Source organism: Diabrotica virgifera, chromosome 3, assembly GCF_917563875.1.
Source record: "Diabrotica virgifera virgifera chromosome 3, PGI_DIABVI_V3a".
Classification (NCBI taxonomy): Eukaryota; Metazoa; Arthropoda; class Insecta; order Coleoptera; family Chrysomelidae; genus Diabrotica; species Diabrotica virgifera.
Genome location: NC_065445.1, coordinates 237256317 through 237328405, shown reverse-complemented (window position 1 = coordinate 237328405; position 72089 = coordinate 237256317). Strand labels below are relative to the sequence as shown.

At 32.6% G+C, this 72089-nt stretch overlaps 1 protein-coding gene across 1 annotated transcript; it reads right to left on the bottom strand.

Moving 5' to 3' along the window:
* Window positions 1-13267: 13267 nt before the first annotated feature.
* LOC126882708 (uncharacterized) lies at window positions 13268-39819 on the bottom strand. Its single transcript, XM_050647689.1, has 4 exons — window positions 39366-39819; window positions 38888-39115; window positions 37174-37434; window positions 13268-13434 (listed from the first exon to the last, which is right to left on the bottom strand). Exons 1-4 carry the CDS (start codon window positions 39655-39657, stop codon window positions 13268-13270), a joined length of 948 nt encoding a protein of 315 aa, XP_050503646.1. The 5' UTR covers window positions 39658-39819.
* Between the last annotated feature and the right edge of the window lie 32270 nt (window positions 39820-72089).

Genomic DNA, 72089 nt, shown 5'->3' with positions numbered 1-72089 from the left:
TTATTCGAGACATTTTTTCTTGTTATGGACAGATGCCGCTATAATCTGAAAAAATGATTGTTGGAAATAAAAAATTAAATTAAAAATGGACAAGTCCCCACTAAAATGGAAAACGTTACTTAACTTTTTTGATTTTAGGACCTACTCTTCACAGCCCAATAAGTCTCCAAAGCGCTCGAGTGACTGCACATTTAGCATACTTTGCTCACCTACAGGATTTTTCATTAAATTTTTGTGATTGATAGTATACAGCCAGCTACGGGAAAAATTCAATTAGTCCAGAAAGCCACTGCGCATCCGCTAGGAAAAATATTCTTTTTTGCACAATTTTACTCAAAAAGGACCCCTTTTAACAAATTTGCATGTTGCCAGGACCAAAAGTGGGTCAAAAATCTTTTAACGTTTTTTTTGTTTTTTTCCTAAAATTATTTTTTTTTGCATGAAACAAAGTTTTTTTAGGGTTTTTGGATCAATCCAAACAGAAAAGGTCTTTAGTGACATTTCTCTAAAGTTGATAGTTTTTGACATATAAACGATTAAAAATTGAAAAATTGCAAAATTGGGCATTTTTAACCCTCAAAAACTATATGAAAAACTAAATATTTGAAGTGGTCAAGGCAGGCAGATATTCTTTAAACATCGATTGATGAAATTCCGAAGAGTTTTTTGCAATACAATATTCAAAACTCCTTTATTTTTTAATTGCTAATCAAGCGTGCGCGACACTATATTCCACCGACAGTATGGTGCAAATGAAAGGAATAAATTCGTTATTTCGCAAACCAGCGACTATAAGGAAAAATCCCAAAACAGGTCGATTTTTATTTTTAAGTTATGATATTGTAGGATGTATGGTATACTAGTGACGTCATCCATCTGGGCGTGATGACGTAATCGATGATTTGTTTAAATGAGAATAGGGGTCGTGTGCTACCTCATTTGAAAGGTTCTTCAATTCTTTATTCAGTAGTATAAACATTTATATAATTATTTTTACAGGGTGTCCTTCTACTTCTTTTTTTGTCAAATAATTTAATTTAATAAAAAATTTTTGGACACTTTGTAAAGATAATTGTGTAAATGTTTACATTAATGAATAGAAAATTGAAGAACCTTTCAAATGAGCTGCCACACGACCCCTATTCTCGTTTAAAAAATCATCGATTACGTCATCACGCTCAGACGGATGACGTCACTAGTATACCATATACACCACAATATCATAACTTAAAAATAAAAATCGACCTGTTTCGGGTTTTTTCCTTAAAGTCGCCGGTTTACGAAATAACGAGTTTATTCCTTTCATTTGCACCATACGACCATACTGTATACACATGCAACGGTGGAAAATAGTGTCGCGCAAGCGTGAATAGAAATTAAAAAACAAAGGAGTTTTGAATAATGTATTGCAAAAAACTCTTCGGAATTTCATCAATCGATGTTTAAAGAATATCTACTTACCTTGGCAATATTCAAATTTTAAGTTTTTCACATAGTTTTTGAAGGTTAAAAATGGCAGATTTCGCAATTTTTAAATTTTTAATCGCTTATATGTCAAAAACTATCAACTTTAAAGAAAAGTCACTAAAGACCTTTTCAGTTTAGAATGATCCAAGAAACCTAAGCTTTGTTCCATGAAAAAAAAATAATTTTAGGAAAAAAACGTTTAAAAAATTTTTGACCAACTTTTGGTCCTGGCAACATGCAAATTTGTTAAAAGGGGTCCTTTTTGAGTAAGATTGTGCAAAAAATCCGAATCGGAATATTTTTCCTAGCGGATGCGCAGTGGCTTTCTGGACTATATCTTTTCCTTGTGGATATTGATAATTTAATTCTTAGACTTTCATTTGGTATGGGTAGAATTACCGTGTTTTCTGACTAATGTTATTGAAGAAAAGATCTCTGGAATAAACAAATAGAATAACATTCAAACTAATTGTTGGATCGATATGAAATTTTAAGAGTTAAGAAACACAATATCCAACATTTAGGGAAATAACAAATATCTAGATTAATTTTTACAATTGTCATGAACAATTACCGATTGAACTTAATTTTGCAGTCTTCGAGACAACAAATTGATTATACATTTTCTTGCAATATCCGTTTTAAACCTTTTTTACATTTAAATGATAGTTTTGGGATTTTTAACTCAAATATCTTTTAATGGTAGGCAAAAAATCGAAAAAACTGCATTTTTTACACTAAATTGTTATTACTTAAAAAATACGACGAAGTCTCTCAAGAAAACATACAGGGTTCCTTTATATAGGCTTAAATAATTAAAAAAAACTCAGCTACATGGATTTGTTGCAGGGCCGAGAAAAATCCCATTTTTCTGAGCTAATTAAGCTCTTTGTCCAACTTTATTTTCTGTTTTCATTTCTTTAATTTTTTTACATTAAATTTAATGCAAGGATAGAAAAGATATTATAAATAATTTCAGCTGTTGTTTATTTGGGTTTATATGACTGTGGACACTAAATCCATTCGCCAAATTTCAGCTGTTGTATGTATTGTTATATTTTCTATTTGATATGAAAATTAAATTTTGATAATTATAAAAAGGATTCAATTTAATATAAAATATTTTCAATTTTCTCAACCACGGGCATATAAATGTAGAACAACCTGTATACAACAAATTGTTATATTTAATTTTAAGAAGTGATTAAACGAAACTCGGGAAAATGCGCTTAGAATAAACAAAGTGAATGGCGCGTACCATTATCGTTGTTCGCGGAAGGTTCGATCATTAGCCTATGCTAAATAAGACTCATTTGGAATCGATAATAGGTCATTATCGTTGTTCGCGGAAGGTTCGATCATTAGCCGATGCTAAATAAGACTTAGTGGAAATAGAGAATAGGTCATTAAATTTTGTAAATAGTAGAAAGTAATTTTAGAATGGGAATTAACTATTTCTTTTTTGAAAACCATTAAGCATATTTAGAAAGATTAAAAATTGGTTTTGAGGAATACTGCGAATGAGAGTTGGTGGTGGAAAGTTGATTTGTGAATCTGGAAGGGATATTTAGAAAGTAGGGGAATGAATGAAAAATAGAGATCAGAATGTTTTGAGCTGTCGAGAAGTGAAGTCGAGTAGTAGACGGTAGTGTACGGAGAGTGTGAAAGCCGGTGTAGTTCCGTGAGTGTGGAGTATCTATCGTGGAACGAGAGGTAGGCCAGGTTGAGAGTAAAAGAACCTCCTTGAGCCAAGAGTGTCCCGGTAGCTGATTGCAGTTTCGAAAAAGGTAGAACACAGCATCACGACAGAAGCAGGAACGACAGCTATACGAGCTAATCTTCAAAGGAGAACATTACTGAAAGCCAGGACGAGGTTTTGATCGCAGCCAAGGATAGCAGGAAACGGGTCTTGTGTGAAGACATTCTCAGTTCACCAGAAAAAGGTCAGTCTCATTTGTTTGGACATGAATGTATGGGTTTTTCGTATTAAATACCACATTATAAATTGAAGAACATAATCAATAATATCAGAAAAGCTTCATCAAACTTAAATAGAATTGTTGCTAATAAATCCTAATAGTTAAATGTTAATAAAAACTTTCAATTGGAAACCAAAAGGAAATAAGATTCCCATTTGTAAATGTTATGTTTAAGAATAATAAGATCTAGCACATATTAAGCAGTGATTGCCATTTAAATAAAATAAACAATATTTTAATTATAATTGTAACCCATATGTGTGTATTATTTTACTCTTTTCTTTCCTATCCCGATTAGGAACCATTGAGAAATACTGAGAAGCCACGTAAGTAAGTAATTAATTTTATAAAAAGCCCTGAGATTGAAAACATATTGATATGTGATCTGGTAAATTAATTAGATTATTATTAATGCATTGATTAAATTAAATGACATATAAGAATATTATCTCATATCAATAATCAAGATCACATCAGTATATTTATTGTAAAGTACACAATTTAGGATAAGAATTTCATCTAAATTTATCCAAATCTACAAAATCACAAATTATTAATTCATCCCTTAAAATATTTAGAAATTCCCTAGGCGTATCTTTTTGAAGACTTCGCTTAAAATTATTATACACCCCAAACGTATTAAGCTCACCTGCCCGACTTCAATAAAAAATCAGTTATTGGAATTCGTTTTGTAAATGTTTCTGCCTTATATAACGCTGACGTGTAGCAAAAACAGACCACGGTTTGACACTTAAAATCAAAAATATATAAGAAAACTTTTTCTTTATCAAGGAATACAATTGTGTTATCAAACCTTAACTTGATAATTTCATTAATTTTATCTGATTTGCAAGTATCGATCTGTTATATCACTTTATAATTTTGAGACACTAAAATATTTTCTAAACCAGATAGAAGATTGGAGTATTCTATGGAAAATCGCAAAAAAAACCCAAAAATTCACAGACAGTCATATTCCAAAAAATATTCGGAAGTCCGAACGCTAATTAAGGATGTACAACACAGATAGAATAATACAAGCAAGCAAAATATTTAAGAGTGCTAATGGACAAAAGAATGACATATACCTCATAATATACCAACAGCGCTATCACTATCGTTTATTCGTATGAGCTATGCACTAGATGTAAACTAAACAACCCCTGTTAAGCTGCCCCCCCAACTTGCAAAAATAAAAAAACAAATAGCGCTGATTTATGAGCTATTTATGAGCTTTCATATTCCGCAAATTAAAAATTTTGAGCTTGTTACACTGAGCAGGAATTTAATATATTAGTGGGGGACTAGGTAACGAGATTTGAGTTTTTTTTATTAGCAAAGATTTTACTTGTCTTTTAATTTCTGTTTGAATCAAAATATCCAAGATAGAAACGTTTAAGCCTTAATTTTACTGAGAGAACAATGTAACTGGAGCCCTTTAACATATTATCCTAAAAAATAAAGTATTTGAAAGATTAAATGTAATACAGTTTTATAGCTCTTGAAATTACCTTTCAAATAGTTGGATCTGCCTGATATCATAAAAATTAACAGAGTTATTAAAAAAAAACAATATCATTTTTTTGGAAAATTTTTTGGAGTATAAATTTTGATCATATTGGGTTTGATCTAGCAAACAGTCAAACTAGTCAGAAACCGTCAGCAAACAGTTGGTCAGTGAGAGAACATAATACAGTCACCAGTGCTATCCCCTCTACTCGCGCTGGTCCAGTATTCGCTGATGGTTTCAAACCGTTTGAAACTGATGCTAGAACAAACCTATTATTAACTTCTTCTGGAGCTCATTTGATAGGTATTTCTAAGTACTTTGGCAAGTATTTAGTAAGTGTTATAAAGTGCATCCCTTTCCCGTTATTTAAAATTGTATCCTTAGATACAATACTGGCAGGAAAAAATATACATTCAATTACCTATAATTTACTTTAAATTAACAATAAATGGTTTTTCAAGTAAGGAATTTATTATATTTTTTATTAGCTTCAATTTTAGTGATGACAATTTTTTTGTAAAAACTTACAGTTTTAGGGTTATTTATGAAAAATTGCATTAGAACATACTTTTTTTTTTCACAAAAATTAAAAGAATTGATCTTTAATAACTCAAACAGTATTGATTTATTTCACGTTACATAACAAATTTTGCTTAGAATTTGTCCCTCTATCGATTTGTGGGGTTATTTTTAATACAGCAATTTTCACCCTGAGAAGGGGTGATATCTACCCCAGGCTAAAACCGCAAGTTGGTACCATGTTACTTTTGTTTCTTGAGATATCCTCTATCCACTCACCCATTTTTGTCAAACTGAATGGAGGTTCACCGAAATCGAAGATCAGAGTTGATTTTTACCATCAGTGACTGCACTATAGAAAGAAAATTGTAATTCAATAATTGAAATGCGTGTATTTTGCGACTCATAAATTATTAAACGATGTAGTCGCCAAATAATTAATCTAATTCATTTTAAGTGAAATTATTTCTTAATCCGGGAAAAAAGGGTGGTTTTCTTGCGGAGGGGTTGTAGCTCAATAATCGAAATGCGCGTGATTTAAGAGTTTATTCTTAGAATATATAAGCTATACAAATTATATCCGTGATACGATATATTTTAATTTTTTTTAGCACGTTTCTCTTAAGTTAAATCAATTAAAGGTTTGTTTGGGGGTGAAGGGGATGAGCTCAAAAATCGAAACTATATCATTTCAACAGCTCATAAATAGCTCGTAATTCTGCCGCTGAAATCGTTTCAATATCCCTACTTTTAAGTAGTGGGAATGGGCTGACTCCCCCCCCCCCCACTAAAATATTAAATTCCTGCTCAGTGTAACGAGCTCAAAGTTTTTAATTTGCGGAATATGAAAGCTGATAAACAGCTCATAACGCAGGGCTATTTGTTTTTTAATTTTTGCAACTGGGGGGGGGGGGCAGCTCAACACGGGTATGTAAACATTAGCTGACAGCGATGTCGTCATCAACATAATAGAGTTGAATATTTCATGTAGGTTTTGAATATTTTTGGATAACAGTCACTTGTATAAAATCCACAAGGAAAGAAAAGTTTTCCTGTAGTTGGCTGTATACCATCAATCACAAAAATTGGAATAAATCCTTTGTAAAAGGTATAAAATTTATTAAAATCCCTAAAGGGCTACATCAGAACAAAACGTTTTCGATTTTATTACAAAATCATCATCAGTGTAAGACAGTCTGGATGCTAGCTGAGCCACCAAAGAAATATAGGGGTAATAACCCTTCAAATATAAAATGTATGCTTTACAGATGCATATTTACTTAAAATGCCTTGTGATGGGCAAAAGGCAACAGGAATAATGCCCTAAGGTAAGGTATTTAAATTCCCAACATGTGGGATGCAAAAAATTCAGTTTACATTTCGATGACTTTATGGCAACTGGTTGTTGTTGGCAGTTGCCATAAAGTCATCGAAATGTAAACTCAATTTTTTGCATCCCACATGTTGGGAATTTAAATACCTTACCTTAGGGCATGATTCCTGTTGCCTTTTGCCCATCACAAGGCATTTTAAGTAAATATGCATCTGTAAAGCATACATTTTATATTTGAAGGGTTATTACCCCTATATTTCTTTGGTGGCTCAGCTAGCATCCAGACTGTCTTACACTGATGATGATTTTGTAATAAAATTGAAAACGTTTTGTTCTGATGTAGCCCTTTATGGATTTTAATAAATTTTATACCTTTTACAAAGGATTTATTCCAATTTTAGTTACTTGTATAATTGCGTAAATTATTTATTAATTTAATTAATAGGATAATTTTTTCACTATCTGTCTATTCAGTGATTACAATAATTTATATACTGTACAATAAATACTAATAATCGAGAAAAGAGAAAAAAATACCAGGTTTTTTGTAAAAGGTATATTTTAAAATACCCTAAATAAGGGTCACAATAATACAAAACGTGTTCGGATTAATAAATTCATCATCAGTGTTTTTAAAGCCAAAAATTGCATGCCTGAAAAGAGAAAAAGTGATAAAATTATTTTAATAATATACGTTACTATGGAACGAGTGGATACATAAAATCGTTGTTTACATGCACTGCATGTCTTATTAAAATTTATTATAAGAGGACTCCATTAAGAAGCACGCTAAGATCTTTTAATGGAAGAAACAGTAAGTTGAGCCTGAAAACAAAGTTAAGAATGGGAAACAGTATCATCGTACTAGTCATAACATATGAATCATTAGTTTGGGACCAACAGGGCCCCCGCTACCATATGTGCAAAGTGTGCAATACACACGGGCGCCATCCTTTAGGGGCGCCAAAACCCGGGGTCAAAAATTTAAAGAAACAAAAAAACCAAAATTAATTTTAAAATAAAAGTTGAGACGTTAAATAGGATTCAGTTTAAACACACACGAAGTTTTATTAGTATATTCAGGTAGTCAGGCATTTTAGTTTATTTTGTTATGCTTTTATTCTGTTTGTTTCATTTTGATATTTTAGCCTACTAATAATAGTCTATTTACTCACGGTTTTGTTGTAAATTTTAAAGAACCGCTTATATTGAAATAAAAATTTTCATACACCTGGGGGTATTCTCGGGGGTGAGAAAACATTCGTTCAAAATAAGTCCGGAATTGGATAAACTGACTAATTCTAAGCAACTTTTGTTGTATAGAGATTTTCACTAAGTCAATTCTTTTTGAGTTATTTGCGAGTGAGTATGTTCATTTTTCAACAAAAAAAAAACGTTTTTAGACGGTTTTTCGCAATTAAAAACTAATTATTTTATCGAAAAAATACTCTTAGCAAAAATATAGCTTACAAGAAAGTGAAAAAAATAATTTATATAATAATATCAAGTCTGCAAAACCCAGTAGAAAGCAGAGTTGTAGCTAATGAAAAGTAGGTTCTTATTCGTCAAATTCCAAATCGAGTATTCAACGTGAAATAACCAAAAAATTAAGCACTTTTCGGGGAAAACTCATTACAACTTCTTTAAAATGTATAAGAAAAGCTTTATTTATATGATCTGTAAGTTTCATCGGTTTAAAGTGCTCATTTTTAAAAAAATTTGGTTTTAAAATAATTTTTTTTTAATCTTAAAAAAATTTATTTTTCCAAATAACTTTAAAATTAATAAGTGATACCAAAAATCTTACGCAGTAAAAAATGTAGATTTTGCTTTTCTGAATATTCTGGATGTTTTCTTTTCCTGTAAGACAAAAATTGGAAGATATGGCTGTTTAAATTTTGCATACACTCATGATTAGTGACTCGTTCAGCCCTTTCGCCCTTTTAACTACAGCCTTTTCAAAAATAAGCACTTTGAACCGATGAAACTTCAGATCATATAAACAATACATAAGTAAAGTAACTTGTGGTGAAGCGGTAACGATTAATTTCATTTGGGATGCTAATTAGGGGGTGGTTTACTTGATTTTTTTACCAAAAAAAGGGACCAACATTATTTTTAACTTACTTACTTTTGATGTTAAAAAATGTAGGTTCTTTTAAACACTTTAAAAAAATTGTAATGAGTTTTCCCTGATAAGTGCTTGATTTTTTGGTTATTTTACGTTGAAATATTTGTAATTTGACGAATAAGAACCTCCTTTTCATCAGCTACAACTCTGCTTCTACTGGGTCTGCAGACCTTATACATAGGTACTTACACCATTTTTTTTTTCACTTTTTTATAAGCTATATTTTTTTATAAATTACTTTTTGAGTTATTTGCGAAAATCCCTCTAACTTGTTTTTTTTTTGTTGCAAAATGAACATAAATTTACTCGAAAACTATCGAAAAGTATTGACAGAGAAAAATCTTTATAGAAGAAAAGTTATTTAAAATTAGTTATTTTATCCAATTCCGGACTTTTTTAAACGTATGTTTTTTCACCCCCGAGAAGGAGTGAAACTCACATTCTAAAGTTCAGTTTTCTGGTTTATTTCAAGCACCTACCCACCTTCAAAAAATAAATAAAGAACATGATCCAAAATGCCTTAAGGGGCGCCAAAATCCTTTTTTCAACACAGGCGCCTGTACCTCTTACGGGGGCCCTGGGGACCAAACCTAAATAACCAATGGGAAGAAGCTATAAGTAGCATATAACTACATTATAAGGGAGGCTGAGGACATTCCTACATACTTACATCCGAAAGATTCCTATATACCGGGTGGTGAATTGGAAAACGGGCCATAGGAAACTCAATGTAAAATTCTAAACTGTTGAATTCCTGCTTCCCTAATTATTTTACATCAAAAGTCATAAGAAACTATTTGTAGAGAATTAAAATCTGTATTGAAAACAACTGTTAATTTTGTTCTACAAACAATAATTATGTAAAATTTTGTAAAAATATAATACAATTTTCAGAGTAATACGCCAAAGTGAGACAACACACAGTGCAATAATGTGTATAAGGTTGCATTTGGTGACAACGAAGTTATTATATTAACAATTTGAACTGTCAGTTTTTTTATTTATTTCATCATTTATTGTTTAAAACGCAATAAAGTTGATAAGATACCCTCAGTTAATGAGAAAGTATTAATAATAAAGATATTTTCTTTAGTCAATAGTGTGCTCACTGTCAGTTAAATAGTAACGTGCGACCTAACATGCCCACACATACCTACTGCGGTAAATACATTATATTTTTCAAAATTTTGGACTCTGTTTAAATCGTAGAACAATTGTAACTTCTGTTTTTAATACAGATTTCAATCCTCTACAAATAACTTCTCATGACTTTTGATGTAACATAATTAGGGAAGCAGGAATTCAACATTTTAGAATTTTACATTGAGTTTCCTATGGCCCGTTCTCCGATTCACCACCCTGTATATTCTTAATATACACCTGGGAATTCGTGACTCGTTTCCTAGGTTAAGCAATACTACTTCACACCATTTAATCAATTTCTTTAGAGTTTTAGGTCATCAAAAGTGGACAGCAATTTTCTCTCTCCAGCAAGTTACTCCAGATGAATCATTCCTCGATTCCTGAGCATTCAGGTAGTTTGCTTTTAGGCACGGGCTTCAGGTGGGTTGGTGAGGTAAGCAAACACTGTTTGCCAAATTGGCAGCCTATCGTTTGGTACACACAAAACCCTAGTGCGAAGAGCCAGTGAACAAGGTCAAAAGCTAACGTTGCTGCAGGTCGCAAGAAGTTGGTAATTCTAGAGGATTTAGCAAAACAAAGATAAACAAGGGAAAAAGGCGTAAATCACCACCCATTTCTTAGAACATCCAAGATTAAAAACAAGTAAAGTCCCAATATTATATCTCCGATTGGGGAGGGATCGGAGGTAGCCTGGGGAATCAGGGAGGTACCGTCTCTACAAGGCGTGATCTCGATCTCTTTCATATTCTGGCATGAGAAAACCCTACTCCCGAAATCTCATGTCTCCTGTGGTTTACTTTGTTGTGTGTGTATTCAAGTTATCTTATTATACTTATTATTCTTCTCCTTATTCTTCTTATTCTTCTTCTTATTATTCTTCTTCTTTTTCTTCTTCTTCTTCTTCTTCTTTTGGTATCGTGACCCTGGATGGATTATTGCCTGTATGACTATGTCCTTCCACTCAGACTTCTCTTGTGCCCTTCTCGTCCATTATCTTACATTCATAGTTGTCAAATCTTCTTCCAGGTCATCCAATCATCTCTTTCTGGGTCTTCTTTTTTTTCGTTTTTCTATCGGTTCTCATTGTAATATTTTCTTCTGATTTTGTAGCTGATTTTGTAGCTTCTGGTCCCTGGACATGTATCAACCATGACCTCTATGACTTTTAACAATTATTACAATATCTAGCCCTTCATTTAATTAATTAATCTCGTCGTTTTTCGTGCGATCTTTCTCTTCAACGGGCCGTTTACTTTTCACAGTATCTTTTTATCGAATGTCTTGAGTTGTGCTTGATCTTTGTATCATTACTCAGGTCTTACAGCCATTAGTTACTAAGGGTCTAATTAATATACTGTAAATAGTCATTTTGGTTATTTTGTCTAATAATTTCGATGTCATCAGTCCTTTAATATCTTAGTATACAGTATCGTTCAAATCTTTGGAATAAATTCGTTATTTCGTAAGCCAACGACTTTAAAGACAAATCCTGAAAAAGTTCGATTCCTATTATTAAATTATGATTTTTTTACATACTATTATGATACTAGCCACATCATTCATCCGGGCGTGATGATGTAATCGATGATTTTTTAAATGAGTATAGGGGTCGTGTGCCAGCTCATTTGAAAGGTCATTCAATTCTCTATTCAGTAATATAAACATTAATATATTTATTTATACAGGGTGCCCATTAATTTTTTTTAATTAAATTAATTGACTCAAAAAGAAGAATGTATATAATTTATCTAACAATAAAACACTAAAAACGTTTGTTTTCTATACTTCCACAAAATTTATTATAACTATGTGACTACAGCTATTTCGGCAGAGTGCCTTTCTCAAGTGATTTAGTTTACTAAGTGTTTGCCTTTTTAAAGTCTTTAACTGAAGAGGTTGAGGAGTGCGGAGCTGTTTGTCTGGAGCTGGTCATTCAAAATTATATCTATATTTTTTAATTTATTAATTTCCATAGATTCTAATAAAGATAGCTTAAGGCCTTTATTTTGAATGTGCAGGATTTAACTTTTTATTAAAAGAATGGTTATGATCTAGAAGGTGAAGTGCGTATATAGGAGTGTCTGTTTTTCTATTGTTGAAAGCCCTTTTGTGTTCTGCTATCCGTTTGTTAAAGATTCTGCCAGTTTGACCGCTGTAAGTTATCGAATACCTCGGTCACATCATGAGGAACAGTGAAAGATATGGACTGCTGCAACTGGTCTTACAAGGATAAGTACAGGGAAAGCGAGGACCAGGAAGGCGAAGGATTTCGTGGCTGAAAAATCTACGTACGTGGTTCAACACAACCACTAAAAATCTTTTCATAGCAGCAGTGTGCAAAGTACAGATTGCCATGATGGTCGCCAACATCCGAAACGGATAGGCACTACAAGAAGAAGAAGAAGTTTTCGGACAGTGACCAGAAGTTAGTTTGCAGACACCACTCTGTAGTTGTTTTCTCTTTCGGCTCTTATTGTTCTTTATATATTTGCTTAAGTTGTTGTTAGTTCTGAAAGCTGGTGTTATTCCTTTCTTTTTTATGTATCTGGCTATTTTTGTTGTTATCTTGCTAGTATATGTGATAGAGCAGAAGGTACTGGGTTCTTTCTGTGTTGGTGGATAGACTAATTTAAAAAGGCACACACATAGTAAACTAAATCACTTGAGAAAGGCACTCTGCCGAAACGGCTGTAGTCACATAGTTATAATAAATTTTGTGGAAGTATATGATTTATTTAATTCAAAATACGTTCTGCTGCTGTCAGAAAACATGAAAAAATATTCAAGCTGCCACCCATCTTGGCAGTTTGAACATCTAATTTAGGCGAACAGCAATGTTTATTTGTCATGTAAATATTTTTTTTTTATTTTCTGATAGCAGTAAAATGTATTTGGAACTAAATAAATTACAAACATTTTTCCTTTTGTGTTAATTAATTGAATTCAAAATAATTTTTCTTGGACATCAAAAAATCATAATTTAAAAATAAAAATCGACCTGTTTCAGGATTTTCGCTTAAAGTCGCTGTCTTACGAATTTATGAATTTATTCCAAACATTTGCACCATACTGTATAACTGTATACGATTACCACTAGAAATACCTGCATTAATTTCGCTATTTATAGCATTCTTTTGGTTGATTTTTGTGCCCAGATATGTGAGGGCATACACACGTTTGATGGTTTAGTTGTCTACTGCGGCATTATTTTCATTGTCAGATGTTCTTATGAGGGTCATGTACTTGGTTTTTGTTTCACTTATTTTAAGTCCTCTTTTTAGTGCTTCAGGATTAATTTCCTTGAACGTTTCCATTAGTAGTCGCTTGATCCTCCTGATGATAGCTACATTACCTGCATATATGCAGTATATTGTATAGATTTGGTATTTACTATAGTAGTTTTTCTGATGACAACCTTAAAAACTAGGTTGAAAAGCATGGTGGATAGTGCGTATTCCTGTCTCGAAGTGATATGTTATATTCAAAAATTGTTTATTAAACCGTTCTTAGTATGATAATATAATATTCTTGGTAACATACTATGAAATAATTTAATATACATACGACCAAAATTAAATCTTTTTTGCATGGTTTACATTTATACATAAATCCAACTATCTTTCCGTAGAAGACCCTGCTATTTATTACAATATTTACCAGGCAAATACATCAAAAGACGATCTCGCTTTACACCCCGTCAATGCACGAAAACTGCCGGCCATTTCCTTTTAATAACATTTTTAAAAAATACCCTCTACTGTAAACATAGCCACTGTTTATGACGACTGTATCAAATATCTCTCAGAGAATACTGATAAAACTTGAATATTTTCCAATCGCATAAAAGATCTGGGACCGCTACCAATAAAAAACAAAACAAATTTGATGGGAAAAACTTATTGAAATTCCGAGAAAAATACGCAAGCGAACACGAACTAAGTTTCTTTTATATTTTTCTTTTCGTCTACATGCATCGCAATGAGCTTAGGTTGTTCGGAGTGCGAAATTAAATTAAACAGCATTGAGAAAAACTACCAAAGTCCTTGTGTTATGTTTTGAATGGTGTTGTCTTTATTAAAAATTCTTTTTGTATTAAATTTTTTTGTTATTGCTGTTAGTTTTCTTAATAAAATTGATGTTATACTTCAAACTTAGCTTAAACCTCATAATAAACATAAAAGTTTATTAAAAGCGTGTCGTAACATGCTTAACCATGGTTATTAAATTAAAGAACGAGATCAACAATACATTAAAGTATATCATTAATACATAATAAAATATTAAAGTGGCTTGGTTTCCATAAACTTGCAGCTATAGAGTTGCAGCTCTTAGCTATTGCATAACATCTTGGCAACTAAATGTTAGAACAATTTAAGAAATTACCATTTTACCGTGGATTATAACGCTAGATGTCTGGAATTGTTATTTCAAGTTATTGACACAAATCATGGTCGAAACTATCCCATAATTCGCCTAATTTTTCCTTCAAGTTGGAGACGGTTCTCTAAGGATCATTACTTCTTCTCCTTCTTCTTTTTTTATATAGGCAATACTGCCTGTTTTTCTTCAACGGTGCCTTTCATTCTGTCCCTAAATTGTCATTCCGTCTTTCCCTTGGGCGTCCTATACTTCTTCTGCCTAATGGTGACTTGTCCGTGGGTATTCTTACTATCCTTGATTCAGACATCCTGCTTATGTGTTGATTCCACTTTTCTTTTCTGTTCTTTACGTAGGTATTTATATTGTCAACCCCACATATGCGTCTGATTTCCCCACTCCTTACCCTGTCCTGTAGTCCTTTTCCAGCAATCCTTCTTAAGATCTTTATTTCGTTGGTCTCCAGATGTCTTTCTGTTTTGTTTGTATCTGGTCTTGTTTCGGCCGTGTAAGTCATAACTGGTCTAATAACTGACTTATATATTCGGGCCTTTGTTTCCACTCTTAGGTGTTTCTTTTTCCAAATTGTGTGGTTTAGGCATCCGGCCGTTCTACTGGCTTTAATTATTTTGGTCTTTTACCTCTTCTTCGGTATTATTGTCGGCTGATATATTATGTAGTTCCCAGGTATTTGAAAGTCATTACTTGTTGTATAATTTTATTGTCATCATTACGATCATTACTTTTGTGGAATTTCCAAAATCCAGAATTTGTATTGCAACACCATAAATCGGATAAGAACAGGTAGTCTTATTTCCAGCAAATTTACGAATAATGACGGAAACAGACAAGGAGGGGTATTGAGCGCACTATTATTCATCCGTGTAATTGACGAAGTAATTAGAAAGTGCTGGCCAAAAACAAAAATATATGCCATAGAATACAGAAACCTAAAACAAACAAAATTGAAGCCTCTGTATTTGCAGACGAGATTGTTATTGTGACAAGGACTGAAAAATCTCTGGAAGAAAATATAAAAATCTGGGAGACAGAATTAAAAATTTACGACCTAATAATAAATATTAAAAAAACATGATGGCAATATCCAACAAAGATGTTAACGTATACCTATACTGAAATCCAACGCAACAAAATAGAACAGGTAGAGCCATTTAAATATCTTGGAATAATTTTAAATAAGAAGGGGGCACAAGAAGATGAAATTGGAAATAGAATAAAAGCAGCCAAAAGAAGATATCAATGACATGGGAAGCGAGGTCGATAGAAAAAAAACAGAAGAGGCCGACCAAGAAAAGCCTGGAATACAAGTGTGATAGAGATATAGAAGAATAGAGGAAAATCGTGGTAGGAAGCCAAAGAATTAGCAAGGACAGAAAAAAGTGGTGTAAGTTAGAACAGAGTTCAGAGAACAGAATTAAATTAAACAGAGTTGAGAAAAACTATGTCTTCTCTGAGTTTTTAACGGTGTTGTCTTTATTAAAAATTCTTTTTATATTGAATTTTTTTTTATTGCTGTTAGAGTGCAAAGTAATCGTGAAACCGTTAAACACATTTACAACTTGTACAAGAACTATTGATTTGCGAGTAATTCGCGAGTTTCACCGGCACATGTGTTTAATCAAAACGCGAGCAGTGAAAAGTAAAAGAAGACTTGGTAAGATTTTTATAAACTTGTAATATTGCTGTTTATGATAACTTCCGCTATAAATTTCCAATTGAACCAGCAACATAAACCGTAGAGTCCGCGATCTCTAAAATTATATCTATTAATAATTTCACATGTAGGTTAGGCTTTTATTGTCACCTTTTATTTTTACGTATTTCTACGACATTGTTTTTGTGTATTGTTTTACTAAGTTAGTTATTTGAATTTTTTCTATTCTATTTTTTTGTTCTTTTTATATTTATTTTATTTATTCCAAACAGATGAACGCATAAATAGTAGCAGAAAGTACCAATACGAGTATAAGAGTTACTTTTTTAAAACCATTTAATAAAAAAATATTTTTTTTTCAAACCTGTTTTCTGGCTTTTGTATTTATTTTTGTCATAAACTAATCTCTTTAAGCATAATGCGGTATAGATTATAAGAGAAAAATCCAAATATCAAATAAATAAAGATGGAAGTAATTAAAACAAAATTAAGGGATGAAGCCCGGGGGTGTGAAAATGCCTTTCCCAGCAAGCTTGAATATGGCATAATGTCTACCCTTATAAATATTATATGACAGGTTTTTTTCGCTTTTTCTAAAAATTAGTGGTTAAAAAGTTATTTAAGGCATGTGTATCTCCAAAGTAACAATAGGGTATAGGGGTTATTTTGTTAAAAACCGTCTGGATGGTTGTGTCGAAATAAACCAGATATCATTAAACCGCACACAGGTAGGTAATTTTATTTCCAAATGTATATATTATACGCACCCAAAGACTTAGACAGTGTCCCTATAACGTCATTTCTACTTAATCCCCCAGCACTCAAAGCTTTCGCTAAAATCTCTTTCAAAAATAGTCATCTAGTTTGCCTAGTTCATCCTTCAATTGGCCCACTCATTTAATTCACTTTAAGTATTTAAGAGAAGTGAAGCAATGTGTGATGCCTCTTATTGCATTTAGAGCAATTTGACGTATAAGTACATGAACTTGATGAATAACCACTAGCCAAACAGCTGAGACACGCTTTCTTTGCCTTGACCGTTTGAAAACTCTCATCTTCAGACATATTTAAGAATTCCTGACAAGTGTATATTTTATGAGATTTACCGAGGAATTTGATTACAATTGATTTCATTTAGCATAATTAGAGCCGCTTCTTTTAATTATCCCCTTTTTACTATCTGTTTCTTTCAGTCCCATGCGTGTTAACGTATTTGAGATCTATCAAATTATCTATTTTTAATATAAGACTGATGTTCACTTATTCTAACGTTTAATGGTCTTGATGTTTCACCTGAAAGAAACAGATAGTAAAAAGAGAAAAATGAAAGAAGCTGCTCTAATTATGCTAAATTAAACCAATTCTGTCGCAAATTCCTGGGTAGAATGTAGTAGGATGTAATTACCCATACTAAAGGAGGAAATTAATAAAAAAAATACAACGAGTAGTAAGTCAATAACATATCGAGGATAGTACATAATCTATATTTTAGTACTAGTTTATATATCTATGTATTATTAATATTATTTATAATTTAAAATAACATACATAGGTACAGATACGATCACTGAATAGTTTACACCTTAATTTTTATATTGTAATACTGTAAAATTGCAGTGCCGTACGGATTGGATAGATGTCAAAAAGTCAACAAGTGTCAAAAAGCCAATACTTATCAAAAATTTTGCAAGTGTTAAAAATAAAATAAAACGATATCAAACTCCTCAAAAATGTTTAGAATGCATTTGAATGATGCGCAAAAAGCAATAGCAATTGCCCATTCTTGAAGAAGGTTGGTCACTAAGGCAAGTTGCTGCAGATTTGAACATGAACCGTATATGCATATGCAATCAAACAAAGAGGCGGTTCAAGAGGGCGGAAGATCTACACAGATCAACAGGATGGGATGTTAGAACATTATTTGAGAAAATCTTCTTTTGCCACAGCTCGAAGAGACAGGGTTTCCGGGCAATATTTGCACTGCACGTAGAAGAATTCAAGCAAGTGGACTGACAAATTGTGCAGCTGCAAGGAAACCTTTTTTTACCGACGATCACAAGAGGACACGAGTTGAATTTTGTAATGAATTCATAAACCGTGAAGAGAACTTTTGTTCTAGGGTTGCACTTTCCGATGAAAAAGTATTTCAGTCATATATCAACGGCCAAGTAAGAGTTTATAGGCCGAGAAATCATAGGTATGATGAACAATATTCGCATAATTTAAGAAATAGTGGAGGATTCTCGATCAACGTATAGGGATGGATAAGTGCTGAAAGCCCGGTCGTTTGTTGTAATATAGGAGAAAAATTAACATTATTACATTACAAACATATTCTTGAGAACACAATGTTGCCATCAGAGATCCAGAGATACCCCAACAATGACTTCATCTTCGAACATGACAATTTCCCGGTGCATACGGGTAAAAATTGTTCGAGAATGGCTGAAAGAAACTTATGTTAATGTTCTTCCGTGGCTTTCCCGGAGTGCAGACTTTAACCCCGTCGAACATGTGGGGCAGAGTTAACAAAGAAACTGAATTAAAGAAACCTTGGACCACGGAATTGAATTGAAATATGGGAAGCAATTGAGCAGGCATGGGAAGAGCTAGTTGACAATAACATGAAGGGATTGGTGCTATATATGAACAAAAGACTGCAAAGTTGTATTGACAATAATGGCGCTTCCACCAAATATTAATTATTGTTTATTATTTATCATTGTTTATCATTATTTAATATAAAATAGATTAAAATACAAGCTGAAAATGCGAGCATTATCATAAAGAAAACTTTGTTCATTTACGTATTTTAATTCATAATATGGAAAATTGCTATTATGAAAAGTAGTTTAGAATTAATAATTATGTTTTAATGTGCAATTATATCATTCTAATTTAAATGTTATGAACTGTAAAGGTAGTTTACTCTTGATCGAAATTCATATTTTTTATATACCTCGTATAAAATTAATAAAATTTTATAACGATGGTTGCATCATAAATCTTAGAACATGAAGAGCTTTTTATGAAGAATAACTGTCCTTCGTCAAATTAAAAATAAAAGAGTTATAAATGAAAATGTTGTTGGTATCCATAATTTGAGAAAAATCTTCAAATATTTCTTTCCATTAGAAGGATGTAATTGCACATATCATATCAGACCATAATTTTTTATACCAAACAATATTATTTCATATACTGTCGGTTCGCTAAACTCAGACACAACTGGCTAGTGATTTTAGTCACTAATTTTGCCAATTTGGCAAAAAAAAATGATTACTAGTTAGTTAATAATTACTAAATAATTAGTAATTTTGTCAATTTTGGTAAAATTCTCAAAAAACAAAAAAATTACCTACTAAAATCACTAGCCAGTTTTGTCGAGTTTAGCGAACCGACTAATTTTAATTTCATAGCAAATGAAACAGTCCATTTATCATAAAGGGAAGGCCGCATACTCGTATAAACCTTTTTAAAGCTGTTAGTAAATTATTTCTTTTAAAATATACTCAAACTGTAATTTTGAACATCTTATTTATTTTATATAATAATTAAATTCACTATCAAATTTCATTGATGTTTTATTAATATTTAATTTAAAATTAAAGACGGTTAGAAATATCGAAATGCTGTTTTCAGATTTGGATTCAGAAGAAAAAACTACATAAGAATCCATCGATAAATCTGATCTGAGTATTGCAGGAGCGGCAACGCAATAACCTACACACTTTTGCGAATTTATTAACGAAATGTTTTCGTTGATGAAATGCATGTTTTAAAACCATGCTTCCTTATTTTCTTTATTAATACCATAATCCATTTTATTCAAAAAACTTCTTTCTATACTTTCCATTTTGTTAAATTTTGTAAAATAAGTTTATATTATTTTGACTTTTAAATTTTAATCGACCTATTCTAGGTACCCCGCTGGTAACGTCACTTTGACGTAAAAGGTGCGTTTACATGAGGTAAAAATTTAAAAAATCGGCTCCTAGATACGTAAGCCTGTAAACTATTCAATGATCGTAACTGTACATAAAGTCAGAATTTGGTGTTAGCTTTTTTAGAGTAAATTGAATATAAGATCAAATACTTGCAATGTCGGGATAGTATCATGAAGTTTTTTCCTGGGTTTTCCTCGTGATTTACTATGGAATCACTAACACGAGAATAATAATAATATCGTATGGCATTTTTGCCGGGGAGATCCTTTCGGATAGTTCCGGCGCCATTTACATCTTTAACCCTGTTTTAAGTAACTAGTGCCGATGTACACTAGCCCAGGGGGACCGACGGCTTTACGTGCTCTCCGAGGCACGGTGAGACGGCTCGTGTCATTATTGGAAATGAAAATGGTTTGTCTTTGGCAGGGCTCGAACCCACGTCTACTGGCGTATGAGGCCAGCGTTTATGCCGTTACTCCACGGCCGCTCACACTAACACGAGAATTTTGCTGTCACCAATGAATGTGCTTCTCTTTTTAAAAGCAGATCACATACTATGATTTTTTCACCATATTTAACATATTCATAATACATAACGCAACTCATAAGTCTTTTACATTAAAATGTATAATATGTCTGAATTGCAGGTACTAATGAGTCAGATTATATTAAATTATTGGAAGAATTTTTTTTACTAAGCAACAACATTTTTGTTTAATTTGTTAATATTTTGTATTTCGATAACGACATCCGAAGTGGAGTCGAAACGCCAATAAAATTATTTTCCAAGTTAAATTGTGGCTTATTTCCCAGTTAGAATAGTAAGAGTATAGGGGTTATTTTGTTACAAACTGTCTCGATGGTCGTGCCGAAATAAACCGGATATCATTAAACCGCACACAGGTAGCTAATTTTATTTCCAAATGTATATATACACACGCACCCAAGGACTTGGACAGTGTCCCTATAAAGTCCTTTCTACTTAATCCCACAGGACTCAAAGCTTTCGCTAAAATCCCTTTCAAAAATAGTCATCTAGTTTGCCTAGTCAACCCTACAATTGGCCCACTCATTTAATTCACGTTAAGTATATAATTATAAAGGGTTTGATCCGGCTTAATACCCTTTTTAGTTACTATTCGACCCTTTGATACTGTAACTTCTGCTACTCAATAGCAGTGGCGTTTCGAAAGGGCAGTGAGAAGAGGTAACAAGTGTTTGTGCCATATTCATTTAACAATTAAAAAATTTTATACAAATAAATCACGTATAAAAAGGAAAACACAGATATCTAGGGAATAATAGTAGTAATGGATTAAAGTGTTATCTATACAGGGTGTCCAGAAACTTTACCGACAAACGAAGACAGGAGATTTCTCTGGTAATTTTAACTAAATTCACCCAGTCCGAAAATGCTTCCTAAGGGAGCTAGAGCTCTTTGAAAATGGCGTCTTGTAACTAGTTTTTCTTAAATACCTCCAGAACGCTTCTAGTTAGAAAAACAAAAATTTGTACGCCTATTTATCTTCCAGAGATAAATGGATTTCATCCATTGCGAAATTATAGTACCGGTCATAGGCGTCCGTTTTGGGTAGAGTAACGGTTATTTTATCGCATAACTTTTTTATTTTTACATTTTAAGCATCTTTCACTTTGGATTATTAAATTTTGGGGTATGCTTACGGTGACCATATCTTTTTAAAGAAAAAAAAAAGTACAAAAAAAACAAAAATGTATTAAAAACGCAAAATGTATCTGTTTATTGGACAGACAACTTTTTGCCAATAAAAATAAATAAACTATGTAGCTAAACAAAAAATTATATCAATTAAACTAAACATAACACATTATATTAACTTTAAAAAAGTTAGAAGACTGTAATTAAAAGTTTTTAGATGAGGGACCTGGAACAGCTTCATCTTCTTCCGGTTTTTTGTACCATTCATATTTTTCTGAACTTAAAATTAATTTAAGAAGGTCCGGCTTCGACTGAAGTAAATGAAACATTTCATTACAAGTCTCATCAAAATTTGTGTACTCCTGCATCGCTGCCTTGAGAGTGGAAATGGACATTTGTTACTTTTCTGACGTCCAATAATTATTTATTACAGCAAATAAACACTCGATAGCTGCACTAGTACCCGGAAGACGAAAAATAAATTTGCATAATATTTGTAAGTTTTTCAGTTTGAATTGATCTACACACTTATAAACTTCAAGCCATCGATCCTGACTATTTTTTTCTTCTCTGTTCCACTCAGCAATTTTTTCACTTGTAGCCACATCTTTCAAAATTCCCAGTTCGTCAAAGGGTTGATCTTGATTTAAAATGGTTGCCTTGATATACAGTTTAAAAGCTTCGAGAGAATAGCAAACATCGTTCCATGTTATTTCATTTCTAGATCTATCCATTTGAAAAGTTTGAACTCATGAAGATTTTGTACTCCAGTTTTCTAGGTAGGTTACACATTTTGTGTAAAAATGTCTCACTTGTGTACCGAAGTTTTCAGTAGCGGCTTGCCCATCTTCAAGTTTACCAAGACATTCTCTCACTTTAAGCGGCAAAAATAATGCGTCCAACCGATGTTGTAATTTGTTTTTAAGATTAAAGTATTCTTGGGCAGCATCTGCCGCATTTATTTTACCACCCTCTACTTTCAGAATGGATTCATGAAACTGCGACGCCACATTATGAACGAGCCACATCCACATCTCTGAAATGAGATCAATAAAAAATTTTCCCAAAATTGTGGGACAATTCTCAGATCATAGGAAATAAGCTTTAAGTGGTTCAAACATTTGTAAAATCCGTTCAATTGCAGGCATCATATTTAGAAATCGTGTTTTTGAAAATGATAACATTTTTTTGTATTCATAATTGACCGATTCACAAAATGACTTTAGTTTATTAACTCTAACAGTGTAAATATAGAAATTCCTATAAATTTTCACTGTTATGACTTCGATATAAATTGGTAAAACATCAGTAGCACGTTGAATACAGTACACACCGTTTTCTAGAAAAATCGATTTGAAAATTTTTCGTCTCTTGAATTTGAAAAAAAATTGAAAATTTTTTTGAAAAAAATACGGTGTATTTTACCAACTTGAAGCAAGAGGAACTTTTACTACTAGAATACCTCATAATTTAATAATCTAGTGTCAAAAATGCTAAAAAATTACTACCCAAAACCGACTCATATGACCGATGCTAGAAATTCGCAATTAATGAAATCGATTCATCTCTGGAATTGACCGTAAAAGTTTTCGTTTTTCGAAATAGTTTTTTTTTTAATCTTTTTTTTGAAATTTAAAAAACGAAAAATTTTCAAATCAATTTTTCTAGAAAACGGTGTATCTTATCGACTTAAAACAAAAGTACCTTTTAGTACAAGAATACCGGACAATGTAATAATCCAGAGTCAAAAATGCTTAAAAGTTAAAGACAAAAAATTTATGCGATAAAGTAACCGTTGCCCTACCCAAAACGGACGCCTATGACCGGTACTAGCAATTTGCAATAGATGAAATCGATTTATCTCTGGAAGATAAATACACATACCAATTTTTGTTTTTCTAAATAGAAGCGTTCCGGAGGTATTTAAGAAAAACTAATTACCAGACGCCATCTTCAAATAGCTCTAGACTAAGTGAATTGGGTTAAATTGTCTTAAAATTATCTAAGAAATCTCCTGTATTCATTTGTCGGTAGAGTTTCTGGACACCCTGTATAAACTGATTTCTTGTGATAAACTGAAGTTTCGTTCGAGACAATTGTTGTTTGATTTCTCATCATCATTTAGCGAAAGTGTTCACTGTTGGGCTTAAGCCTCCCTTAGTCTCTTCCAGTATCTCTGCTTGTAGCCATATTTTCGCTATTCTATTCACGTCGTCGGTCCAACTAGTCGGTGGTCGTCCTTTGCTTCTGGTATAGTTTCTGGGTCTTCATTTCATGACTTATTTTGTTCACCGTCCTTCTTTTGTTCTCGCTACATGTCTTATCGAGTTTTAGTTTAAATAGAATATGGCTTAGTTTGCTCATTGCTTTCTATGACAGGCCTATTCGTTTTTGTATTTGATGTATTTTATTTAGAAAACAATGTTTGGAAGAACAAACACGTTATAACACTATTAACACGTTGCCGCGACAAAAATATATGTGCAGACGAAATTCACCCTGTAGGAATAATGGAAAATATAATTTGACAAGATGTTGATATGTTATATAAGGGGATGTAAACGTGTTACACAATTTGAGGAACATGTCCTCGGTTGCTCAGTAACGAAAGAGATATGGGAAAGTTCTTCTTCTTCTTCTTCAAGTCCGTCTCCTATCGGAGGTTGGAAATCATCACAGCTATTCTTATTTTACTAGCGGCTGCCCTAAATAGGTCGATGGAACTGCAGCCGAACCATTCCCTCAGATTTCTTAACCAAGATATTCTGCGCCTACCGATACTTCTCTTACCCCTGATTTTACCCTGAATGATCAGTCTCAGCAGCGAGTATTTGTCACCTCTCATAACATGGCCAAAGTATTCAAGCTTTCTTCTTTTAACAGTAAGTACAACTTCACATCCTTTTCCGATCCGACGTAAAATTTCGGCATTCGTCACGTGGTCCACCCAAGATACACGTAGCATTCTACGGTAACACCACATCTCAAAAGCTTTAATGTTTTTAATGCTGCCCATCTTGATGGTCCATGACTCAACTCCGTATAATAAAGTGGAGAAGATATAACACCGCAGCATACGCACTCTCAGATCAAGATTTATGTCACGACTACAGAGAAATATTTTCATCTTGTTAAATGCTGATCTAGCTATTTCTTAGTTCTTAGAAGTGTGTTATTAATATCCTCTTATTAGCTTAGAACTAAAAAAATAGAAAAATCAAATAAAAATATCAAATAAAAAGAAATAAAATATTCGGCAACATTGGTTTCCTTGTGGGAACCATAAATATACAAAAATAGAAACGCAAAAGAAAAGATAGCTAAATCAACAATTAAACAAAATCCTAGTCAATACAAAATATATAAAATACTTATGGCGTGACTTACCTTATCTATGTTTTTACTCAGCTAAATCTTTGTTGTACTTACGAAACAAGAGAAAAGGAAAAGACAATAATAAATAGTATATTGCACTGAATAAAAAAATATTTGAAAAAACTAACTAAGTTCTCAATCTAATAGCACATAAAACAACATCCAAAAATGTCATTCTACATCCTACCAGACTGAAAACCATGGGAAACTTTCTCTGGTAACACCTCCGAGGCTTCTACAATTTGCAAGCCATAACGGATGCTGAGACTAAGGAAGGTGAGGGAATTTTACAATTTATAATTCACGTCCCATCTGCTCAGCGCGGTAAAGTTCCAACGAGAATGGTTCCCTTCGTACTCCAATGGGAGTAAACACAAATCAAAAATGAATAAACATTTTCAATTTCGTTGCAACACGAAACTACAGCCGCATCATTATTCCAGTTCAATCAGAGAGTGCAGCAAGCACCTCTACCGGTTTCGAAACTTATTAGTCTATTATCAGGAGGCACATATGCTGCTCTCTCTGACCCAACTAGGACAAACCCCGGCGTACAGTCAGGGATGATGCGGCTGTAGTTTCGTGTTGCAACGAAATTGAAAATGGTTATTCATTTTCAAAAAATATTTATTGAAACAAAATAAAATAAAATTAAAAAGATCTCTGATCTCTTTCGATTTTACATAAAGAGATCATGTTTTACAAAAAGAAAATGAAAAGTTTACAAAAAAATACCTTGTACTAGTCCTGTAACTTCTCTTGGTTGGTTTTAAGTTCAAGGCACAATTCACTTCACTAAAGTCAATTTACAAAAGAATAGATACATTAAAAGTACAATGAATGGTTGTTTCCATAGTTTATAGAAAAATTCAGCATTTATTTCTTAAAACAAATCGGCACTGCTCGAACAAAAATATTGAAGAACTCATTAGTTCTTTCGTATATTACACGGGATCAAAAAAAAAATATATATATATAAGCAACTCCATGCTTTAACTATGATGTCAGAAACGGCTAACACAAAAATAATTCTAACTCCTGCATGAATCCGAAAATATTACATATACCCCAGGCTGTGGGTAAAAAATAGGTCGATTTCGGGATATAATTCAGGAATTTTTGAAACCTATCAGGTGTTGTAAAGGACGATGCCAGGAATAACTTCTACTAAAATGTAACCAAAAATATTGTGAGCTTTTTTTTATTGCGATTTTCATTTGTTAAATTTGCAATTTTTAATGATTTTTAATTTTGCAGCTTAGGATATTGTATTTAGAGAAAAACTTTTTAATAAAAAGTTGTAGTAAATTAAAAATCTACAATTTGAGGTACGGTAAGTATAATTTGGTTAATTGGTTATTGCAAAACAGCCTGCGAAAGGTCCAAAATGGCCGTTTTTTACAGTTGTATTGTTTATTGTACAAATAATTTTTTTTATTTTTTAAAGCTTTTAAGTGAAGATCTTTCAATTTCAAACATAAAAAAATTGTAAAGCCAGATTAACGAATTTGTTGCTTAGATATTATAAATTGTTTATCCCAAGAGGTAAAATGTCGAAGGCTATAACTTTTTGAAAAAAAAAAAATAATCGTCGAGAGTTGGTGAAACATCTAATCTCCTTCTAAAGAGTTGTATTTTCATATTCTGATGTAAATAAATGCGAAAAATATTTTTAAACCTCTAATTTTTGGGTTTGAAAATAAGGGGGCAAATTTCGTTATAAACATTTAGAGCTGAAGCGGCCCTGTACATCATATGAATTTTTAACTTACAGAGTATTGTTGCTAAAGATGAAAAAAAGATTTATAAAAAAATTAAAAATTTCTACGACCAACTGAAGCCGAGATAATGTTTAGGTTTGAAAATAAGGGGGCAAATTTCGATATAAACATTTAGAGCTGAAGCGGCCCTGTACATCCTATGAGTTTCTAACTTACAGATTATTGTTGCTGAAGACAAAACGAAGATTTATAAAAAAATAAAAAAACTTTTACAACCAACTGAAGCCGAGATAATTGTTTTTTTTTTCTTAAGTCGTAGTGCCTTTATTTATAACAATTAAGAAATTATCTTACAGTCATTGACTAAAGAAAAACTTATATTATCTTAAAATAAGAATTATTATAAAATATAATTACATTTACTTATTAAAAATTATTTTTAAAATCGGTGCTTTTGCGAGCGGCCGAATTTTGCAAATCGCCCGGCTCGCTTCAAATCCGCGCGGTCGGAAAATTTTTAACTTGTATTAAATTTTGACAGAAAACAATTTAATAATATTACCATTATAATATACAGTCTATTTTCCGCTGTATTTGTTTTTCTTAATAAACTTTTATATGTGAAATTTCATTTCTGAAGAAATAATATTACAAAAATGATACATATATATGAAATATATAACAATATTTTTAATTTTTTCATTGTTATATAAATATAACAATAATAATGTTACTTCTTACTATAATATACAATACAAAACTTTTTCTTCTTGTAGTGACTATTCTTTTTGGATTTCACATATAAAAGTTTATCAAGAAAAACAAATACAGTGGTAAATAGACTGTATATTATAATGGTAATATTATTAAATTGTTTTCTGTCAAAATTTAATACAAGTTACGTAAAAATTTTCCGAGGGCGCGGATTTGAAGCGAGCCGGGCGATTTGCAAAATTCGGCTGCTTGCAAAAGCACCGATTTAAAAAATAATTTTTAATAATTAAATGTAATTATATTTTATAATAATTTTTATTTTAAGATAATATAAGTCTTTCGTTAGTCAATGAGTGTAAAATAATTTCTTAATTGTTATAAATAAAGGCACTATGATTTAAAAAAAAAGCAATTATCTCGGCTTTAGTTGGTTGTAGAAAATTTTAATTTTTTTATAAATCTTTGTTTGGTCTTTAGCAACAATAATCTGTAAGTTAGAAACTCATAGAATATACACGGCCGCTTCAGCTCTAAATGTTTATAACGAAATTTGCCCCCTTATTTTCAAACCCAAAAATTATCTCGGCTTCAGTTGGTCGTAGAAATTTTTTATTTTTTTATAAAACTTCGTTTTATCTTCAGCAACAATAATATGTAAGTTAAAAACTCATAGGATGTACAGGGCCGCTTCAGCTCTAAATGTTTATAACGAAATTTGCCCCCTTATTTTCAAATCCAAAAATTAGAGGTTTAAAAATGTTTTACGCATTTATTTACATCAGAATATGAAAATATAACTCCTTCGAAGGATATTGGATGTTTCAACAACTTTTTACGATTCTTTTTCAAAAGGTTATAGCCGTCGACATTTTACCTTTTGGGATAAACAATTTATAATATCTAAGCAACAAATTCGTTAATCTGGCTCCACAATTCTTTTTTATGTTTGGAATCGAAATATCTTCATTCTAAAGCTTTAAAAAATAAAAAAAATATTTGTACAATAAATAATGCAATTGTAAGAAACGGCCATTTTGTACTTTTCGTAGGTTGTTTTGCAATAACCAATTAACCAAATTAAACTTACCGTACGTCAAATTGTAGGTTTTTTTAATTTACTACAACTTTCTGTTAAAAAGTTTTTCTCTAAAATCAATATCCTAAGCTACAAAATTAAAAATCCATAAAAATTGCAAATTTGACAAATGAAAATCGCAATTAAAAAAAAGCGCACAATATTTTTGGTTACATTTTAGTAGAAGTTATTCCTGGCATCGTCCTTTACAACACCTGATAGGTTTCAAAAATTCCAGAATTATATCACGTTTTTTCACCCACAGCCTGGGGTAATACCGCATTGGTATAAGTAGTCGCGTTCGCCTAGAAACACCGAAAACGCGGTGGTCTAACTTACTTAGAACATAGCGGAACACTTTAGCTCCAACACAAAAACTTCTGCAATAAAATTTCACAATAACTTCACCTTACACAAACTTAAAATGGAAATTCAACCGTTCCGTTACTGCAACCCTGCAGACCTCCGAGGATCACTCAGACATGACCTTCTTACAGCTCCAACGTAACTACTTGATGGCTCAAACGTAACTGAATTTTTCGATCTCTCAAACGCAATCCTCAGAAAACAAACGCCCCTTCCAAAATCATCTAATTTCCCCATCAACAATCCTCACAACCAATTACAGACTTAAGACACTTCCCTAATTAGAATCTTGACAAATAAGAAGCCACTTAGACATATTCTTAGCCACACCCTTTATGCTTATCAAAAACATTCAATCCAATCACCAAGAGAATAAACAAAACAGATTCCAGCAGATACCACCACCCACTTTTCCCATGAAATCCCTGATTTAGCTGTCTTCACAACTAAGGCCCGTTCTCAGACAAATCAGCAAAAAAAATGGACCCTTATCTCTGCACCACTTATCTGAAGATAAATATTTTCCAGTTTCACAGTCGCCAAAAACCATTAGTGAAAGATTTATAGCTAAAGATTACTTTGGTGGTTTAAAATAACGTAAACACGTGGAGAAATAAAAATTTATCTATTCACGAGAAACACAAGATCGATCTAACACTGTGAGAAACGAAAAGGAATCACAAACGACCTAATTCTACGCGATACAGGGTACAATGTCTGAAACGGATTTAGTATACAAGGTGGAACGATAGTATTAGGGATTCGAAAACGTCAATGATTTTTGTACCTGTTACAACATAAGACAAGACACAAAAGCAAGAATCTATAAAGCAGCAATTAGACCTATATTCACAGACACGGCGGAAACAAGACCTGACACATCTCAAACGAGACAACTACTATAAATACCAGAGATGAAAATATTTCAACGAATACCATGGAAAAGTCTGTTGCAATGTCTATGCAATGTAGAAGACATAAATAGATGGGTGACAAAACGGAAACATGAGTGGAACAAACACATTAGTAGAATGGCAGAGGATAGTATAGTACGAATAGCACGACATAAGTCACCAAATTTACGAAGAAGTATTGGCAGACCAAGAAATAGATGGTGCGATAATTTAAACAGTTTAGGAGGCTAATATTGAAGAAAAAACAAGCTTTAAATCATACATATAAGAAGGAAGAGAATGAAGATGTATTGTCTGCTTATTTTGATCTCGTGTCCCCGATATTTTTAAGTGTTTGTTTGCTGTATGGTATTATTGTTAATAGCTATATGTATTTCCACTCATTACCAGATTTGTCATCCGTTTAGGTCACTCAAAGTTTATATGTTTCTCCTGCTGTTTCAGCCTTTTGGTTTTGAGCGAATGTTTCATAGAACTTGTCTTTTGTAACTGCTTTACTTTTACAGTTTGTTTTGTTTGTTACTTTATTAAAACATTAATCTCTTTGGATAATACTCAGCTATCATAGCACCTAGCTAGATCTTTGCTGTCCTAATATTGTCTGTTATTCTTGTATTATTTTTGCTTTAAGCAGTCACACTACTAATACTAAATTTTCAGGAAACCAAACATTTTCAGTTTTATTCAATTTTTTCGGAAAACGAAATATTCTAAGATCTTTCCAATATTTATAATGTCGATGACTACAATAATTTTTTAGACCGCATCTCTAATTCACAGAAAAGGCCTTACAGTTTAATAACGAGAAACATAATTCCAATCGCTTGTTTCTACGGTAAAATCAGCTGTGCCTGTTTCTAAATCACTTATTTCTTCTATTAATGGAGCAATCAATCCCTTCATTAAGCTACACATGGAGAAATAGCTTTTTATCTACAATTCGAGAAATCTTGTAACGATGGCACCGCCAATGCTTGCTGCCAGCTTGTCATCTCTACATATGCCTCTACTCCTACCGATAACCTACCACTACCACCATACACCAAGACAGGGAACCGAGTTGGATCCTTAGTATTGATCTGGTAAGAGCGAGTAAGAAAATAAGGTCTTTAATTATTGAAGACGTTCTATCTTTAAATTTAAATAAAACAGTATGTGGGATATTATCGAAACTGTTTATTTAGGACTGCTGCCCTAAAAATCCGTTAAACCATTTCCGTAGCTTAGGAAGCCAGGATATTCTTTTACTTCCTGAATCTCTTTTTTCATATATCTTATCCTAAAATATTAGGTAGGTAGGTCGTATAGTTGTTCCTTACGCATTGTATTGCCCAGGTACTCCAATTTGCGATTATGGCTACGATTTATTCGCGCTCTTTACTCATTCTGTGTGAGCAACTTTGTCTACCCAGGAAATCCTCAACATGTGTCTATTGGGGACTATAATAATCCCACATTTTAAAGCCTTTAAGCCTCTTCAGTAAGGCTTTAGTTAAGACATCCCTCCAACCCATATTATAGAAGAACTCCACATAGAAGAACGGAGAATTTTTGCTTCTAACTTTGTATTTTGTTTTTTTTCTCATTAAAATCCAGGCTCAAACCTACTACTTATTTCTGCTGCCCTGAAAATAAGAGCATACAGACCTACCAGATTTTCTACAAAAATCACAGTATAATATAATCAGTATATTATGCTGTTCAGTCGTTCTCCATTTTTAAGTATTCCCTCGTCTATATCAGTGAACGCTAGCTTTATACTGTGCTCTGAATATATTGAACAATAACGGGGACAGTATATATCCTTGCTGTACATTTCTTTGAAACAATGAACATCTAATTTTTTACCAATAAATGTTAAATTAATGAATAATTAAAAACCTTTTAATAATATACAATTTTAAATGAACCTATTCCCAATAAAGTTCTTCCAAAAGGTACAAGAAAAATAAAACTTCAGGTATTTAAAAAATTTAAGAAATATAGATATTGAATAGAAATTCCTCAATTGCCTCTATTGCCTATAAAACTAATGAAAGTTTACCATCAAATTTTAGCCAACTACGTTCGTGTGTTCTTGGGCCATGCTTCAGAATTTAAATGCCATCTGTTTCGGGCTGAGGTATTTTGAGGAGCGAAAGGATAAGGCTGGCTCAAAAGGGACAAAAATCTCGTAGGTAAAAAATTAAATTCCCAAATTAAGTTTGGCATAGGAATTTTAATTTCGATTTTGGAGGAAACTGCGGTATTGTTGAAAGTTCAACGTTAAAAATAAGTTGTTTATGCCGACAGAATTCTTTGAAGGACAAGTTCTTTTATTTAAGGAATGCTTTTTATTTAAAACACAATATTTAAAATATAAAAGAACTGTTTGTTTTACTTTTTAAATATGATTAAATATGTGTGGGTTATAAATAATAATTAAAATAAAACAATATGAAAATTTTTTTAAGAAACGCTTTTATTTAGTTATGAATGAGTAAAAGTTAAAATATAAAAAAATCAACTAAAAAGCAAAAAATAAAAAAAATCAAACTCGACGGATTATTTGAAAAAAACGTTCGTTAAAAAAATGAAAAAATCTAACACATTCGTTAAAGAAAAGCGTGGGGTGAAATCCGTTTATTCGATGAAGACGCGCCCCACGCTATTCTTTAACGAATGTGTTAGATTTTGTCATTTTTTTAACGAACGTTTTTTTCGAATAATCCGTCGAGTTTGATTTTTCTATCTTTTGCTTTTTAGTTGATTTTTTTATATTTTAACTTTTACCATTGATTATAAACACACACATAGATACCTCACTCAAAGGTAAAAACGAATTCAGTGTTAAACTCCGCCTACTTACACCTCTTTACCCCTCAAGCCTAAGTACTACCTGACTGTATGGTGGCGACATTAATTGAAATCTTTGCCAAGATTGAAAAATAAATTTGAGTTACCTGCTCCAGCCATTGTCCAGTGCAATAGACGACAATATAAGGGTGGCATTCAGCATTTTCACAAATAATTTTAACGTGCTTGTAATCTATATTATGGAATTCCGATTTTACTTCAGAAAAAACGCTAAAAATTGATTAATGAAAACAGTAGAGGATTTTTAAAAATTATTTATTTATCAATACACTACAAAGGAATAACAAAATATAAAATACATAATAAAATTAGCAGTGATAAATTACATGTCATGTAAATTACTTTTTTGTAACTTTTCAAACAAATTAATTTCCAGAATTGATGCAAACTAAAATATTTCAAGCTAAGATACATAATTTATTTCCAGATTTAGTCCATTCACTCACGGTAAAATATTGCAAAAAACCTCCTAATTTTAAAGAATCGCTTGGATTGCCATGAAATTTGGCTTACGCCTAGCTAAGATGTCAAAGAAAAACAAATGATGTACCGATGTGTGCTTTGGCCCTATGGTTCAGTATCACCCCTTCTCGGGAGTGAAAAAATATATGTTCAAGATAAGTTCAGAAGTGCCTAAAATCACTAATTCTAAGCAACTTTTGTTCTATAGAGTTTTTTCACTACGTCAATACTTATTTCGAGTTATTGAAAAATAAGTTCTTTTTCGTCAAATTCCATGTTGAATATTTCAACGTGAAATAATAAAAAAAATGAAGCACTTTTCGACGAAAACTCATTACAACTTTTTTTAAAGTGTTTAAAAAAGGTTTATTTATATTATTTTTGTTAAGTTTATAGCGTCAAAAGTAAGCAAGTTATGATCAAAATATATTTGGTTCCTATTTTTTTGTTAAAAAATCGTGAAAATCACCCCCTAATTAGCATCCTAAATGAAATTAATCGTTACAACTTCACAAGATCACAACTTGCTTTACTCGTGTATGTATTGTTTCATCGGTTCAAAGTGGAAATTTTTGAAGGAGCTCTAGTTGAAAGGGCTTGAACTAGTCAAAAATCACGAGTGTATGCAAATTTTGAACAGCCACATCTTAACCAATTTTTGCCTTACAGAAAAACAAAAAATCCAAAATATTCAGAAAAGCAAAACCTACATTTTTTTACTCTTTGTGATTTTTGGTGTCACTAATAAATTTTAAGTTATTTTGAAAAAAACATTTTTTTCAAAATAAAAAAAAATGTTAAAAAATAAGCCCTTTGAACAAATGAAACTTACAGATCAGTATAAATAATACATAAGTAAAGTAACTTGGGAAGCGGTAACGATTAATTTGATTTAAAATGCTAATTGGGGGCTGATTTTCCCGAGTTTTTTTGACCAACTTTATTTTGAGCGTAACTTACTTTTTATGCTAGAAACTTATTAAAAAACAAAAATGAATATTTTTTTGAACACTTTAAAAAAGTCGTACTGAGTTTTCCCCAAAAAGTGTAAACTTTTTTGGTTATTTCACGTTGAAATATTTGCTTTGAAATTTGACAGATATGAAACTATTTTTCATTAGTTACAACTTTGCTTCTACTGGGTCTAGAGAGTTCATACATACACCATTTTTTCTCTTTTTAGAAGCTATATTTTTACTGGAAACCTTTTTTTCGGTAAAATACATATTTACTTTTTCAGTTATTTGCAAAAACCCACCTAAAAAGTGTTTTTTTTTTTTGTTGAAAAATGAACATATTTACTCGCAAATACCTCGAACAGTATTAACTTGCTTAGAATTACTTTTCTTCTTTCCTATATGTATTCCAAAATTTCGTGTCAACCCAAGCGGTTATTTAAAATTTGGAGTAAAAACCGTGATTCAATGGTATTATTGGTTTCTATTATAGTTTTCTACTGTAGTTTTAGCTATAGTTTTATAATAGTTAAGATTATATTTAGAAAATTGTATCATGTTGTGACTGGCTGTATGGCATTTACCAATTCCAATTAAATAAATAAATAAAAATGTTATAAAACTAGACAATAATACTACTATAACTACAGCTAAATTAATCGCAATAGTTGAAGTATTCAAATATCTACATTATTAATTTACCGAAAATAAAACCTAATATATAGCTATAAATTTTTACAAAATAACTGCAAATATCTAGGAACCTGGGTAAATAAAAACGATGACCAAAATGTATCTATTAGAGAAATCAGGACACGCATTGAAATTGCAAGACAAGCATTTATAAAAATGAAAAAAATGTTTGTTAATCGAGATCTTCCTCTGTAGCTGAGGATAAGAGCCTTAGGATGCTACGTGTTCTCGACTTTGTTACATGGAATGGAAAGCTAGACACTAAAAGTAGACAATATAAATAAGTTGGAAGCATTTGAGATGTAGTGCTATAGAGGGATTTTGAAAATACCTAGATCTAACGAGTTACAAATGCAAAAGTATTAAGAAGGTTACAATGTTACAAAAGGATTGCGAGGTGATAAAGAACATCAATACAAGAAAGCTGGATTTAGGCCAAATTACCAGAGGAGCGAAATATGAGATATTAGGCTCATAATGCAAGGTAAAATTAAGGGTAAAAGATCCATAGGTAGAAGAAGAATTTCCTGACTGAGAGACTAAAGAGAGTGGTATAGTTGCAGCTCAATAGATATTTTCAAAGCAGGCGCCAATAAGGTACGGATAGCTGTAGTGATGGCCAACCTTCGATATGAGAAGGAACTTCGACAAGAAGAAGAGGATATAAATGTTGTTCTGATAGTAACATTGTACTACAAAAAATTTATCTAGAAAAGGCAATATAGAAGTCTGTGCAAAATAAGAAATTGTACAGAGGTGAACTAAAATCAATATGATTTACTGTTCGATCGCATACTTTTTACATTTAAAAATTATCTAAGGACTTTCTAGAATTAAGACATCGATGTTTTAAAAAAAAGTAGTGGTGAGTACCAAATACAATAGATTATTATCTTTCTTTGAAAAAATACCACAAATTCCCAACGTTCAAAATGAATAATGTAAGTACATACATATCTTGATAAAGTGACAGTAACAATAGGTAAAAGCTGGATTAAACAGACAGGATTAGAAAGTTTAAAACATCACTAATGAGATCATATTTAAAAACAAAGTAAATAAGTATATTTGAATGTTAATTCTTTTCAAACTAAGATCACAGTATAAAGAGGGAACCTCTATATACTGTGATAAGATTGTAAAATTAAAATATTGGGAAAAAAAGATATATATTTATTATTTCTTTTTCTGAAGAAGTACTTTCATTGTTGACAATATTGAAACATTTTATTATTATTAAAAGTCGATTGTACCACGTTAATATTTATATGAAAGTGCTTTAAAAATGAAGGTATATGACTCTTGAGAAGAATTAATATTTTTTTAACAAACTTGGTATACGACTCATAATATCTGACATCTGATTCTTTTATTTTTAGTTTTGAGACATGCAAGTTTTTATCAATAATACATTTTTCCCTAAACTTAATAAAAAAGTTTTCTATATGATTCCAAGGTTTTAAGACATACTGATATTGTTTTCCTGATATTATAACATACTTGTTAATATCTACTGTATATAGAGACTAAAGCTAATAGTGTAGTTTAACATACAGTTAAGTCCGCGGTTATTTACCCGTGCGTCATTCATACCCGGCGAGATAAAACATATACTTTTTATCTAGCATCATTCTCTTCCACGCATGAAACTAAAGACAAACCAGCTACCGCCTGTTATTAAGTAAAAACACATGTTATTTTTATGAACGCACTAAACTCAGTACATTGAAAAGATCTAGGTAGAAAAAAAGACGTTTTCATATTTTAAATACAATTTGTGACGTTTCTGGTTTGTTTACTTTTGTGGCTGTCAGTCTGTTGAATTTTTTGCTGTTTATTTGTCGAATTTTTGCATTTTGATGTTTGTTTACCTTTACTTTTATCGAAAATAAGTAATTTTCTGTGAATCTTTTCCCTTTTAGTTTTCTGTTTGCTTTCATTAACGTTATACCACTGACAAGTTTTAAAAAGTTTGATTTTTACCAAAAATTTTATAATTTTCCTTTTATGGTCTTCGCAGCTTTTAAGCCAATTAGTAGTTAATAAAATATGGTTAGTCACATAGGTTTCAATTTTTTCGAAAACTGCATTATCTACTTTAAATAAATTAAAAGCCTCGTGAAACTTTTCTAACAATATTGTAGTAATAGTAACAAACAAATCTGATGGTCTCTGAAGAAACTTTATTTCTTCATTTGCGCCATAATCTCTGAAAAGTAACATTAATTCGTGTTTCTGTAATAGAATTTTGTTGTCTTTTAGCAAGTCTTCCTGGCATTTACCACAATTCAAGTTCTTTATAATCTTATAGTAAATATAACCAGCGACATATGTAACAGCACACGTTTCTAAATTTGTTATGCTACATTTGCTGGAATGTGCCGTGCTTAAAATTTGGTTGTCATTATTTTCCTTTTGCATGTCTAAAGATTGTTCTACATGAACTGTTTGGGTTTCAATGGACTCGTCAGATATTTCGACGCTGGTTACTTCGTGGGTTAAATCTAAATTATCAGTTTGTGCTATTTCACAATTTCGATTGTCTAAAGCAATTTTTAGTTTAATATTTGTGTTATGCTTAATGGCAATTCTTAACTGACTAACACTAGGTGTTGGATTGTAACCTAACCACCCCGATTGCGCACAATAGAGAAAAAATTTTCTAAAGGATCTTGGTTCAGAAAAGATGTTAAAAGATATGACACATTATATTTTTGAAGTTCCTCCCACAAACATAAAACTGACAAAATTGTCCACTGAAAGCCGTGTAGACAGTGAATATTATTTCTCTCTTTCTGATTTTCAAAAACTTTAATTTTTTAAAAATATTCTAAACCTGCTTTTAAGTTTTCAGTTGACTTGCTTAAAGTTGACATTGGCTTTCTGTTTGGGTTACTATCACTACAATATTTGCTGTTAAGACCATCAAACATATTATTTATAATTTTTAAAAATTCGGCAGTATGAGGAGCCGTTTTGGTGTGTAACTGGCCTACAGATTTTGCTGTTGATATTGCTGAGGCAACTGAGTTGGAAAAAATTTGGGCTGCTAATTTTACACGCATTTTTTGGAAATTATTAGGGTTTATGTGAACGTCTGTTATTTTCACCATGCATCGTGCTCTCACATTGGTTCTATCGATGTTGTATGTGTATTCAATATCTTGCCACGATATCTGGTTAGAATCGGCAAAAAACGTCAACTTTTTGTTAAGAAAATTATTTCTTAAATTTTTAATAAGTGGGGTGTATCAAAAACAGTGAAAATCCTCTGATTTCCTATTTCTATTGCAGGCTGATCCTTACATGCGCCTAACAGCTTAAATAAAGCTCTATTATTAGATGCTTGATCACACACTAACACTTTTGGTATATACCCAATATTTTGTAATTTTGAAACAACTTCAACTACAATGTTTTTTAAGTTGTCGCTATGTATTGGACCACCTGTAACAAAATAGCAAATCGGAATCTTCCAGTTATGTAGCAAGCCGCGCATCATGAAAACCAGACCTGTGTTGGCAAGTTTGCTTGTTCTTCCTAAAGCACCTAAATCTTGAAACCCTTCTATAATGTCATCTAATTTATTGTACTCCAATTTTTTTTTCAAAGAAATTTCATCAAACATTAACACACAAATTTTTTCCAACTCATCCATTGTCTCTGCTTTTTTCTTCAACTTGTCAATTAAGGAAGTGTTTAAACCAGTTCTTAATTTTATGACACGCAACCAAGTTTGAATTGTTTTTACTGAAGGTAATATAAAGTTAAGAGATCTAATTAAAAATTTGTAACAACTAGGAGACTTATAATAAATGGCCAGAGCTAAATCCTTTTCATTGTGACTCCATTGTGAACGAGTTTTGTGTGAAAACTGCATATTAACAAATGTGTGCACGTATTTGCTTTTATTTTCTAACAGTACCTGTAACATGAATTTGGTTGCCGATTTTTTGTTTTTTGTTGTTCTTCTACAACGCTGACTGTTCTTCTGACGGCACTTCTTCTTTAAAGCATTTACTTGATACTTCAATTTTTTTACCTTCTCCGTCAATTCAGTTTCAAGTTTTGTGGGCAAATTAATTTCAAAACTGGAAATATCACTGAGACTACTACTTGATCTCTTAGGCGATGGAGTTGACCTAACCATACAATCGTCACTTGTAGATCTTTTACGTTTCGTACCGCAATAAACGTATGTAGAGCATACTGGTGGGATATCACCTAAAATAGGTGTAATCATTGAAATGTATGTGTAATTTTAATTAAAGCAAAACAAGCATCATCATTATTTCTGGAGTGATAGTAACAACGCATTCATATTTAAAAAAAATCTCTTTTGATTTAATTGTATAAAAATATTTAAATCATTCAATATCCACTGATTTTATATAAAATATATTTTAATAGTAGTATTCTCATTGACAAAGCGCATTAGGCAAACATAAAAATATTTATAAAATTGAGTACTCACCTAAATCAGTTGTTAACTGTGTAAATTTTAGAGGAACAGCATTTTTCCTTAATAACTTTCTTTGGCCACTTTGGTAAATATGTTCCACTGCAAAATGATGCTGGCAAATTACCCTCTGTATAAGGTCAGTGATATCCATCAATAAAATATCAATGTTCCCGCAGTTTTTTTGCCAAATTTTTGTACGCTCTACGTCTTTCAGTGGAAATTTAAAGAAAGATATATTATTATTTGTTCCATCGTTTCTTTCAAAACATCCCGCGTAAACACACTTATGAGTTACAGAGGCCATTTTGTCTAAAATATGAGTCCTTTTTTTATAAAATTCCGCTCTAATTTGTCACAACACCTGCCTGTCACAGATAATACACCTATAGGGTAAGTTCGGCCCTGACACTACTCCTACCTCCTCGCAAGTCAGAGAGAGAATGAGAAATCTCGATACGGTTTTCGAGTAGCGCCATCTAGTTGTTGATACGTCTTTCGGTTACCAAGAGGTGAGCTATCTATGGGTTTTTTTAATCAATGCTTTTACTCACTCATAACTAAATAAAAGCGTTTCTTAAAAAAATTTTTTTCATATTGTTTTATTTTTTACTTTTTAGTCTTACACTTTTCAAACATTAAAATATATCGTCATGTTATAAAAAAAGGATGTATGTATATGACAGATATCTTTTTCTCATTTATTTTAACTTTTGATACATACGTTGTACATTTTCTGTAATTTCTTCATACATTTCTTAAATCAAAATCATTATTTACGACTATTAAAATTTTCACAGTATTTCCATCTCTTGTAATACTTTACTATTGCACGATGTAGACTTGTAGACGCTGTTAATTTCTCCCAATGCAGTTCTTCGATACGCAAGCCGTCTAAAGGTACGTATCCATACAAGGGTAAACCTCGCTCGGTGTAGTAGCTCCACATAGTGGATACGTAGGTGATCGTCGCTTGGCGCCTACACTCTTCGTTTCAACCGGTTTGCGGTTTATATGTAAGGGAGCGCATGCTGTATCCATTTGAGCAGCTACACCGAGCGGGGTTCACCCTTGTATGGATACCTACCTTAATAATCGCACTCGTCTCAAAGAAACGTAAGCTTTGCAGGCTCAATTCAGGCTTTTAAGCCTGTCTTTACGCAAACATTTTCGGGCCCAAGTTCACGACAGCGCAGCGTAGTCAACAGTCGAACCTTGCGATTTATGGACAGTCGGAGCCCACGACAATACTAAGGGCAGCATTCGTCCCTCTGCGGTGCCATAACTTGTTTTCGCTGAAAACTGGATAGAAATCGGACAGAAACTGGAAATTTGAAACTTTATTGTTTATATAATATGAAGCATAACGTAAACAAATAACGTAAAAAGTGAAATTATGTATAGTTCATATAATTAGCTACAATCTGTAAAAGTTTCAAGTTTCTACATTGTAAAAAACAAGAGAATTTAAGCATTTTCCATTAAAATCGTTTTTTTTTATTTAAACAATTCATAAACATAAAAAAAATTCTTGATCGACTATTCGTGTATTGTTCCCGCGAATCCATGTCTGCAAAATTTCATTCATTTCCATTGGAGAAAAGGCAGTCAAATTAACGTCTAAAAATTTGACGCAAACGATTGAACTAAATAAAAGCGTTTAAAAAATACGCCTTGGTAAAGGTATTAGACAAGGTGATGCTATTTCACCAAAACTTTTTACCTTAGCATTGGAAAATGTATTCAAACAGCTCGACTGGGACGAAAAAGGTCTAAACATTGATGCTGTACGTTTGAGTCATTTGAGGTTTGCAGACGACATAGTATTATTCAGTACAGATATCAAGGAACTGGAGCAAATGATGAAGGAATTAAACCAGCAGTCAAATAAAGTTAAGCTTTATCTTGAATAACAAAGATATACCAATGTGTCTAAAATTTAGAGCTTATGACAAGTGTATCTTGCCTGTAACTACATATGGACTGGAGACCATGGCCTTTACAAAGAACTTAGAGCAGCTCAGTACAAACCAAAGTGCGATGGAGAGGGCCATGCTAGGGATTAGTTTGAGAGACAGAATTCGAAATATTGACATTCGTGAAAGAACAAAGTCCTTTACTGATGTCGCAGAACGTATAGCAAGGCTTAAGTTAAGTATAGCAATGGGTCGGACATGTTGCCCGAGATAATCCCGAAAAGTAGACACAGAGACTAACAGATTATATCAAACAAGTCGCGGGCAAGCAGTGGATGAGAATTGCCAAGAGTAGAATAGAGGTTGAAGAAGAAGAAGATAAATAATAATTATTAACATTGTTGTTTTTCCTCAAAACCGATATTTGGTATTCGCTCCGTGCATGACTGACGCGACACCAAGCGTAGTCGTCTAACATTTTTGGCGACCACAAATAATAATATGATACAAATATGACATATTTGACGTTAATATAAGTGCGTTCGCACAGTGGTCAGAGACTAGTCCCTGACAACTCCTAATAGTGTAGGAAACAGAGGTTGAACCTTGCAAAACGGACACAAGTCCGGTTTTATTTTTTTTCTGGCATATCAAGGGGTGCTTATTATAAGACTAACTTTTTCTGAAAAAATTTCGCCCCGGAACCCCCCTTTTCACCCCTTTAAAGGGGGTAATTTATGGTTTTTGCAGAACGTAGCCCTTCCTGTACCTTTTACAAAAAATTTCTTTTATAGAAATATGAAGAGGACTATATTTTCTACGATCTATTTCCAACAGCATCTCTCTATCATCCACCGTTTAGCCAGGGTGGCTCCCCAAAGTTGACAAGTTTTTAAAAAAGATGTTTTTAAAAAAAATATATTTTTCCCTAACTGTAACGGAAATTAAAAAGAAATGCTGCGGAGATTATTCACAAATAGATGATTGATTATTTGGTATAGGTTTCACTTAAGGGTAATTGCCCTTTTTTTAATTACAGGGTGTTACATTTTAAAAAACCCCTTTTTATACCATCTGAACCGTTTATGCTAGAGTAAAAAGACTTTCAGCGATTACCCATGTACTGGTGTTATTTACAAATTTGTATAATGCACCCCCATTTTTCCCCGGAACCACCAAAAAAAAAAAGAGGAATTAATAAATAAAGTGATTTTCTTGGAATCCTTCACACACAATGCCCTTCATTAATATGCTTCATATATCGTTTTGTGCAAGTTATTATTACCCATGCATGGACACTAAAAGCGATTTCCTAGTGCAACCCCTGTAGCCAAAAACAATAAATAAAATGGGGGGTTGAAAATTTTTTTTTGTTTTTTGCTTTTTGATCCATATGGGTATATGCTTCATCAATAGTGCTTTTCGAAAATATATATGGTTATTGCAACATCCCTGCGCAAACCACCCCTATCCTTGAAAATATACTGCAGAAACTACCCCTACACCTTATCCAGCATGTTTTTACGATTTTCTCATTACCTATTCATTTTTTTTTAACAAAACTTATACAAGGTTAAAGACCACTATTTACTCTAAAAATTAGGTCCTATTCATTTTTTTCGTTTAAGCAACCGTTACGGCACAGTGGCGCCGTAAACCTCATATATGCTTTGACGGGCTCCAGTTTTTGTTTATTTTTTCGTCATCTGTTTGTTTGATTGATAAAGTACTTATGTAAAATAAAACAACACAGTGTAACCTACAAATCATGACCTATGCACATTTTACATTCTTTGCTCCCCAAAGCTACAGTGATGGCCCAAAATAAATTTTTTCATATTTTCGCCACCTACACGCATTTTATTGCGTTAATGCTACCTTAATAGCACAATATTCACCCCTAACTGGTCGCTAAGCAGTGGCGGATCCAGGGAGGGGTGATGGGGGCGATCACCCCCACCCCTCTCAAATCAAGTGATATTATATTTGAAGATTATAAAAATATTCATTTATTTTTATAGAAATACTTATATTATATTAATATTATTTTTATAAGAATGACTTTTTATGCTTTAGCGACAGTGGCGGATCCAGCATCGTTAAGAGGGGGGTGCCAATTGGTTAAATTTCTATAAAATAAATGAATATTTTTATAATCTTTGAATATAATATCACTTGGTTTGAGAGGGGGGGGAGGTGATCACCCCATCACCCCTCCCTGGATCCGCCACTGCGTAGCGACCACCTAAGGGTAAATATTGTGCTGTTAAGTTAGCATTAATGCAATGTAGGTGGCGAAAATATGCAAAAATTTATTTTGGGCCACCACTGTGGCTTTGGGGAGCAAAGAATGTAAAATGTGCATAAGTCATAATTTGTAGGTTACACTGTGTTGTTTTATTTTGCATAAGTACTTTATCAATAAAACGAACAGATGACGAAAAAAAAAAAAAAACAAAAACTGGAGCCCGCCAAAGCATATATGAGGTTTACGGCGCCACTGTGCCGTAACGGTTGCTTATACGAAAAAATGAATACAACATAATTTTTAGAGTAAATAGTGGTCTTTAACCTTGTATAAGTTTTGTTTAAAAAGAATACATAGGTAATGAGAAAATCGTAAAAACATGCTCGCCAAGGGATAGGGGTAGTTTCTGCAGTATATTTTCAAGGATAGGGGTGGTTTTCGCAGAGATGTTGCAATAACCATATATATTTTTGAAAAGCACTATTGATGAAGCATATGCCCATATGGATCAAAAGGCAAAAAACAAAAAAAAAATTTCAACCCATTTTATTTATTTTTTTTGCTTCAGGGGTTGCACTAGGAAATTGCTTTTGATGTCCATGCATGAGTAATAATAACGTCCACAAAATGATGTATGAAGCATATTAATAAAGGGCATTGTGTGTGAAGGATTCCAAGAAAATCAATTTATTTATTAATTCTTCTTTTTTTTGGGTGGTTCCGGGGAAAAAATTGGGGTGCATTATACAAATTTGTAAATAGCACCAGTGTAACATAGTACGTTAACCCTTAGCATTGAATAAAATATTATAAGTATAGTTTATAGTAATGTAAATATGTTTCGGCATTGACCGGTATCGACCTTATGATTTATTGTATATAAACGAACCAAAGAATTGACGAGACATTCAGATCAATCGATTAGTCACGATGAAGCAATAATACCTTAGTTATTGTTTACATATATACTGTTGTTTAATTATTTAAACGAACGCTGTGAAGTTCAAATATATTTATAAAGTGAAAATGGTATATTATTATACATCCCGCACTTAGGGCACAATAGCTTCAGTTTGCGCATACCAGAGCCCGCAAAATTTTAATACAAAAAAAATAAACAGGCCAAATCGTAGCATCACCTCAGAAATTCAAAGTAGGTGACTTAGTCTTAATTAAAAACGAAGAGAACACCAAATTCGATTCATTGTACAAAGGTCCATATAGGATATCAGAGATAGGTAAAGTAAATTGCAAAATTGAGTTAAAACCGGGAAAAATAAAGGAAGTTCATAAGAATAGGCTATATTCATACAAGAAGTGAATTAGTGTGAAAGAAAGACTAAAATATATTTAATTTGTAAATAAGATTTAATCTGCTTATAAAATAGGTACCAATTTATTAGAATAAGGAATAATATAAATATTTTATTGCTATATTTTGGATAAAAATAGGATTTCTGTTAAGTTGGGGAGATAATATAGTTGAGGACTTATATCTGACGATATAAGCCCTCCTCTCTAAAAGGGGATGATGTAACATAGTACGTTAACCCTTAGCATTGAATAAAATATTATAAGTATAGTTTATAGTAATGTAAATATGTTTCGGCATTGACCGGTATTGACCTTATGATTAATTGTATATAAACGAACCAAAGAATTGACGAGACATTCAGATCAATCGATTAGTCACGATGAAGCAATAATACCTTAGTTATTGTTTACATATATACTGTTGTTTAATTATTTAAACGAACGCTGTGAAGTTCAAATATATTTATAAAGTGAAAATGGTATATTATTATACATCCCGCACTTAGGGCACAATAGCTCAGCCACCAGACCTAGTACCACGTCACCAGTACATGGGTAATTGCTGAAAGTCTTTTTACTCTAGCATAAACGGTTCAGATGGTATAAAAAGAGGTTTTTTTAAAATGTAACACCCTGTAATTAAAAAAAGGGCAATTACTCTTAAGTAAAACCTATACCAAAAAATCAGTCAATTATTTGTGAATAATTTCCGCAGGATTTCTTCTTAATTTCCGTTACAGTTAGGGAAAAATATATATTTTTTAAAACATCTTTTTTAAAAACTTGTCAACTTTAGGGCGCCACCCCCGCTAAACGGTGGATGATAGAGAGATGGTGTTGGAAATAAATCGTAGAAAATATAGTCCTCTTCATATTTCTATAAAAGAAATTTTTTGTAAAAGTTACAGGAAGGGCTACGTTCCGCAAAAACCACAAATTGCCCCCTTTAAAGGGGTGAAAAGGGAGGTTCCGGGGCGAAATTTTTTCAGAAAAAGTTAGTCTTATAATAAGCACCCCTTGATATACCAGAAAAAAAATAAAACCGGACTTGTGTCCATTTTGCAAGGTTCAACCTTTGTTTCCTACACTATAACCTGATGTAATATAAATAATACCGTTAAAAGATAAATATACAGGGTGTCTGCGTAACTTGGAACCATATGGGAAACTTTTTTAATATCAATTTTACGAAAAAAAGTCATTCTTTATAAAGTGCTCTGCATAGTCTAAAACCTAAGATGCAATCACCAGATATCTAATTTTGTCAAAAGTATACGAGGTATGTCAAAAAATATGAATTTCGCTCAAGAGCAAACTACCTTTATATTTCAAAATATCAAAAAAAAATTTAATATGAAAAGTTATTTGTAATTAAAAACCATATTCACATATGCAATAACAGACTTCTACTTGAAAAAAAAAATCTGAAATTTTCCTAAATTACCGATTCCGAACATCATTTTTATTTATTAGACATGTAATAACTCTTTTATTAATAATTTTAGGAAAAAAAGTTATTCTTCATAAAAATCTGTGCATGGTCTAAACCTCAAGATGCAACCATCAGTTATCCAAGTTTGTTTATTTTATACGAGGTGTGTCAAATAATATGAATTTAGAAAGAATTGTATTTCACAATGTCGAAAATTGGTATTATGAAACGTTGTTTGGTATTTAAAACTATGTATTAATATGCAATTAAATCCCTCCAATTAAAAACAAATTCTAAATTGTTACATACTTTACATACATTTGAGAAAAATTTGCAAAATATTTCTTTTCAAACCAATATTCATAACAATAAATTTTCGATACTCTTTCTAAATTCATATTATTTGACACACCGCGTATAAAATTAACAAACTTGGATAACTGATGGTTGCATCTTGAGGTTTAGACCATGCACAGATTTTTATGAAGAATAACTTTTTTTCCTAAAATTATTAATAAAAGAGTTATTACATGTCTAATAAATAAAAATGATGTTCGGAATCGGTAATTTAGGAAAATTTCAGAATTTTTTTTTCAAGCAGAAGGCTGTTATTGCATCTTTAAATATAGTTTTTAATTACAAATAACTTTTCATAATAAAATTTTTTGATATTTTGAAATATAAAGGTAGTTTGCTCTTGAGCGAAATTCGTATTTTTTGACATACCTCGTATACTGTTGACAACATTTGATATCTGATGATTGCATCTTAGGTTTTAGACTATGCAGACCACTTTATAAAGAATGACTTTTTTTCGTAAAATTGATATTAAAGAAGTTTCCCATATGGTTCCAAGTTACGCAGACACCCTGTACAAGGTATATTTGCTAATAATTAATATTTACTTAGAAATATATATTTCTCACAATATCAAGATGAGGCTGGTAATGCCCTTGAATTCGCAATATTTCTATACGGGGCAGAGACTTGGACTCTTCGCACACGCGAGCCCCAAAAAATGATGTCTTTGAGATGTGGTGCTGTAGAAGAATGCTGCACATACATTGGACAGCTGATGGGACAAACGTTTCCATTCTAAACGAACCCGAGATTAAAAAAGGCTATCCACAATATGTCTGAAGATATGTCCACAACATATCCACAAATGGTCGAAGGCAGGTAAAGAAGAAGATCTGAAAGAGTATAGGCGAAAAAAGAAAGATTCAGAGAAATGCTGTACAAATAAAAAAAGATATGGATTGATGAAGTTATAGAAGAGTTGGAAGTAAATATCAAAAATAATGTAAAGCTTTCCAAATACATAAAATCACAAAACAAGGAGAAACCAAACCAACAGTTAAAAGATTGATGCCAAAATATGGGAGAAATACAACGAAGTTATCTAAGGCGATATAAAGCTCTCTCAAATATACAGAAGAAACAGACCTTGATGATAAAATCGAAATCGAAAAGCCGACATATGAGGACTTTTTAAGTGTAATAAGAAATCAAAACAAAAGAGAGCAGCAGGCCCAGATGAAATCCCAAATGAGCTAATAAAACGAGGCAGAGAAAAACTACAACGCAAAATATACGACCTAATAATAAGGATTTGGGAAGAAGAAAGAATGCTCGAAGAATGGAAAACTGGATGGATATTTTCGATTCTTAAAAAAGGGAACACCACAAAATATAACAACTATAGAGCAGTAACTCTGTTAAACAGCTGTTACAAAATATTGACATAATTAATCTGACAAAAACTCTCAAAATACATTGAAACTAAAATAGGAGACTACCAGCACGGATTTAGAGAGGGAAGGTCAACAATAGACGCAGTTCACATAATCACACAGTCAATTGAGGAATGTTACGAACATGATATCGACTTACACATCCTCTTCATAGACTTCAAGCAAGCCTTTGACAGCTTAACAAGACCCGACCTAATAGAAGACAGGAAAACACTAGATATACCAATTAAACTTATAAAGCTTACGAAAATGACAATGAAAGGATCGACTGCAGCATTAATTACAAATAACGGAATCACCAAATATATAGAATTAGCAAGTGAAGTACGACAAGGCGACTCTCTATCAACGTCACTATTTAATGTCGCTATAGAAGGAACAATAAGAGCTACAGAAATACAAGGTACGATTATAACATCGACGTCGCAACTTGTGGCGTATGCTGACGACATAGCATTAATTAGCAGAAACCTAAACAGTTTAAAGGAAGAATTTACGAAGTAATGCAAAGAAAGGTCCAAAAGGAGTTTAGAAATAAATCAGAACAAAACAAAATTCATAACATGCTCAAGAAAAAACCCAGTTAATGTGATAAGCTTAAATATTGGTGAATATGGATTTGAAAAGGTAGAACATTTTAAATATCTTGGAGTCTCAGTTAATGGAACTAATGACAGCAGTATAGAAATTAATGAAAGAATCCAGGCAGGAAACAGAACCTACTGGAAATACAGTAACTTCCTCAAAGATAAGAAGCTTACTCAGAATATAAAACTAAAAATTTACAAAGCAGCAATTAGATCAGTAATCACATATGGTGCTGAAGTAATGTTTTTGACACAGAAAGAGGAAGAAAGATTAAGGATCCTAGGAAGGAAAATAATTCGGAGGATAGCAGGACCACTAAACTTAGGTAATAATGAATTTAGAAAAATCATGAACCACGAAGAATTTAGAAGACATCGTCAGATTTATCAAGGCACAGAGACTCAGATGGATGGAACATATAGAAAGGAGGAATCCAAAAGCCGTTATCAAGAAAATTTCCAAATGGAGACCTGCATCAGGCAGACCACGAGGAAGACCCAAAACTAGATGGGAGAACCAGAGAGTAGATGACCTTAAGAAAATGGGAGTCAGAGAATGGGTAACCAGAAGCAAAAACAGGAACGAATGGAGGAAAATTGTAGAAGATAACAAGTCACACAACCAATTGTAAAACCAAAATGTTATTGCGGATTGATTCACCGCGACAAACGAATCGGAAGAGCCCAAAGAGGGCGGCAATCATTCCGCTAGGTGTGTAGATGCCATGATGATGATCCACAATATGTCTGCAACGAATTCTGTAAGTCTTCGGTCACGTGGTCCGTAGAGGTGACGATAGTTTGAAGAAATTAATAATTGTTTCTGGAATCGGTCCGGGGAGAAGATCAAGAGGACAATCACCAACCAGATGGTCAGACTAAATTTAGAATTCAGCTGGAAACTCATTCTGCGAAGCTCTTAGAGCTGCTGAAGATAGAGACCAATGGAAAAAAATTGTTAGCATAATTGAAAGAAATCACGATCCTCAGTAATGGGGAAACTACAAGAGAGAGAAAATATTTACTTACCATTTTTGATAAAATTTGTTGTAGGCCCAAAATAGCAACAACTCTACCTTATCGATAATACTCTACGAGAAGTGCACGGTATATTGAAGGTGGAATTACAAAAGAAAATTATTTATACAGGGTGCGCCAAACCTTTTATATACAGGTTTTCTTTGATTACGGCTAAATTATGGGATATACAAAAAAATGTTTTTAACAAAATTAATGTATATCGAAACCGTCTATAATTTAAAATTATTTTCGATTATACAGGGTGAGTCAGAACGACGGTACGAACCAAAGTTGTGTTTTTTTAAATGGAACACCCTATATATTAAATCATTTTTCAATATATTTTTTAAAAATATTAAGAATTTGTATAAGGTACTATAGGCCTACAGTTAACAATTTTCGAAATATTTACACTTTATTCAGAAAAATGGTAATATTCAAAGGGCTGTGAATTAGGCTTTCAAGGTAGGTAATAAAAATTTAAATGATATTCCAAAGTTTTTTTAGTATTTTCATATTTTTATATTTTTAAATAAATTAACATATTTGACATATAGCCATAGAGTATACAGTGTGATCACTATTTGCAAATACAAAATTTTCTCATTTTTTTTTAAATGGGACACCCTGTATATGAGTATTGCCTTTTGTAGTAAATATTACAAACTTTCTTTTGGTGGTTGTATGCACCTAGCATATTTCGTTTTCTAGATATTTAAAAAAAAACTATAGATTTTACGTTTTTTGCAAAAAAAATAATTATAATATGGTTTTAGAAACATACATTAAAATATCAAATATGAAAATAAAAACATAATTAAAGATTAAAATAAATCGTATACTAGTACAATTCAGTTGAATTTAATACCTTAAAATTATTTTACAAAAAATATTTTACGATACTAATGAATTCATAAATTAGTTACTAAATTAAATAAACAACCAAATTTGATATCTACCCTAGAAATTTTTCTACCACAGAAACTTTCCTGTACCAAATTAATTGTTACCCGTTGTCCTAGCTGAACGACAAAAGCGACAACGCGACACGACGCGACGCGACGCGAAAATATCAAGTAATGGTTGTATTTGTGTGTGGCCTACGTTTTCGGGTTAATCAGTCTACGACAAGACGCGACGAAGTGCGAACTTGTTTTGTTCGCGACGAGACACGACGCACGCAGTGTGACATATCTTAAAGTCAGTAACAGCATCTCTTCAATAGAAATTGGTTTTTGAAAATTATTTATTGACAGTTCAAACTGGGTTTAACAGCTGCAATAATATAATCGAAAGTTAGTATATTGTATTTACGACTAAGATCAGTTAAACTTTTAATTTACCTACCTCTTAAATTTACTTACATCTTGAGAACATAATTATAAAGTATGCTTTGAAACAAATGAATGTTAAATGTACCAGCCAAATTATTTATTAATATAAATAGTATTAACTGGTGTCACAAAAGCTGGTAATACTTTTGTAGTTGAAATTTTTGTAACAATTTTTTATATTTTAAATTTCAATTTTTCAACCGAACAATTGGTGGATATGACATTATTTGTTTTGGGCGAAACCATTAGAAATTATTACCAGCTTTTGTGACACAACCACATATGTAGATACTATTTACTTCATAATATACTTCTATAACGTTCATTTGTTTCAAAGCATACTTTATAAATACGTTCTCAAGATGTAGGTAAATTAAAAAGTTAAAAACTGATACACAATTAACTAACAAAATTGGGTACAATAAAGTTACTAGGGTAGAAAAGTTTCTAGGGTAGATATCAAATTTGGTTGTTTATTTAATTTATTAACTAATTTAGGCATTCATTAGTATGCTAAAATATTTTTTGTAAAATAATTTTAAGTTATTAAATTCAATTGAATTGCACTAGTATGCGATTTATTTTAATCTTTAATTACGTTTTTATTTTCATATTTGATATTTTAATGGATGTTTCTAGAACCAGATTATAATTATTTTTTTTGCAAAAAATTTTTTTAATAAAAAATCCGCAAAAACGTAAAATCTATAGTTTTTTTTTAAATATCTACAAAACGAAACATGCTAGGTGCATACAACCTACACCAAAAGAAAGGCTGAAATATTTACTATAAAAGGAAATACTCATATACAGGGTGTCCCATTAAAAAAAATGAGAAAATTTTGTATTTGCAAATAGTGATCACACTGTATACTCTATGGCTATATGTCAAATATGTTAATTTATTTTAAAATAACAGTATACTAAAAAAACTTTGGAATATCACTTAAATTTTTATTACCTTGAAAGCCTAATTCACAGCCCTTTGAATCTTACCTTTTTTCTGAATAAAAGTGTAAATATTTCGAAAATTGTTAACTTTAGGCCTATAATTACTTATACAAATTCTTACTATTTTTAAAAAATATATTCAAAAATGGTTTAATATATAGGGCGTTCCATTTAAAAAAACAAAACTTTGGTTCGTACCGTCGTTCTGACTCCCCCTGTATAATCGAAAATAATTTTAAATTATAGACGGTTTCGATATACATTAATTTTTTAAAAATATTTTTTTGTATATCCCATAATTTAGCCGTAATCAAAGAAAACCAGAGGTTTGGCGCACCCTGTATATGTCTTTGTACTCACTTTATAACGCTCAAAAAATTACGGGATCTGGATTTCAATGTATATTTTTTATATAATTCTCGTATATCACGCGCGTTGCGCGTGAAGTTAGACATATTGCGATTTTGGGGTCGACCCACAACTTGCTATACAAAAAATGACACTGACATTACAAAAATTTGCCAAAGTTGTCATATTTCGCCGCTACGGACGCTGGCATAGTTTCGTGTGTCCCCATCATGGTCACGCACAGAGTGAATATTAAGAAGGTCTATTCATATATCTGCAAGGAATAAGTAATTTTTGGAGTTCAGAAAATTAGATGGAATTTTCTTTTCTTTTATGTAAAGTTCCAACTAGGATCGTTCTATGATCACTTAGCAGCTGGTAAACAAGAGGTATCAAAGTAGAAAAGTTATCCATATTGATATTTCGGCCATAGGATATTTTGGAATAATCTTTTTAATAAAGCCTTTACTGAATTTTGCAGTTCAATAATAATTCAGTATTAAACTGCACTGTTGACTGTTTCTCAGCTTACACCTCTATTTCTGTTGTAAATAGTACATTGTTTACCGGGTAGGAAAAGCTTAACATTCCTGGACGACGGTGAAGCGCAAGCCGAGACTTAGCAACACAGAGTCCAGGAATGTGGCTTTTCCTACGAGGTAAACATACTATTTTTCCGCAAATCGTTTAAAATTCGACAGATATTGATTGATTTAAAAAAAACGCGATAATTTTATTCCCAAATAAATGGTGCTTTGAAATTCCTAATAAAATTACTTGGGTTACTATGGAAACGTATTGAGGTTGAATTGTCAAATTTGACGCTTATAAATTTAATTGCTGGTGTTCTCGAAAGTAAAATGATAAGTGATGATGAAATTTCCATTCCTGGGACTCCTCCAGAGCTGGTTGAGGCAGTGAATACTGCTTCATTAGAATTATTGCCAAAGAAATCAAGAGAAAAGTACGAAAATGCATACAGACGTTTTATGGATTATCGCATGAGTAAAAATACGAGTTCTTTCTCAGAAAATGTTGTAATGGCATACTTCCTAGACCTTTGTTTAAAGATGAAATCTTCAACATTATGGGCCAATTATTCAATGCTGAAGTCAACCCTTGCACTTAAACACAATGTAGATATATCTACATACTCAAAACTTCGTTCTTTATTGAAACGGCAAGCTCAAGGTTATAGGGCAAAGACATCTAAGATTTTAACGAAGGAAGAAATTGAAAAATTTATCCAGGAAGCTCCAGATAAAGAAAATTTAATGATTAAGGTAATTTACAAGGTATTAATAGCAATGTGTTTTCTATCATTTATGTAGAACACTAACAACTGTACGGAAATATCATTTCCTTACAGTAAGGAAATGACATTTCCTTACAGTAAGGAAGTCCTGACTTTTTCTTCAAGAAATCTTGACAGGAATGTCAAAATTTCCTGCCGATTTGCGGAAAATTACTTTGCATTAAAAAGTGCATATATTTTTATGAAATTTTTGACATGCTTATTAGTCATATATATCTGGAACTTGCATCTTCCTTTGAAGTATTCCAGCATCTTGTCAATAGTACAATACTCTCCAATAGGGTAATGTATTTGAAAATTCGTAAGGGACCAACGTTATTTTGGGCGTAACTTGCTTAATTTTTTTAAAAATAAAAATAAAGCTTCTTAAAAAGAGCTGTTATGAGTTTTCTGAAAAAGTGCTTCATTTTTTGGTTATTTCACGTTCAAATGTTCGATTTCGAATTTTACAAATATGGACCTATTTTTCATTAGCTACACATCTGTTTCTACTGGGCTTAGACACCTCACACATACACCGTCACAGTACTTACTTTTCGAGTTATTTACAAAAAACCGTCTAAAAACATGACTTTTTGTCGAAAAATGAACATATTCTTCTTCTTCTTGTGCCACGCCTCTCGGAGATTGGAAATCATCAAGGCTACCCTGACCTTGTTTACAGCTGACCTAAAAAGTTCATTAGTGGTTCAGCCAAACCACTCTCTCAAATTCCGCAACCATGACATTCTTGTACGGCCTGGATTCCGTTTTCCATATATTTTTCCTTGTACTATATTTTAAACTAATGCGTATTTATGACCTCTCATCAGGTGACCCAAATATTCGAGTCTTCTTCGCTTTATCGTTAACAAAATCTCTGGGTCTTTTCCTATCCTTCGTATTACTTCAAGGTTTGTGATTCTTTCAACCCAACTTATCTTCAGCATTCGACGGTAGCACATCTCGAAACTTTCAATATTTTTTATGTTGTTCTGTTTGAGAGTCCAGGCCTCTACATCGTATAATGGCGTGTTAAATACGTAGCCTATTAGCATTCTTAATCGTAGTGGGATGCTTATATCTCTGTTTCAGAAGAATTTTCTCATCTTTATGAAGGTGGCCCTGGCAATTTGGATACGTCTTTTTATTTCATTCTTTTGGTCTCCAGTCTCGTTTATTAAAGTTTCCAAGTATTTGTAACTTGATACTTGTTTAATTTGAATGCCGTTTATGCTAATATATGTGCTGGTTGTGTCATGATTTTACTAAAGACCATATACTTGGTTTTTTGATATTAATGTTTATGCCATAATTGTTGCAAGCAATATTTATGTTTGTAAGTAATCGTTGTAATTCTTCTACTGTTCTTGCAACTTGAACATATATATACATTAAATAGTAGTGGTGACAAAATGCATCCCTGTCGTACTCCTCTACGTATTTCTTTTTGAACATATTCACTAACAAATAACTCAAAATGTATTAACTTATTAAAAAAACGCTATAGAACAAAAGTTACTTAGAATTAGACAGTTTATTCATTTCCGGACTTATATTGAACGCATATTTTTTCACCCTCGAGAAGAGGTGAAACTCACCGCACAGTGCAAAAGCGCACATCGGCGCAATATCACTTTTTTCTTTGACATAATGTTAGCCATATGTATGCCAAATAATATACCAGGACCAATCTGTAAAAAAACGTGAATTTTTGGATGTGAGAGGTGGCAGTCGGATTTTTGCAGATAACGTTAGGTAACACATTCAGTAATGATAATTGACTTATGCTTCTTCTCAAATATGCCCGGAACATTAATAAAAAAATTAAAATATTTAAAAATTTCAAAAAACATCGATTTTTTTCTGCTTCCTTTGCTTATAACTTTAAAACGGTTCGTTTTGGAACAAAGTCGTAGAGAAATAAAATAAATATAATTGAATTTTGTATGATATACGACTGGTCAAAAATGACTTAAGGTATTACTTTTTCTGAAATATAGCAATAAATACAAATAAAGGGGGCAAAATACGCCTGTTGTTATTCAATGTTTCTTAACCACTTTAGTGGCACTTAGAACCTTAGTAATTCGCTTAGAAAATTCTTATAACTTACTTAAATGGTCTACCAAATTTCATTAAAATCGATCTAATAGATTTTGCATAATAAATTTGCAATATAAATGTTTTTAAAAAAGTTCAAATTTTTTAAAATCTTTCTGAACAAAAAGTAGACAATTTAGAAGTTTGCAAATCTTTTTACATATAAAGAGGTGCTCTACCTATCTAATACACTTTATAGAATTAAAATCGGATTAACTAAGGGGCATCAGCAAGGTTTTAAAATTATAAACAATTTTTTGGCTTATGAACAAATAATTTTGTTTAATAATAAAAAAAATATTTTTAGCAATGCAAATAATTAAAACCGGTATAATTTGACTTAAACTTTCAAAAGCTGTCAGCAGAATTGCTATTTTATTTTTTAATCAAAAGTTATTCTCGTTAAAATATTGCAATTTTTCGATTTTTTAAATGTCCCACCGCGTTTATCTAGAAAACTATGCATCCTACGAAAAAACGCGTAAGAACATTTTTTGCTTAGAATTACCCAAGAAATACAAAAAATTCGATGTTATGTAATTCCTCAAGTTCTTTGTTTATAACAATCTTATCGACATCCGGATCAACTGTTACCCAAAAAATTCGTGTTCTACGGATCAAAATACATAAAAAAGCTTGGGTAAGTCCATCTAAATAAAGGAGCCCGTAGCATCCCCTTCTGGACACAGCACTAATTTGTTTTTAAGTCAAAAAATTGTTTATAATTTTAAAACATTGCTGAAGTTGAAGCACGACAAATTAGATAAACATGTGATGTACATAAACTTAAAAAAAATTCGTGCTACATAATTTAAAATCGCACCGGCGGCTCTAATCATCAAGAGATTTTAGGGTGTGAGTTCATACAACAATATTTAAGCTAAAGAAAAGAAATTGTTAATTTTTTGGGCGCCATTAATAGATCAGAATCTATTGCTATTTATCTATATAAAAATTACAAAAATGTTACGAAAAAAATGGTATCCCTTTGACTACTAATGGTACTTACCCTTGTTGTCTGTGGTAGGCTGCATTTCCTAATACAATAAGGATACATAGATGGATTGTGCGAACAGAAAAAGACGAAATAAGTTTTAACCTAGTTACCATTTATTTAGATAGAAAATAGTCATTAAACTGAGTTGATTAGAAAAATAAAAAAATAAGTCTTTCGCGTTGCATCTTAAAAGTTCAAAAAAAGGAAAAGGAACGAAACAGTTTATTGCAAAATACCTGGTGATAATCCGTTGTTGTTGAATTGCTGGAATCGGGTTAGCTCGCCAGAGTTGTGGATACGACGAAATCACTTTCACTTTTCACTTTCATTTTTAGAGTTAAAGTACTGTTACATAATTGTTATCATATTATACGAAAAATAAAAATTCCATAGTTCTTTTTGTTTTATGAAAAGAAAATAACTGCATTCATGATTATTAGTGATACTTCTCACTGACTTGATAATTAAACATATTTTATTTAGACCATATTCTTTAAAAAAAAATGGAACTGCGTTCCACGAAGATTGAATTAAGTGCGGTTTATATGACACATATTAAACGGACATCTTATCCGCAAAAGTTGAACTAAGTTCTGTTTGAACGAAACATATTCACGCCGTACTAAGAAAACTATTATTTTATCGTACCGGACACAACACAGAGAATATACCGGTATGGTATTTAAGACAACATATCGCACTTGCGATTTTCACGACAGAATCTTTAAGATTCCATTTTGCCTATTTAGGCACAGACAAGAAAAAATGCAGGTCTTCACTGCATGACCGCTAGAACTTAATTCATGCCTTCTTGTCCTAATCTCGGACAAGACTCCTCTCTGCTCTCTATATTCACCTCCCTTTTTCACAGCTATCAACTAATTTGACCAATAATCATCATTCCGAAATTTTCGTACCAATCACATAGCTGGAAAATAATGTTTAGACCAGCCTTATTATGATCATACGTTTCTTTTTCGGCCAATCACCACGAGTGTCCTTTTTGTAACCGTTTAAGGATTCCCACGAAAGTTACTGCGTTGTAACCTTGTGGAATTCTGAGATTTCTATCACTCAAACACTTAGCAATCTTTCCTATTCTTCTTTTTATGAGGCATATCCTGTGCAAAGTAAATACTTTTAGGAAAGTTGTCTTCGAGCTCTAAAGTGTCTTTGTGATTTTACTGCCTGCAATAGCTAAATTATCAGCTTAGGCGTCTAGAATTTCTTAAAATATTAATCCTTCCGCTTTCTTGTGGGTGGCCCAAGAGAAACGCGTTGGGAAGTACATTTCGTCTTACTTCTATCTATAACGACAGAGACGGACTTTTGCGATATTAGGCTGTTTCACTGCCTCCCCCACGATTTGAACTTCGTGCTAACTAGTTTGAAATCGGAAATAAAAAAATGAAACGGCAAAAAAAAATGAAAACCACATTTGTTAGTCACCATATCGTAATATCGTTCAGAGGCCTTAGGCTTTCTCTAACGATCAATACATGTCTTACAATCTAGACATGGACGCGTTAATCATAACACAAAAAATTCACAAGAATACAACGACGCAATTCGTCATCGTAGACACAAAAAAAAAATAAAAACACCAAAATAGGGCAAGATATGTTAACGTTTTTTCGGATGCATAGGTTTCTTTCAACCTAGACTAACACCACGAATAACATAAGAATAATGATGTCTTAGCATCATTAACGCCATAAAAAATTAACATGTTATCCTTGACTTGGATGCATAAAGTCTCTCATTCATGACTTATTCCAGAGATAACACAATATAATAACGCCATAGGCAGTTATTACTTACGGACAAAAAAAACAAAAAAAAAAGGAGATACTGATAGTTCTAAGTTGGACCTTGTAATTCTATAAAGATAAGCCTGTAATTAGTTTATTGTGGAAAAATGGACACATTGCTTTTCAGAAACTTACTACTCTTTCAAGAACAGGGGGGATTAGGAAAATATTGATATTTTAACTTCGTTGTGGTAACCAGAACAAGCGATAACTGACGCGTATCATACGCCTATCATAGGAACATTTTCGGTGGGGTCAACTTAAGGTGGGGTCATAGTCGGTAGAGTCTATTATTCAAAGTTACACAACCAAACGGAAGTTTTAGGAAATGACATAGGAAGTCATCACCTAAGGTCTGTGGCTAAATTGCGATTATGAATGGCTTCTCATTCCAACGAGTCAACTGGCGGGAATCCGCTCACTTCATCCCTAGCCTTTCTCAGTGTCTGGCCATCCATACCGTAAAGGGGGTTAGACAACATATTTTAATAGAGGAGGCTGAAATTCATAGGTCCTTGAAGTAAGAATAAACTTAGGCAAAACAAATAGGTTCTATTATGAACTATCACTAGTAACTGTACTAAGGACTTCTGATATCAATCTAGATACCAAAAAAAAATAAGAAACGATTTTCAAAAAAAAATATAAAAAACATTTTCCCTAAGCTTAAGCTGGATTGCATATAAGCGAAGGTAGTATATCCTAGAAGGATACCAAAAAAATAAAAAAATTAAAAAAATCAAACTTTTTATTATGTAAAAAAAAGTTTTACTTCTATATCGGACTAACGCACGACATAAAAACATTTGAAGAAGGATTTTTAATATTTCCTTTCAACAAAACAAAAAAATTTTATTCTTATAACTAGGTAAAACAGTTCAAAGAACTGGGGTGTGAGCCAAACTGAGTTGCTCTGGAGATCAACGTGCGGAATCCCCTACACTACTTCCAGAGGCTCGTCTCCTTCGCGATAACATCAAAAAAAAATATACCAAATAGATAAACATTGACCGCAGCGGGACAATTCCCTACTATTGGTCTACACCACACATCAAAAAAAAAGGTTGTCGAGACAGCTCTAAAAAATTTATGCGCGTGTCTCGTCCTGAAGGGAACGAGGCACTTGGGGACGGTTTTGCCGAAGCAAAGTTGTATTCAACGTACTACGTACTAGGGTATCAGTGCATTACTGATCCCACGCCAAAATTTGTTGGAAGAGAAACAAATACCTTCCAGGAAAAAGTTCGCAATTTGCGCGACTTTTCCTTTAACACGGACCACGGAGGAAATGGGGTGTCGCTAAAAAAATTACCGAAGTATTTAGATTATAATAGGCTTTCAGATCAAAAATTCATTTGTCCAAAATCATTTATTTGAAATCACACTTTCCAAAATTTAAGAATTTCGACTAATAAAAAAATTTGGTGCACAAAACAAAAAAATTATTTCTCTCAAAAAAAACTTTAAGCACCTGTACTATAAAATAGAAAAAATCAAAAATATCTAAAAAATTATATTTAAAGTTGGTTCATATCGCCCTGTAAATAACGGAATATACATTTCTATTCGCTATCGCACAAATCTGAAGCATCTGACGAAACATTGACGGATGAATAAGCTTTTAAATCTTTAATATGCCAATTTCCAGCATTGGAACCATCTGGATTCCTAAGAACGTAAACTAACGAGGATAGTTTTTTAATTATGGTACATAAAATATATTTGGGAGCCAATTTCGCCATGAAATGTTTCGGGGCGCTAGATAAAACCATATTTTTTCTCCAAACTTGATCGCCAACGTTAAACTGTACGTCGCGTTTACGCAAATTATATGTTTTTGCATTTCTCTGATATGCACGAGACAAATTTTTACGCACGGCCGTGAAAACTCCTTTTATTCCCGTTACTTCGGACGCGTAATTATCGCGATCACCCGGTAGGATTTCTATATCAACAAAATCATGGGGTATTTGACCGTAATAATTTCCAGACAACGGTACGTGTCTAGCAAAATTTAAAAATGCCGGTGAATATTTGGTTACTTCATGTTTCGCTGTGTTTATGACTTGCCGAATTTCATGTATGTGTTTGTCCCAATCGCGGTGTTCGTCAATATAACTTCTGATTGCCGTACCAATAGTACGATTGCTCCTTTCAACAAAATTTACTTGGGGAGAATAAACTGCAGAGAACCAGATTTTTTGGACTGCATATCTCTCACAAAGATCTTTCATTATTTTACAATTTAAATTAGAGGCATTATCACACATAAGATGTTGTGGAACTCCAAATATGAGAAACACCTGTTCCTCTAAAAATTTACAGATATTTGAAGCAGTAGCCTTGCGAAGAGGATGTAACAAAGTGTACTTAGAAAACCAATCTGAGACCACCAGCAACCACGTAAAACCGTTTCTACTTCTGGTTAAAGGGCCTATTAAATCAACGGCGATAATTTGCCATGGGTATTCGGCTTTTTTCTCTTTACCCATTTTACCCATTTGCGCCATATTTGGTGCTTTTTGTGCTCCACACGTTTTGCAGGCACGGACATATCTAACAACATCTCTTCGCATTTTTGGCCAGTAATACTTTTCTTGGATTCGAGCAAGAGTTTTATAAACACCAGGATGGGCACAAGTTGCAGGATCATGACACGACTTAATAACATCCTCACGTTGAGGTTTGGGAACAAGGACTTTCCACTCGATTAAATTTGAATTAAAAGGAAGACAAGCCGGAATAAATTTGTATATGAGGTCGTTCTCTACTTTCCACTGTGGAAAACTTTCTGGGTTAGACAAAATCTTTGTACGCAAATCATCGTACCAAGGATCGATGCGATCAGTATCAACTTCAAGATAAGCAATTTGATCATTCTCATGAATCCTACTAAGTGCATCAGGCACCTTATGACATGCTCCTTTACGATGGACGATTCGGAAATCAAACTGTTTGAGACGCATAGCCCAACGAGCTAAACGGTCTGTGGGATTTTTTAAATTTCTAAGCCATAACAACGAATAATGGTCAGTGATGAGGGTAAATTCAACACCATCTACGTAAGGACGAAATTTTTCAACAGCAAACAAAGCTGCAAGGGCCTCTTTCTCGGTGGTTCCATATGAACGTTCTGCTCTTGTCAAAGACCGACTAGCATAGGAAATCACCTGTTCTCCACCGTCTATTTCTTGAGTCAATACAGCTCCTAGACCGGTGTTACTTGCGTCACACTGAATAGTGAAGGGACGAGAATAATCGGGTTGTACTAGAACTGGGGAAGATACTAAAGCTTCCTTTATGGCGATAAAAGCATTCTCAGCTTCTGATGTCCAAACTATAGGTTCTTTCTTTTTCTTTCCTTTCAAAAGATCATTGATAGGGGAAACAAGGGTAGAAAAATCTTTGACGAAGCGTCTATACCAAGAACAAAGACCAATAAAACGTTTAATCTCCGTTGTGTTAGTTGGACGGGGATAATTAACCATAGTGGAAATTTTGTCGGGGTCCGATCGAAGAGAGTTATCACCAACGATATAGCCTAAATACTTCAAAGTTGTTTTGAAAAATTCACATTTGTCTACATTTATCGTAAGGTTAGCATCCTTTAGTTTATCTCGCACTTGTCCTAACAAGGCAACGTGTTCCTCAGCAGTGGAAGAACAAACAATAATATCATCCAAGTAAGTAAAAATAAAAGGTTCGAATTCTGGTCCAAAAATTTGATCTACTAATCTTTGCTGGGTTTGAGCACTATTAAAAAGACCAAAAGGCATCACAGTAAATTGAAAAGATCCACGGCCAACAACAGCAAAAGCAGTTTTTTCTCGCGAAGATGGATCAAGAGGGATCTGCCAAAAAGCTTTTTTCAAATCTATCGAACTTATATATTTAGCGTTACGCAATAATGACAAAATTCGGTCAATATTGGGGAGAGGATATGTGTCATGACGAGTAACTTCATTAAGATTCCTGCCATCAAAACAAAACCTAAACTCACCTGTCTTTTTCTTTACAAGCAAGACTGGACTACACCAAGGACTGTTACTCGGTTCTATAACTTTAAATTTGAGCATCTCATCTAATTCGCGATTTAAAATATCTGACATGTATGGCGACATAGGAAAAGGACGTTGTCGAAAAGGCTTTGCGTCACCCGTATCGATAGTCATTTTGATCTTATCTGTTCTTCCTATACCATTCTTTTTGTCTACCTCCTGAAAACTATGGATGACAGCATCCGCTAGAGGTCTTAACTCGGCGGCAAGAGAATCAATCGAACACAAAGATTGTGGGAACGAAACATCGCCTTTAGGTTTTGAAGTTACTATCTCGCAACAAGGATTTCTGACACTCCATTTATTTTGTTTGAAATTTATCGCTAAAGAAAATTTTGAAATAAAGTTACTTCCTAAAATAAAATTTATTGGTAGCGATGGCACTACAAGACAACTAATCACATGACAAATTCCATTCGCCACAAACGGCAAATCTACAATACCAGAAACCTTTTTACTCGATCCGTCGGCTAAAGACACATTCTGACTACACGGTAAATCGATCTCAATGTTGTTTCTCTCAAGAAAATCCAATCCCTTGGATCCGACTACAGTAGTGGAACACCCGGTATCTAATAAAAGCGTAAAGGGTTGCGAAAGAATTTGAACCTCCAAGTAAGGTCTGTTATCGAATGGCTTTGAAGCAATGACCGGAGATAATTTTGACGAATGTTTATAAAAATTTTTTACTGTACCTAGCCATTTGTACCAATCAGAGACATTAAAATTTTCTGGAAACTTATTATCGGCCGCAAAACATGAATGTTCGGGGTTTGAAATTTTATTGTGAACACTCTTACCGAACTTAAGGGTGTTGGTTATTCGTTTTTTGAAGGTTTGACACAGTTTGGGCATGTCCTTACCGTAACATTATCTGCGCCACATCGGAAACAAAAATATCTATCAAAACGCTGTTTACAGTCGTTGAAATTGTGCCCGCGTCTTCGGCAATTAAAACAAACGATCATCTTCGATTTATTCGAAGTACTTTTACTAGGGTTTTTCGCCTCAGAATTTCGCGGAGCCGAGCGATCGTCATTATTTTTAAAATTTGCTTTTCCGTTAGGAACATTGGCTTTTCTGGAGGGACCGGGGAACTCATGATTAACATAAGCGACGGACGTTTCCTTCTTGACACTAGGCACGACCACATTATTCTCTAGTTTATGAATAACAGCAGACAACTCCTCAACAGTATTGGTATCGACTAATGCAATCAACGGAATATATTCAGGGATAATATTTTGCATCAAGTGTTTCACGATAGTTTTCTCTAAAGGCTGCACCGTCAGCCGTTTTGCCAAAGACATAACCTGTGCCTGAAATAAAGCGAACGACTCATTTTTCTTCTGCTTCCTGGATTTGATCTGGTTCCATAAATCCTCGTCGTAGTCTTGGGGAAGAAACGTAGCCTTCAAAAGACCAATCAATTCGTTCCATGAAGAAACGGTACTACGAACACTCCTGAACCACACAGCAGCGCTACCTGTAAATAACTCGACAGCTGATCTGAAAAGAACCTCTTGTCCTACATTACGGGATTCAGCCAGGTCTCTAACTTTTTCTAGGAAAGGGAAAACTCCTTTAGAATCTCCACTAAACTTAATGTTCCAATCAGCTAAATTAGTTGGATGCGACACCTGAACGACGGGAGCTGGAATATTAACGACCGGCTGTGAAGGAATTATATTCGAAGAAACTGATGGCCCAACAGGAACGACTTTGTCATCTAATTGCCCTTCTAAAAGTAAACAATCTGCAGAAGCCTCTGCCTTATACTCTTCTTCTTCCTCAAATTCTACGGGTAACCTAGCTATTCTAAAAGATAAATGCGTAAGATGAGCCTTTGCCCTACGATAGACCGAATCTCTAACGTCTCCTTCGAAATCTCCAATTAAACTACGGATGTCAACAGCAGTTTCGTCTATCTGCTTCTTCTCATCGTTGAATATTAACCTATTTTCCTCTAAATCAATAACGGCCTTTTTACTAAGTAATTTACGAAGCATTCTTTTTTTGTCACTAAGATTTTTCTTAGTCTTAACCCCTCGTATAAACAATTCATAATCAATTTCGTCATTTTTTAAATATTGAACCACGGAGGATTCCATTTTGAATTATATTCTTTCAAAAATTATGCAAAAAAATTCAACAAAAATATTTAAACTCAAAATTTACTGTAAACTTGGAATTGAAAACTAGCAGTTATTATTTTATTTACCTTTGGAATTTTCTCTTTTCGTATTTACATTAGTATCTTATTTCTTATCTGCGCATCCATCGAAATTTTATAAACAGTATAAAATCTCTATTCAGACACCTTTAGACAACAAGGAACCACATTTTAAATTAGTGCTGGGAAAAATACCATTTACGTGTAAAACAAAAAAAGGAATGCAATGACGTTGTTTTTAAGTACTCGTTAACACGGAGCAAAAAGAAACAAAAAAATGACAGAAACCTCTAGGTGCGGTCGCCGTTTTATGAATAAAACTTAGGTTGCGTTAAAAATAAACAAGCCTTTTTGTGATATTACTAATTAAGAGTTAGATGAAAAACTTAGCGTTATTTTATGAATCAATAATGAGCAGAACAACGTGGACAAAATAAGAAAACAAACTAATAAGAATTAGACAAGAGATAGCCCCACGTTCTAGGGTGCCATTTTATGAAGCACGACAAATTAGATAAACATGTGATGTACATAAACTTAAAAAAAATTCGTGCTACATAATTTAAAATCGCACCGGCGGCTCTAATCATCAAGAGATTTTAGGGTGTGAGTTCATACAACAATATTTAAGCTAAAGAAAAGAAATTATTAATTTTTTGGGCGCCATTAATAGATAAGAATCTATTGCTATTTATCTATATAAAAATTATAAAAATGTTACGAAAAAAATGGTATCCCTTTGACTACTAATGGTACTTACCCTTGTTGTCTGTGGTAGGCTGCATTTCCTAATACAATAAGGATACATAGATGGATTGTGCGAACAGAAAAAGACGAAATAAGTTTTAACCTAGTTACCATTTATTTAGATAGAAAATAGTCATTAAACTGAGTTGATTAGAAAAATAAAAAAATAAGTCTTTCGCGTTGCATCTTAAAAGTTCAAAAAAAGGAAAAGGAACGAAACAGTTTATTGCAAAATACCTGGTGATAATCCGTTGTTGTTGAATTGCTGGAATCGGGTTAGCTCGCCAGAGTTGTGGATACGACGAAATCACTTTCACTTTTCACTTTCATTTTTAGAGTTAAAGTACTGTTACATAATTGTTATCATATTATACGAAAAATAAAAATTCCATAGTTCTTTTTGTTTTATGAAAAGAAAATAACTGCATTCATGATTATTAGTGATACTTCTCACTGACTTGATAATTAAACATATTTTATTTAGACCATAGTCTTTAAAAAAAAATGGAACTGCGTTCCACGAAGATTGAATTAAGTGCGGTTTATATGACACATATTAAACGGACATCTTATCCGCAAAAGTTGAACTAAGTTCTGTTTGAACGAAACATATTCACGCCGTACTAAGAAAACTATTATTTTATCGTACCGGACACAACACAGAGAATATACCGGTATGGTATTTAAGACAACATATCGCACTTGCGATTTTCACGACAGAATCTTTAAGATTCCATTTTGCCTATTTAGGCACAGACAAGAAAAAATGCAGGTCTTCACTGCATGACCGCTAGAACTTAATTCATGCCTTCTTGTCCTAATCTCGGACAAGATTCCTCTCTGCTCTCTATATTCACCTCCCTTTTTCACAGCTATCAACTAATTTGACCAATAATCATCATTCCGAAATTTTCGTACCAATCACATAGCTGGAAAATAATGTTTAGACCAGCCTTATTATAATCATACGTTTCTTTTTCGGCCAATCACCACGAGTGTCCTTTTTGTAACCGTTTAAGGATTCCCACGAAAGTTACTGCGTTGTAACCTTGCGGAATTCTGAGATTTCTATCACTCAAACACTTAGCAATCTTTCCTATTCTTCTTTTTATGAGGCATATCCTGTGCAAAGTAAATACTTTTAGGAAAGTTGTCTTCGAGCTCTAAAGTGTCTTTGTGATTTTACTGCCTGCAATAGCTAAATTATCAGCCTAGGCGTCTAGAATTTCTTAAAATATTAATCCTTCCGCTTTCTTGTGGGTGGCCCAAGAGAAACGCGTTGGGAAGTACATTTCGTCTTACTTCTATCTATAACGACAGAGACGGACTTTTGCGATATTTAGATTGTGATTCTTCCAGCCTGTTTCAAAGTTGCTTAAATAATCCGATTCAATTCTATAAAGTGCATTAGATAGGTGGAGTACTTCTTTATATGTAAAAAAATTGACAAATCTTTGTATGTTCTAGTTTTTGTTGTGCAAGATTTTAAAAAAATTTAATTTTTTAAAAAATTATTATGCAAAATCTAGTAAGTCAATTTTAATGAAATTTGGTTGACGGTTTTAGCATATTAGAAAAATTTTCTAAGCGAATTAGGAAGGTTCCAAGTGTAACCTAAGTGATGGAGAAACATTGAAGAACGACAGGCTTGTTTTGCCCCCTTATTTTATATTTATTGCTATTTTGCAGCAAGGGTGTTAAATTAAGACACTTTCAACCAAATTTATCTGAGAGAAAATTTAATTACCTTTGCTTTTCTTCTATACGACTTTGTTCCACAACAAATCATTTCAAAGTTATAAGCAAAGAAAATAGAAAAAAGAAATGTTTTGAAATTGTTAAATATTTTATTTTTTTATTAATGTTCCTGGCATATTTGAGAAGGAGCATAAGTCAATTATTATTAACGAAGTTATCACCTAACTTTATCCGCAAAAATCCGAATACCACCTCTCACATCCACCTAAAAACATATTCTTCCAATATGTCAATCCAAGCGGTTTTTTAAAATTTGGAGGTTTTGAAAATTTTACCTTGAGTGAATAGACTATAAGCACAGTGGGCATTTTACGTTTAAATACTTCTAACTACCTATATATTTATATATAAAACTGCAACCATTTGCATAAATGCGAAACGGGAATACAAACCGGTGAATTACAATAACTCATCTAGAGTTTGCATTTGCACGATGTATATCTCCAAAGCTGAAAACGTTTTATCATATTTTATGCAGCTGTTAATTATTAACAAATGCTGGCATTAATTCTTCCTTTGTTTTCAGTTTAATCTGGACTCTAAAAGCTATCACATCAGCGTTATTGTTAATTATCGCCTCCAAATGCATTAATATTCGATCAGCCTTTTGTTTGTTATTGAGTTGCGAATAATAAGTTTGTACGTATACAAGAAAATGCAATGTCATAAACAATGTGTTTGTTTTAGATACGTTTTACTTAAATGGATCGAGATACTAATTTTAAAATATCGATTCTTCCTTTCGTATATTTCTCCGAATATTATATCAGCTTATTTTTCTTTGTGTGTCGTGCTTGTTTTCAAGCATTGGCTATCGGCGTATTAACAAGCTGATGAATAAATAATTGTTCTCCGTCGGCAGCTATATGAAACAATTCCTCGACCGTTCGACTTGTCACTTTTGTCTATTGTCTAATATTATGCAACCAGGACAGTTGCTTTCTTTGAACTAGGGATGGCGGTTATTGACAAAACACCGGTTTTCGGTTAAACCGGTTTTTTTTAACTTACACTTTAACCTGGCGGTTATAACCGGTAAAAAAAACGGTTTTCGGTTTTTTGAATCAATATTCAGTATCCAATAAGTTACAGCGTCACATTTACATTGCACTTTAGTTTGTGATATTCCATAATGTCTATTTTCAATACAAAATTACACAATTTTTGATATATTGGAAAATATAAATTTTCATTTGGTAACTTTAAAGAGCTGTAACTTTTTTAAGTGCACATTTTTGTACCAAGGTAAATTAGATTAAATCTATTTATTTTTGGTCCCAGAATATGTGATTTAATTTATGACCTACCGTTTTGTTACACCCTTTATAATAATAATCTAACCCAATGACAGCTTCGGGACCAAATACGTAATACCAAATAATTGAAAAATACAAAAGTAGTGAAATTAGGTACTTATTTATAAGACTATAAACGTAATTATGAACTAAGGAAGACTATAACGGGTCTACATGTATATGAAATTATAAAAACAAAAATGTAACATCAAAAATAGTAAAACTAGTAAAAACAAATACTGAATCATTGTTAAAATTGTGAACGGATATATTGTTGTCCTAAATGTTTTGAAAATTTGTTGTATATCCGAAAAAAAAAAAAGATATTTTGTACAAGATACACAAAACTATTTTATTTTTTTCATTTTTTTAAGTGATTCCACGGGCTTGTTTGTGTAGGTAAAGCATTTATTATAACTATGACTGCACATTCTGCATAGCACACAGCTGATTGATATTGATACTAATATCTTTTAATATCTGTTTTAATAGGATCCCCAATTCAGCAAACATAACCTGCTTATTCTCAAGTTCATCAAAGTAGCTAGTTCAGCTTATCACATTTCTTAAACATATTTCGGTTATAACGGTTTTAGGTTATAACCGGTAGGTTTTTCCCATCCCTACTTTGAACCCAGCGTTTTCCTTCGATGTGGCCCTGAATGATCAACTGGAGTAAGCTATATTTTGTTCCTCTCATTATATTACCGAAGTAATAACCCTTTCTCATTTTTAAGATGTTGATCAATAATTATTCTCGACCTTTTGGCCACACAGGCGATTTTTTACGGCGCGATAATTTACGGCGCCCGTTAGTTTGACTACCTCCTCCACCAATTTTAGATGAAATCATTTCAACTAAAATTGGCGGAGGAGGTAGTCAAACCAATGGACGCCGTAAATTATCGCGCCGTAAAAAATCGCCCGTGTGGCCTTGTGCGTGGTTTGTAGCGCACGTTCGTTAGATATGTGTGCTGTCCATGAGATTCTGAACATGCGACAGTAACACCACAACTAGAATGCTTCTAATTTGTTAATATTTTTTATTTTTGTTGTCCAGGTTTCACATCCATAGAACAAAACGGACCAGACGTAGCAGCTAAAACTGTAAAATATTCGGAAAAACAGAACTGATTTAGATTCGGTAGTAAAAATTGTATCGTGAAAGTACGTTAATTGCAAGTTTTTATTCAGCAATGTTACCACCCTACTTCTTCTTATTACTTCTTGTATGTAGGCTTTATAGCCTATTTCTTCTTCAATATTAGCCTCATAAATTTTTCAAATTATCGCACCATCTTTTTCTTGGTCTGCCAATACTTCTTCTTCCATTTGATGACTTATCTCCTGCTATTCCTACTACCCTATCCTCTGCCATTCTACTAATGTGTTCGTTCCACTCCTGTTTCCGTTTTGCCAACCATCCGTTTATGTCTTCTACATTGCTATGCTCTTCTTATGTTTTCGCTTCTCTCCCTATCCAACAGACTTTTTCCTGATATTCGTCGAAGTATTTTCATCTGTGTTATTTCTATAATTGATGGATTCGACCGTTACTTGATGGAAGTTCATTTCATCTCACAATAAAACACTGAAAAACGTTTGTTTTCCATACTTCCACAAAATTTATTACAACTATGTTATTACTACAGCTGTTTCGGCAAAGTGCCTTTCTCAAGTGATATATTTTACAATGTGTTTGTCTTTTTAAGTCTTTAACTGAAGAGGTTGAGGAGTGGGGAGCTGTTTGTCTCGTGTTGGTCATTCAGAATTAAAGCTGTATTTTTCAATTTATTAATTTCCATTGATTCTAAAAGTGATAGCTTAAGGCCTTTATTTTGAATATGTAGAATTTGAAACTCTTCATTGAAAGAATGATTATGATCTAGAAGGTGAAGTGCGTATGTAGAAGTGTCTGTTTTTCTATTGTTGAAAGCCCTTATGTGTTCTGCTATCCTTTTGTCAAAAGTTCTTCCAGTTTGACCGATGTAAGTTTTCGGACAGTCACCACAAGTTAGTTTGTACACACCACTCTGTAGTTGCTTTCTCTTTCGGCTTTTATTGTTTTTAATATGTTTGCTTAAGTTGTTGTTAGTTCTGAAAGCTGGTGTTATTCCTTTCTTTTTTATGTATCTGGCTATTTTTGTTGTTATTTTGCCAGTATATGTGAGAGAGCAGAAGGTACTGGGTTCTTTCTGTGGTGGTGGATACATTAATTTCAAGGCTTTCTTATAGAGTTTTTGGTTTAGAATGTTGTTAACTGTTTGTTCGTTATAGCCATTGTTTACTGCTATTTGTCTAATGATATTTAGTTTTGTCTCGAAGTTATTTTTTGTCATAGGAATTTCTGTCAGTCTATGTATCATGCTATGGTAGGCTGCTAATTTGTGTTGTGTAGGATGGGATGATGAATTGTGTATAGTTGTGTCAGTATGGGTAGGTTTATGATATACGGAGAACTCATGTTTGTTGTGTAGTCTGGTAATCGTTACATCTAGAAAGTTTATGGAATTATTCTGTTCTGTTTCTATTGTGAACTCAATATTACTATGAAGTGAATTAATGTATGAGAGAAATTGGTTAAGTTGTCTGTTAGTTCCTGTAAAGCAGGCTAGTATGTCATCCACGTATCTCCACCAATATAAGAACTGTTTAAATACGGGGTGTTTAGAAATTGTTGTTTCAAGTTGGTTCATAAATATATCTGATAGTAATGGGCTTAGAGGATTACCCATAATAAGTCCTGCACTGTTGTTTGTGTAAATTTGATTATTGAATTCAAAATAGTCTTGATTTATGCAAATTTCAAGAAGGTGTAAAATTTCAGATGAAATGATTGGATTTGTACTATTATGTTCTAAAAGGTTTTTAACCAAAACAAAAGTTTCTGTAGGAGGAAGACTAGGAAAAAGATTTTTTACGTCAAAAATGAAATTAGTCTGGAGTTGTTGGGCAATTGAAAATGTTGTATTTTATTAACTAGCTCTAGTGTATTTTTTACGGTGAATTTAGGTGAAAATTTAGTGTATTCTGTAATAATATCTGACAGTTTTTTTGAAAGTTTATATGACGGAGCTGTATAAAAAGAAACTACAGGTCTTATTGGGTGGTCAGGTTTGTGTGGTTTAATAAAAGAGTATAATTTAGGGGGTTGTGGGTTCATAATATTGAGGTATTTCTGTTCTGTTGGATTTAGTATTGATTTTGAATTTCCAATGGCTAGTTTAATTTGTTTTCGGTATTTTTCTGTGGGGTCTTTGTTTAGTGTTATACTATTTTGGTTATTTAAAAATTCTATTGTTTTGTTATTATAGTCACTTTTATCGATAGCAATAGTAGTGTTACCTTTGTCTGCTTTTGTAAATATTATGTCATGTTTTATTGATTTATTTCCTGTTACAAAGAAAGCCAAATAGCAGTTTCAATTAAAAATAAATCAATAAAACATGACATAATATTTACAAAAGCAGACAAAGGTAACACTACTATTGCTATCGATAAAAGTGACTATAATAACAAAACAATAGAATTTTTAAATAACCAAAATAGTATAACACTAAACAAAGACCGCACAGAAAAATACCGAAAACAAATTAAAC

Excerpts from the sequence above, each read along its gene's own strand:
- LOC126882708 (XM_050647689.1), bottom strand. The coding sequence starts at position 39,657 with ATGGCCTCTGTAACTCATAAGTGTGTTTACGCGGGATGTTTTGAAAGA. Across the intron at positions 37,435-38,887 it reads TGCTTTAAAGAAGAAGTGCC|ACAATCGAAATTGTGAAATA; the intron begins GTCAGAAGAACA and ends AAATTGCTTTAG. Across the intron at positions 13,435-37,173 it reads TATAAAGAACTTGAATTGTG|GTAATGTAGCTATCATCAGG; the intron begins GTAAATGCCAGG and ends GCATATATGCAG.